The 72,089-nt window shown below is 48.5% G+C and overlaps 1 protein-coding gene across 1 annotated transcript; it reads left to right on the top strand.

Annotated features, from left to right (window-relative positions):
* Positions 1 to 42,465: 42,465 nt before the first annotated feature.
* Cimip1 (ciliary microtubule inner protein 1) lies at positions 42,466 to 48,267 on the top strand. Its single transcript, XM_021156717.2, has 4 exons — positions 42,466 to 42,591; positions 45,727 to 45,808; positions 47,619 to 47,720; positions 47,964 to 48,267. Exons 1-4 carry the CDS (start codon positions 42,524 to 42,526, stop codon positions 48,120 to 48,122), a joined length of 411 nt encoding a protein of 136 aa, XP_021012376.1. The 5' UTR covers positions 42,466 to 42,523; the 3' UTR covers positions 48,123 to 48,267.
* Positions 48,268 to 72,089: the final 23,822 nt, after the last annotated feature.

Genomic DNA, 72,089 nt, shown 5'->3' with positions numbered 1-72,089 from the left:
GTTGAGAACCGCTGGTCTGGAACATGCCAATGGCTGCTAGTCTAGCAATCCTTGGCTCAAATCTACTGAACTACCCTCCCTCCAAGCCCAAGTTTAGAGACAAAATTATTCACAGCCAAGCTTGCCTGCAAGGTCAAGAATCTGACCAGCTTTAAAATAAGCAAGACATAAAACATGGAGGCAAATCTGCTCCATCCTTCATGAGGAGATGAGACATGAGAGGCTGGAAAGATGTCAGCAGTTAAGACAGCTGTTCTCAAAATGGAGCAAGAGTTTTGTGAAGTGAAAACTTAAGGGTTCTTTGGAGAGTCAGTTGTGTTGGATGGTGTTTCCCTGGGGGCAAACATAAGAAGGAGTGTTTTCCTAAAGTGGACACAGGTGAAAGGCTAAGGCAGACTCGTGAAGGAACATTTCAGTGAAGCAGACACAGGAGAGAGGATGTTCTGCTAAAGCAAACACATTGTACTTGCTGGTTTGTGTCAACTTGACTCAAGCTGGAGTTATCACAGAGAAAAGAGCCTCCCTTTAGGAAATGCCTCCGTGAGAGCCAGCTGTAAGGCATTTTCTCAGTTAGTGATCAAAGATAGGATGGCCCATTGTGGGTGGTGCCATCCCTGGGCTGTTAGCCCTGGGTTCTATAAGAAAGCAAGCTGAGCAGGGCAGAGGATGCAAGCGGGTAAATAACATCTGTCCCTGGCCACTGCATCGGCTCCTGCTTCCTGACCTGCTTGAGTTCCAGTCCTGACTTCCTTTGGTGATGAACAGCCATGTGGAAATGTAAGCTGAATAAACCCTTTCCTCCCCAGCTTGCTTCTTGGTCATGATGTTTGTGCAGGAATAGAAACCCCAAGACAAATTGGTACTAGCATAGTGGAGTATTCCTGTGACAACCTGACCATGTTTTGGGGAAAACTGTGGAAGGACTTTGGAACATAGAGCTAGAAGAGCCATTAGGATATTAAGAGCTCTGTGGAATATTGTGTAGGAGCTTTGAGGATAATGTAGAGAACAGTGCAGAAGATGGAATGGCTTGTGAAATTTCAGAGGGAAGCTTAAAGACTCTTATCAGGGCTATTGCTATTTTGATTGTGAAGATTTTGTGGTTCTGGTTAGCTGAGGCTGAAGAATCAGCTGTGATTAACAAGATACCAGAACTACTAAAGCAAAACCTTTGGATTACTGGGACTATTGATGCTGGTTAGCTGGAGCTAAGAAATTAGCTGTGATTAAGAAGAGACCAGCACTGTCGAGGTGACATCTTCTGGAAAGTGTTTTCTGAGAGCACAGAGGCTGTGTTCCAGAGATAGCCAAGGTTGTACCTCATGCTGCAGCAGGACTTGGTAATATGTAAGAGTCATTCAGGTGGTACTGGTTTTGAAGGCATGAAGGGGTCATGCAGAGCAGCTGAGGCTTTTCACTGTGAGAGGCCATTTGAGGCCATTGGTGAAGGTGCAGCCTCAGTTGCAATGGATGACTCAGGACTGAAGGGGTCATGCAAAGGAGTTGAGGCTTGGCACCATGAAGAGAGCCTATGAGAGGCTATTGTCTAATTGCAGTGCTTTGGAGATTCTAGTACCATGAGATGACCACCAAGAACAGCAGCAGCAGTGGAGTACAGGCATCTGGAGCCTAGAAGAGAAGGTGTGTGCTACAAAGGGCAGAGATGGAGAAGTGACCCAAGCCCTTGGAGGAATCCAGAAGATTGTGAGTGGATCCCAGACATTGGACAGTTGGAGTTTGGTTTTGCTTTTGATTGTGACTGTGCCCTGATATTTTTCCCTCTTGAAGGAAGAAAGTATTTTAGTGGAACCCACAGTTAAGATACTTAGAATTGTAAAAAGACTTTGAATTTTAAAAGAGATTGGATATTTTAAAGGGATTGAATTTTTAATATGTAAGAATTTGCAAAGACTGTGGGATTTTTAAAGTTATTTAAATCTTGGGGATGAATAAGAAAGTAAGGGTTGAGGCTTACTAGTGATGTGTTTGTGTGTCAAGTTGACTAGGGGTCAATTGTACTGACTGGTTTTGTGTGTCAACTTGTCACAAGCTGGAGTTACCACAGCGAAAGGAGTCTCCCCTGAGGAAATGCCTCCATGAGATTCAGCTGTAAGGCATTTTCTCAATTAGTGATCAAGGGGGGCGGGCTCCTTGTGGGTGGTTACATCCCTGGGCTGGTAGTCTTGGGTTCTATAAGAAAGCAAGCTGAGCAAGCCAGGGGAAGCAAACCAGTAAGTAACATCCCTCCATGGCCTCTGCATCAGCTCCTGCTTCCTGACCTGCTTGAATTCCAGTGCTGACTTCCTTTGGTGATGAACAGCAGCTTGCTTCTTGGTCATGGTGTTTGTGCAGGAATAGAAACCCTGACTAAGACACACGTGGAAGGACATGTGATGAAGGGTTCTTTGCTAACAGCAGGCATGTATCTGTCTGCCTTACATTGCATGGCTGAGCTGCCTTTGTTGGGAGGCTTTGGACTCAGGCTGATTGGATGCACTCACTGAGGCAGACCCGTGCTGAGGTAAGGCATGTGGAGGACATGTGATGTTTGGAGGGTACAAATAGGACTCCAAGGAGTGACAGAGAGAGAGAGAGCTTGGCTTGCTGTGTAACATTTGTAGGTCTTGAGCCTTCGCTGATATTCTTTTCCCTGAAAAATGCACAGCTTAGAGCTTCTGCTGTTCCTGCTGGTCCCTCTTGCTGACTTGAGCTGAGGCCGAGGCCTGGCTGTCTCTGGTAGGTCGTGTCACTACTGTTGTTAATCAGACTCTACCAACCTGGAATGCGGGTGTATCCATGAAGTGTTTGAGGGTGCATCGAGTGGCCGCTGCTGACCTGTGAACTTAACTGCCAATTTCCAGACAACACAGACAGGATTTGCTCCAAAGAACCTTTCTAAACAGGTCCACTTCCCCCATATCCTTTTTTCCCCACTACTTCTGGTGGGTGGTGAGCTACAAGGGAGGTTAAAGCATCTAAGGACCGTCATTAAAAATAGGATTTGAAAAAATTACAGTTTTGTTCCCAGCACCCACGTGGCAGCTCACAACCACCTGTATCTCTGGTTCTAGGGGACCCCGTGTCCTCTTCTGGCCTCTGCAGGCATCAGGCACACACATGCAGACTCACACATGGCACAGATGCAGGTAAAACACTCATACTCATAAAATAAACACATAGAAAGACATAATGACGTAGGTGGCTGGAAAGACTGTACACTCACTGGTTACTAAGCGGGTGTGTGTATCTGGGTTAGCAACCTGTTCTCTGTACTCAGTCAACACACTGCCATTCCAGGTAGACTTAGCCATGAAGCTAACTGCTTTCTTTAGGACTCTGGTTGTCCAGGACCCTTATTATAAAGTGAGGGTCAGTCATCGTTCCTCACAGGGCTGAGGTAGAGAAATATTGAGTATGCAGAGCTACAGAAAGATGTGGGGAATACGTTTTTGGATGTGTGCTGATTGTGGCAGATGGCTGTAATAACATGTTATACACATTTCCAAATAACAGTCAGTGTCGACCCTCTCGCAATGAGACTGTCAGGCAAGTGAGGCATTGACAGAACAGTTATTTAATGTATCCATTCCAGCCTGCATAATATACTGAAAGATCACCACACATACCAATATGATACATATACCAATAGACCCCGTGAGTGTACTGAAAAATAACCAGTAAATTTAAATAGCACCAAAAAGAGGAAGATCGAGATACAGAATCAAATGAAGCACACTCCTGTGTGCAGAACTAGAAGTCTACACACTGAGCCCATGTGCAGAGATGGGCTATGACTGAGATGGGAGTGGTCAGAGGCCTTCTGGACTGGAAGGCCCACTGTGGGTGGCACAATTCCCTGCCCGGGATCCTGCACTGTGTAAATGGAGAAAGGGGACTGAGCAGCAGCTGTGCTCACCACTCTCTGCTTCTCAGAGGCCACGCCCTCCCTGCTCTAATAGACCAGACCTTCAACTGTGCACCAACTGCACCAAAACAAACACTTCTTCTCTTCAGTTGCTTTTGTCAGAGTGTTTCATCAAAGGCAAACAATAAAACCACCGGGACACTGTCTCATTAGTAAAGACAAACAGGCAGTATGTAAGCATGTAAAAAGATGTCACTCACCACAGGGTCACAGGTCACTGCCAATGAAGATAAGCATGAGGATAGCACTGTGCACCTATAGGAATGGCTGATTATTTAAAAAACAACTTTATAATAAAAAACCTTGACACCATGCTGCTGAGGCTGAGGAGGCCTGGGACTCTCGGCCATGGCTGATGGGGATGGGACAGTCACTTTGGAAGACATGCAAGCAACTTCATGTAACATCAGATACAGTCAACCTAAGAGGCATGGCCCCATATCCTCACAGAAAACTATATGTATGTCAAAATCACTCTACTTGTTAATCTCCAAACAAAAGACGCAATTGAGATTCCATTTAATCCATGCAGTAGTAACTACAGTACATCTATAAATTGGAATACCATTCACGGAAGAAAAGAAGTGAACTGTGAAGCCCTGAGGTGACAAAGAGTCTCTCTCCATGAATATTGTTAAGGGGAAAACAGAAATGCCTTTAAAACTTAAAGTGGCCTGATGTGGTGGCTACACACCTCTGTATTCCCAGGACTACAGAGGTCAAGGCAGGAAGATATCGAGTTTGAGGCCAGCCTGGGCCATATAGCAATTACAAGGCCACTCTAGGCTGAGAGAGAGACTCTATCATAGTCCTCCCATCAACATATATGTAAGGTTGTAGACTATGTTATTCTAATTGTCAACTGTGTTAAAGGAAGACCTTCAGAGACAAGGTCTTCAAAGTCTCCAGTGGTCACCAAGGGCCTGGGGTTTAGAAGAAACAAAAAGGAGTAAGTATAAGAGATGTGGGGATAGTACGACTCCCCCACATCACACCCAGTATAGGAGAAGTTGCACAGAGCATGCATCCAACCCAGGGAACTTCCCAGCACAAGAAGTAAAGCTGGGTGGTTGGAACTTTCAAAAAAACTCAGGGGCTAAAGATGGCTCTGTGGGAAAAGGCTTGCCGTGCTACCACGAGAACCTGAGTTTGAATCTCCAACACCCAATATAATCCAGGGAATGTAGGGCAAGTCTGAAACCTCAGCATTTGAGTGGGCAGAGACAGGAGCACCCCGGGTGGAGGAGGCATGGAGGTGAGTGGGCAGAGACAGGAGGACCCCGGGTGGAGGAGGCATGGAGGTGAGTGGGCAGAGACAGGAGGACCCCGGGTGGAGGAGGCATGGAGGTCCTGTGCTCACAGGTAAGCACTAGGAGAGCATGAGATTTTAAACACATGGGTTTTTTTCTTTAAAGGCAGGGATACAAACCTGTGTCATCTGCCCAGAAGGCTGGGGTCAGATGTGGCTAAAAGCCTGGTGACTTTGGAGATATCTGTGTGACTGGAGACCATGCAAGATACTTCCCCAGAGCCTTATTATACGCTGGTTTTCCTCAGTAAGTCTATAGAGTCCATCTCTGTGGAAGGCGTCATGTGTGCTTTACAGAGTCCTGATGTAGATCAGAGTCGTGCCGCATCTTTCTTTATCGTCTTCGTGCTTTGCTGTACACATGAGATTGAGTTGTGCTTGAGTATGGGGCCAGGCTCTCAGAGTTTGAACCAACACAGGATACTTAGTTGTGTTGGACAGAACTCACTTCTTGCCTCCTGCTTACTCAGCTGGCTGTGGTAGTCACAGGGACCCCCAGCACCAGTGGTTTACCGTCTGGTCAGGGATCACGCATGCTCAAGGGTTAGAGGGATACTGACTCAGAAAACAAGGTGAAGAATAATAGAAGTCACTCTATATCAACCTCTGGCCTACACACACACACACACATACACACACACACACACACTTGCACATATACACACTCACACACACTTGCACATATACACACTCACACACATACACACACTCGCACACACACTTACACATAAACACACTCACACACATTCTTACACACTTACACATATACACACACTCACACACTCTTTCAGAGACTTACACATATACACACACTCACACACACATATATACACACATTCACACACATATACACATACACACACTCACACACATAGGCACACTCTCACACACACTTACACATATGCACATACACACCCACTCACATACACACATACTTTAGAAGTTGGACTAAATGTATTTTGCATTCATCATGCTATGTTTATGTATGACTCCCATAGTGTCATGTGTTTAAACAAGCCTATGGAGGCCAGGGAGTGGAATGTGATAGTTTGTATATGCTCAGCCCAGAGAGTGGCAGGATTAGAAGGTGTGGCCTTGTTGGAGTAGGTATGTCACTATGGATATGGATTATAAGACTCTCATTCTAGCTGCCTGGAAGCCAGTATTCTGCTAACAGACTTCAGATAAAGATGTAGAACTCTCAGCAATCCCAGCCCCACATCTGCCTGGATGCTGTCTTCTTCCAACCTTGATGACAATGGACTAAACCTCTGAACCTGTAAGCCAGCCCCAATTAAATGTTGTCCTCATAAGAGTTGCCTTGGTTATGGTGTCTGTTCACAGCAGTAAAACCCTAACTAAGACACACACTCACACATACACACACTCATACACACACACACATATGTACACACTCACACAAACACACACTTGTACACACACACTTTAAGAATAACTCAGTTAAGGAAGTCGGTCCTCAGGCAGCTGCGAGGGGAGTCTACCTGGAATAAAAAACAAGCAACTGCAGAGAAAAGATTGATCTCTGTAACTATGGAGATGTGTGGAACCTGCAGCATGATCATAGAAGATGCACCAAGATCCTTGCTCCATGAAGCTCCTCATACTGAAGAGCTTACTAACGGACTGAACTGTCAAGAGAGCCGCAGTCGGGGACAAGGTCCAGGTTTCACATGCTACCTACAGTGGTCTAGGTAGTCACAGGCTAACTAGGAGACATCAGCATGAACTTATGTTTGGCTTAGTGTAGACGTGGACAGTGACATGTAGCGACATTTAAATATGCAAGGTTCACATCTCTAGCTGCTGAGAATAAGCAGATGCAATAATGCCAATAACAGAAAGCCCTCTAGAGTCCAGAGCCAACTTGGTTTTCTTTCTTTCTTTCTCTCTCCCTCCCTTTCTTTCTTTCTTTCTTTCTTTCTTTCTTTCTTTCTTTCTTTCTTTCTTTCTTTCTTTCTTTCTTTCTGTCTCTGTCTCTCTCTCTCTCTCTCTCTCTCTCTCTCTCTCTCTCTCTCTTTCTTTCTTCCTTTCTTTCTTTCTTTCTTTCTCTTTTTCTCTTTTTCCTATTTTCTTCCAGTACTAAGGGTTGGGCCTCCACCTCACACTAGCAAGAATTCTACCACCAAGCTATATTCCCAGCCCTCTTATTACTCTTTTGAGACAGGATCTCACCAAGTTGCCCAGACTGACCTCAGACTCACTATATACCCAGACAAACCTTGAACTTGCCATCCTCCTGCCTCAGCCTCCTAAGTAGCTGAGATGCACACCTGCTCCTCAAGGCTGGAACATCTTAAAATTCCAATATGTAAAGATAGGGGTTTGGGAGAGAAAAGGAGAACAAAGATTCTCATTTGGCTGTCTGCTGCCAAAGCTGGAATAATTTGAGAAAGAAGATAAAAGCATCATGAGGGACCAGTTGCCACTGTCCCCTCATGTCTTTGCTGAATCCTGGCTGTTAAGGTGATTGGCATCTGGAAATAAGGCTTTGGGTAGATTGTCTATGTGGATAAGGGACAGTTGATGGGACCAGTGGCCTTCCAAGAGGAGAAAAGGGGAAATATCACCCCAGAGGTCACTTTCCTCAAGAACACAATGGAAAAGCCACATGAAGACAGAGCAGAAAGGCTGCCTAGAGCCCCAGGCATTGGGTCACTAGACAGCAGCCCTGCAGGAAGCCTGACCTTAGCCTAAACTCTCGATGGCCGATGCAGGACACACTCAGTGCATCATTAGTAGGCAGGGCTGGCCACATGCTGTGTGGTATTCTGGCTGAGATATGGAAGAGAGAAGAACACTGGGCAAAAGTTATAGAGTCTGGGGTAAATAATGTGTTAGAGGAAAGGACAAAGGACCAATATTAATTTCTCTCTCTCTCTCTCTCTCTCTCTCTCTCTCTCTCTCTCTCTCTGTGTGTGTGTGTGTGTGTGTGTGCGTGTGTGTGTATCTTATAAGACAACCATAAATTAAATCTGAACTTCAATCACAACAGAAACAACAGACAATCTATAAACTCATGGAAATTGACCAACTTTCTACTCAACGACCACTGGGTCAGGGAAGAAATAATGAAATTAAAGGCTTTCTAGACTTCAATGAAAATGAAGGCACAGCATACACAAACTTATGGGACGCAACGAAAATAGTGGTAAGAACAAATCTCATAGCACTACATGCCTTCATAAAGGAATTGGAGAGATCTCATACTAGTAACTTAGAGGCGTGTACACCTGAAAGCTCCAGAACAAAAAGAAACAAACACACCCAAGAGGATTAGACATCAGGAAATAATCAAACTCAGGGCTGAAATCAACAAATTAGAAACAAAGAGAACTATACAAAGAATCAATGAAACCAAGAGAAAATCAACAAGATAGACAAACATTTATTTAAACTAACTAAAAGGCAGAGAGACAGCATCTAAATTAACATAATCAGAAACACAAAGGGAAACATAACAGACACTAAGGAAATCCAGAGAATCATTAGGTCTTACTTCAAAACCCTGTACTCCACAAAACTGGAAAATCTAAATGAAGGATGATTTTTATGATAGATACCACTTACCAAAGTTTAATCAAGATCAGATTAAACCATTTAAATAGTCCTATAACCCCTAAGAAAATAGAAGCAGTCATTGAAAGTCTCCCAACCAAAAAAATCCAGGGTCAGGTGGTTTTAGCACAGAATTCAAAGAAGAGCTAACACCAATACTCCTCAAACTCCACAAAATAGAAACAGAAGGAACATTACCAAACTCATTCTAAGAGGCACAGCCACTCTGACAACTAAACCACACAGACTCAGACTCAACAAAGAAAATGAATTTCAGACCAGTTTCCCTCATGAACATTGTTACAATAATACTAATTAAAATACTCTCAAATCAAATCCAAGAACACAGCAAAAACATCATTCACTATGATCAAGTAGGCTTCATCCCAGGGATGCAGGGAAGGTTCAACATACAAAAATCCACCAATGTAACTCACCATATAAACAAACTGAAAGAGAAAAACCCCACATGATCATCTCATTAGATGCTGAAAAGGCTTTTGACAAAATCCAACACCCCTTCAGGTTAAAAGCCTTGGAGAGACCAGGGTTACAAGGCCTAAACACAGTACAGGCCGTATATGGCAAGCCAATAGCCAATTAAAAGGAGAGCAATTCCACTAAAACCAGGGACAAGGCAAGGCTGTCCATGCTCTTTGTCAGTGGAGACCAGTTTCAGAAAAGCCCAGTAGAGACAAGCAAAGGGTTGGGTTATACTTATACCCTTTCCAAACATCAATTATCCTCTCAAGCACTGACTCTAGCAAAATACCAAGTGCCCTTTTCCCAGGGAACTTCCAGAAAAACACCACATATCTATTCTCAACAAAACCTCCTCCCACAATCTGCTTCAACAAGACATCCTCTTATATACATCCTCTCATAAGACAGTTGCCAGAAAAATATCACATGACACAACTGAGTCTCCAAAGAAACCAGAAATTTCCACTTCACAACCAGGAGTAGGGTCTCCTCCTCACTGGACAGAGGTTGAACAAAGGACCCCAATTCCTACTCCCACAGTGATGAACTTCACCCAACAAGGCCACACCTCCTAATAGTGCCACTTCCCATAGGCCAAGCACATTTAAACCACCACACCCATCATGAAGCAGAACAGTCATGGTGGATAGAAGAGTAGATGTTTTGCAGCTTCAAGCCTGAAAATTTCCAGGACTAGGAATCCTATTACAGCAGGACATGCCCCAACTCCCTTGTCATCCCTAGTGGCTCCTGGATTTGCCTCATCAGGGTTCAATACCATCCACACATTGCCAGAGCCACTCTGTGATATTTGAGATGTAACTTGTGAGCCTCTGAAATGGCAGATATGGCTCCTGTCAAGACATCTGAGTCTCAGAAGGAGCTGAAGGGGTTTGCAGCCCCATAGGAGGAACAACAATATGAACCAACCAGTATCCCCGGAGCTCCCAGGGACTAAACCATCAACCAAAGAAAACACATGGAGGGACCCATGGCTCCAGCCACATATGTAGCAGAGAATGGCCTTGTTGGGCATCAATGGGAGGAGAGGCCCTTGGTCCTGAGAAGGCTCAATGCCCCAGTTTAGGGGATTGCTAGGACAGGGAAGCGTGAGTGGATGGGCTGGTGAACAGGGGAAGGGGGGATGGAATAGGGGATTTTTGGAGGGGAAACCAGGAAAGGGATAACATTTGAAATGTAAATAAAGAAAATATCTAATATAAATAAATAAATAAGTTACCATTTCGATGTAAATATATTATATTGTGTGTGAATAAAGTACAATTAAATTTTTTTTTTTAAAAAAAGTCATCTGAGTCTCTCAGCCAGCCTGTGCTCACACTGGAGCAGATTTTGTTCTCTTTCTTAAAACTTGAAGTTGCTGTTTAAAATGTCTTTTAAAAAACTGTAATCCCAACTGATACATCTACAACACAACTGGACACCTAAGGCTCGGGGATCATTGCCAAAGAGGGGACAGAAAGGTTATAAGAGCCACAGGAACAGAGAGTTTGCTCTGAGATCATGTCTCTTAGGAAAGTCAGAGAAGCTGGACCCATGAAACCTCATCAACATGGCTGCCTGAACAAGTCTTGAGAAAGGATGACCGCTATAGACATGCTAACACGTGCTAACATGGGAGGCGGAGAGCTCAGGGGACCCCAACTCTACAGGCAGCGAATGAACGAAGGAACGCCGCGAGAGAACACATCATCTCCTCAGGGAAGAGAGAACCACTGAGTCTCCAATACCAAATGGTGAGCCCCAAGAACACATGCGAGTAACATACAAACTGAGCGGTTGCGTTTACATATTTAGGAGTGTATGCGTGCAAATGTGTGTGTACATGTGTGAGTGTGTGTATGTCTGTGTGAGTGTGTGTACATGTGTGAGTATGTGCATGTGTGTACATGTGTGCATATGTATGTGCATGTGTGTGTGCACATATGAATATATACATGTGTGAGTGTGTACATGTGTGCATGTATGAGTATGTGTGAGTGTGTGAGTGTATGTACATGTGTGCATATATGTGTGCATGTGTGTGTACATGTGTGTACATGTGTACATGTTTGAGTATGTGAGAGTGTGTGTGTACATGTGTATGTGTGTGCATGAGTACATGTGTACATGTGTGAGTGTGTACATATGTGTGTGAATGTGTGTGCACATGTGTGTGCATGCACATGAGTATATACATGTGTGAGTGTATACATGTGTGCATGTATGAGTATGTGTGAGTGTATGTACATGTGTACATATGTGTGTACATATGTGTGTGAATGTGTGAATGTGTGTGTGTGTGTGTGTGATTGTGTATGTACAATTAAAGAGGAGGAGGCCACAAACATGAATGAAAGGTTTGGGTACATAGGAAAGGATAGACAGAGAAAAAGGGAGGGAGAAAATGATGTAATTATATTTTAATCTCAAAAAATATTTCAATTTTTAAAAAAAGATGATTGTATGGTTACCCCCTTCCTCCCTCCTACCCCTCCCCTTCCTGTCCTCTACTCCCAAATTTAGGGCCTCCTCTTCTTTAACCATTGCTGTTACATATATGTATGAATGAATAAACATTACACACGAAATGAATGAACCAGTAATTAAACCGTAACCCCCGTGCAGAAGTCCTCCGCCATGTTCTCAGGTGGGCATGCTCATTTTCCCCTGTAAGCCTTTCTTTCTGCTCTTCATGAACCCTGTGGTGGTTTGAATATGCTTGGCCCATAGACAGTGGTACTGTTAGAAGCTGTGGCCTTGTTGGAGAAAGTGTGTCACTGTGGGGGTGGGCTTGGAAACTCTGCCCAGGGAGGAAGGGTCAGTCTTCTCCTGGATGCAGTTGGATCAAGAGGTAGAAGTCTCTCCTCCCCCTGTGCCATGTCTGTCTGCTCACTGCCATGCTCCCACCTGTACGATCATGGGCTGAACCTCTGAACCTGTAAGCCAGCCCCAGTTAAACATCCTTTATAAGCGTTTTCTTGGTTATAGTCTTTTCACAGCTATGGAAGCGTCCTAACTGCATCTTACAGCCTCCTTCGAAATTCTTTTTCTATGGTTGGCCAGGAAATCCAGTTTTACTGGAGTTGATGTCCCTGCAAGACTACAGAACACATTAGGCTGCGGCAGACCACACAGCCTAGGGCTGTGCCTCCCTCTGGGCCTCCCAGTGTCACCATCCAGTGATTTCTGTAGAGATTAAGTGACAGGGCAAGAGATCAAGTGACAGAGTAGGAAGCAGGCTCACCCTAAACACAGGGTTCTAGATATGAGGAGCATGTTTTCAAGGAGTACCTGAAAACTGACGCTCCCTAAGTGTGGTGATCCCTAGCCACTGCCCCGGGTCTGGCCTTCTGGAGCCTGATCCTTAGGAACAAGTTTCACTCTTGGCTTTCAATTCTCAGTTCCCCTCTTGAAAGGTTTCTAAAGGCTTCCCAGTGCCCTCCTAAGAACATCACACCCATCTCTTGGCTTACAGGATCCTCCACACTGTGCTGTGGACCAACAGTCTCTGCTTACTCTCACCTTCCCAGCCAGGATTTTCTGGGCATAATCCTAAGGTGATCTCCTCGGCTATTTTTGAATGAGGCTGGGCACCCTCCTCGGCTCTCAGCTGCAACCTTGGCCACTGGGAACACTCCATCCATGTGGCGAGCTGGGAACACTCCATCCATGCAGCGAGCAGTCCTTATTCTATCGGGCTCCATCACAGCAGAGGGGAACATGAGATACAGTTCTGGCCCATTTTGGTGAAGGCTTCTGGGAAAGCCCCTCTGTCCCCCCATCTCTCCTAGAGGAATGCTTTCTTCTCTGTCCCATTCTCTGTGATGCCTGGAGCTTCAGTTGCCACACAGGGAGCGTATGTGAGGGTTCATTCACTCATTTCCTGGTGTGTCAACTGAGACACTAATGTGTTGTAACAGTCACAGCCCACTGTTGATCCCAAAGTCTCAATGGACCCGGTCACCTGCGGGCACCGGACAGATTCATAATGGATGAGTAAAGAATTTGATGGGGCGTCTGCCCAGGGTTGGAGGTGAGTAGAGAGAATGTAAAGCTAAACCATAAAGAGGAGTCAGAGGTTGCATTTGGAAGTGCTGTAAGCTGCCTAAGGCTGCACCGCGTGCTGAGAAGTGACCAGAGATGAGGGCACATATGGGTGGGGTCCTTTCAAGGTTTCTATTGCTACGACGATGCATCATGACCACAGGAAGCAAGTTGGGGAGGAAAACATGGCTAGGGCATCAGCTTACGCTTCCAGATCACTGTTTGTTATCAAAGGAAGTCAGGACAGGAACCCAAGCAGAACAGGAACCTGGAGGCAGGAGCTGATGCAGAGGCCATGGAGGGGTGCTGCTGACTGGCTTGTTCCTCATGATTTGCTCAACCTGCTCTCTTATAGAACCCAGGACCACCAGCCCAAGGGTGGCCCCACCCACAATGGGCTGGACCCTCTCCCATAAATCAGTAATTAAGGTTTGCTTGCAACCCAGTGTTATGGGGACATTTTTTTTTTTCCAACGGAGGTTCCCTCCTCTTAGATGACTATACCTTCTGTCAAGGTGGCATAAAAGTAGTCAGTACAGGTGGTGTCAACGATGTGGAGGCAGACAGAAGCAATATGGGCAGGTGCCACTTGGAGGGCCTTAGAACACCTTGGGAAGCTGGGGGTTGTGGATCTGAATGTAAATGATGTCATCAGACACGGGGGCATCTGCCTGTTTGGGCCGAATTGACCATTTCCTGTAATGGTCTCAGGCTGCTGAAAATCTTCAGATCAGACTCCCGACTCAAAAGCTTCGGGCCAGCTGGGTTGGTGTCTTGCACCCTGAAGCCTGCAAAGATCACAGAAGATTCTTCTCAATATGTTTCCACAGCTTTCTCTGTCTCAGTTCAGCCTGAGGGACCAACATGTCATGGCTAGGCAGTGACTCAGGGATGCTCGTGTTATCTGGGCCTTCCAGTTTGGAAATTCCAGCAGTGAACAAATGGGTGTACTGTGTGCCAAGCCCTGGAGATAAAGGGGAAGGGAGATGTCCCTACCCGGGGGGAGAGCTCATAGACAATTCAGGCATTAAACACACACATACACATGCATGTATACACACGTATGCATATACACAGGCTCACACACATGTGCACACACCAGCCACATGCTAGGAACTTTTGGCCTTATGTATCAATCTGAGCCTCACACATGCATGCATGCACACATACACAGTCATGAATACACTTGCACAAATGCACACATGTGCACATGCATGCATGTGCACACATGCAGGCACACACGTGCACACAGCAGCCAGACACTAGGAACTTTTGGCCTTGTGTACCAACCTGAGCCTCTGACGCTGAGAGTGCTGTGCCCCAGAGAGGCTGAAGTTTTGACTTTTCTTTCCTTGGGCTTTTGTAGAATGTTACACCCATTCCTCCTCTGCTCAAAGCACGCACAGCACGCATAGCACAACACGCACAGCAGGCCCAGGCCCCCTGCATCTTCCTCAAATGAAGCCTGCGGTGCTGGGGGAGGCCTCAGTATCAGAGCTCAGTAGACTGACCACACATTGCTTGATGGTCTATGCACCCTCAGCAGTTGAACTCTCTTGGTGTCCTTTGGCTTGCAGGGATGTCACAGGCTGCAGTGCCTCTCAGACTAGATAGGCAGTGATATGGAATTGTAAGCCAAATACACCTTTTTCTCTCCAAATCACATTGGTCATGGTGCTTCATCACAGCAATGATAACCCTAGCACACACACACCAAGGCACCACAGGCACACAGCAGAATGCTGTTGCCATGTTTTTCATGCCTGAAAGATAACCAAAGACTTACAGAACACTTGATTGTCAACTTGACTACATCTAAAATTAACTAAAATTTAAGTAGCTGACTACATTTGTGATGAATTTCTCTTGAGATGAAACTTTTACCCTTGATCCTTTGGAAGGAAGAGCCACCTTTAATCTGTTCCACACTTTCTGATTGCAGCCTGTATAAGGGACATGGAAGGAGGAAGCTTTTGTTCTTGGCCTGCTTGCCCTTGCTCTTGCTGGCAAGTCCATTCCTTCACCTGCACTAGAGCCTACTTCTTCAGAATTTTGTCGTATACTGAGGACCAGCTGAGACACCAGCCTTGTGGGTGCAATTGCTACTGGATTCTTGGATTTTTTTTTCATGAATATGCAGGCATTGTTGGACAAGCTGGACCACAGACTGTAAGCAACTCATATATTCCATATGTGTATATGTGCATATACATATTGATTCTATTAAAATACTGTCTGGGGTTGTTCTCTAAAGCAAAGAGCCCTAGCAAGAAATGAGGGCATGGACAACTCACTTGGGGATGGGTCATTGAGGCATAGGAGCAAGAGAAGGAAGAAGCAATCTCTATAGCCCCCAAAACAGGGATTCTGAGCCAGGGTTGTGGCATATGCCCAGAGAAAGCTACCCAAGACCAGCACGGGCCACACAGTTGGGACCTGTAGAATCCAAAATAAGTTCAAGACCACCCAGCCTCTTCCCCCTCTGAAGGGACTTTCCATCAAGGCCACCCAGCCCTTTCCTTTCTGAAGGGATTTTCCAAACTAGCGGTCAAAATGACTAAGTCTACAGCTGCCAAAACAAAATGAGCTGTTCTCAGATAAATAACCATAACAAAATAGCAATTCCCAGAAAAATTCCCCTGCCTCACCTCGCACTAAATCCCGAGAAAGACCACAAACCGCCCTGACCTTGCTAGAATTCCCTGTGACATTAATAGCTGTGACGTTAACATGTGACCCATAAGTTCAAAATGTACTGCTGCTTTGCTGATCAGTCATAAAAACCTGTTATAAAAGGAGTATAAAGGAGCTGTGCTTTTTGAATTTGGGGTTTTCTCTCCCTGCGAGGCTGAACAACCCCACGCACATCGGAACAATAAACCTCTTGGCATTGCGGCGATCTATCGTCAAATTGTGTTTTGGGGGGGGGTCGCACACTCATTACTAAGGCCTTAGGGTCTTACAGACCAAACTCCAAAAGGCAGTCTGTAGATCTCGAAATGAACTTAACATGGACTGAAGGAGAATTTCTGGCAGAGAAAAGCCAGCATTCCATGTGCAACTGGTTCCTGTAAGCCAGAATGGGTTATTTCCCTTAGCTCTGGCAGAAGGGGCATGCCTACCCATGATGCCTATCAACATATCAAAGCACACGCCAGCCTCCAGGTTCCTCAGGTATCATAAGCACTGGCTACACATTTCAAAGTCCACACTGCACCCTGGCTTCTCACCTCCTGCTCTATCCTAACTCAGTCCAAGTTCATGGGCTCCTCCCCCCAGCCATTCATCCTCTTATGACCTAGGTCCTCTCCTTACTCTGCACAAGCTGCTCATCGTTCTCTCTCTCTCTCTCTCTCTCTCTCTCTCTCTCTCTCTCTCTCTCTCTCTCTCTTTCTCTTCCTGTCTTCACTATCCTCTCCCACTGCCCTAGTCCTGGCCTTATCCAGTCTGCTACCATATTCAGTCTGCTTCTCTCTCTTTGTGCTATGGACTCTTCCAGATATCTCTGACTGTTCTCTGGCCACGTTGGCAGTTTCTTTACTGTGCCCTCTTGCATACAGAAAAAAGGGAAAGAGGGAGGGAATGCATGGTGGGGAGGATGAGAGAAATTAAAACAAGATAGAACAGGCATAGCACCCAATAGTCAAAGACTCTGACGTAACTTTTATTGGAAGGGACACTATAAAGAAATAGCCGGCATGAGTGCTCCACGGTTTGATCAAGGAAAAGGTTTTTATTGTAGATATGAGAGAGAACAGCAGAGGGTTCTGGAGGAGTCCAGCATAGGGAGGGAAATAAGTGGACTGAATATGGCCAAAGACTGGATGTGGCCAGAGGCATCCATGAGAGAGGGGAGGATACCGAGGAGAGAGAATAGAGAGGGCACAATGAGAGGAGCGGGAGCAGAGGTTATAAGGATGAGTTACTGCGGGAAGGGAAGAGCCAAAAGACTGTTCCATGACTGCAAAATGTACAACAGGTACTTGTGAGTAAGGACTAAGGGAGCCTAAAGCCTCCTGTGGACCTTGATGTGCTCATACACACCACAGGTATATGTTAATAGGAGAGCCATTTGTCCCCTTTGCCAGAGGCAAGAGAAATGACTCATTGTGGTAGCAAGACCAGGCTTCACAAGTTCCTGAGAAATGCTGGTCTTGCACGCACCCGACTGGCCAGGAAGAACGATGCTGCAACAGGATCCTTCCGCACACGTTTATTAGGAGAGCTTGATTGCAGAGGCGAAGTGACCCCAAGCCCAGAATTGGTGCTGCTTATATAGGCCTAGGAGAGGCATTCTCTCTCATCTGATTGGTTAACTTGTCTCTCATCTGATTGGTTAACTTGTCTCTCATCTGATTGGTTAACTTTGGTTAATTCTCAAAACCTCATCTTGGCAAAAGAACCTTTACTGCCTATGTATGTGTGGTGGCCAGCAGTAGCCAACTGCCACTCTGCAACTGCCACTCTGCAACAGCTTCCCACATGCTGGCTTTTTTCCAACTGCCAGAAGCCCTCCTCTATATAGTCCAGGATAACCTCACGTTTGGATATTTGGACTACCTTTTGGAGTTTGGGGGATTGGACTTTTGTTTGGTCCAACAACAGGTAGGTTAAAAGAATTAAAGGAAAATATAGCATTCATGACCACATAGAGAGTCCTGAGAGCTGAAAGCAAATTATCTAAAGGAGTCAGATGGAAAGTTCAGAACTGAGATGTTACAATAACTGAAGTTAAAACTCCCTAGGGTATTTAACACCATTAGAATTTACCAAAGGGGCTGAACTTTGAAGGTCTTCAATCTGAGACAGTCTGAAGGACAAAGAGAAAGGCATTGAAGAAACAAAGGAGGCTCCATATTGGAGACATTCAATCATACAGTCTGACATGTGTGACTCTGACGTCTCAGAAGAGGAAGAGGAACAAGAGCATGAGATACAGTTGTGTAAATGGCTAGAAGCTTCCTAGAGGGGATGGGAAATGTTGGCATGCAGATTCCAAAAGCTTAGCTAACTCCAGCCAAGATGAGCACAACTGTACTGGCTGATTTTGTGTGTCAACTTGACAGAGTCTGGAATTATCACAGAGAAAGGAGCCTCCCTTGAAGAAATGCCTCCATGAGATTCAGCTGTAAGGCATTTTCTCAATTAGTGATCAAGGGTGGAGGGCCCATTGTGGCTGGTGCCATCCCTGGGCTGGTAGTCTTGGACTCTCTAAGAAAGTAAGCTGAGCAAGCCAAGGGAAGCAAGCCAGTGAGTAACATCCCTCCATGGCCTCTGCATCAGCTCATGCTTCCTGGCCTGCTTGAGTTCCAGTCCTGACTTTCTTTGGTGATCAACAGCAATGTGGAAGTATAAGATGAATAAACCCTTTCCTCCCCAACTTGTTTCCTGGTCATGATGTTTGTGCAGGAATAAAAACCCTGACTAAGGCAACAACACACTGGAAATTTTTCCTGGCTGTGTTATAGTTTAATTGCTAAAATATAGAAAAGCCAACTGGACATGGTGATGTCCAGTGCTTGAGAGGCAGAGGCAGGAAGACTTCAAGTTTGGAGTCATCTTGGGCTTATGTAGCAAAATACTATCTGAAAAACTTAATTAACTGACTGACTTACTAAAAATAAAAACACAGAAGAAAGCTTGAAAGCAGTCAGAGTAAAACAGCCACTTTGTGTGAAGAGGAGCAAAGATGAGGAGGTTGCCTGCCTTTCTTGGAAACAAGGCTAAAACTCAACAGAAGAACATTTTTACAGTACAGACACTGCCTCAGATCCATGATCTCAAAGACAAACCCAAAGAATTATTGTTTCCACTTCCCTGGGTCCAGACTCTCCTGCACTCTCAGGATCAGGATGTGTGTGTGTGTGTTGGACCACCAAGCTCCTGCCAAGGTCTGTAACATCAGTGCCTCCCAGGGCAGGGCAATAGTGGTTATGTGGCACACCCTTAGTCTACATGTTAAGAGAAGGTAGAGAGTCAAAGCTTGCATGGAATTCACAGCTTACATGGCTGAAGCAAGATCCTCTAAATTGGGGTGTCCAGGACATCAGCCACCCATGTGTCAGGCTCTGAATACAGGTACTTGATGTGAGTTGTCCCATCACGTTCTCATCAAGGTGACTCCTCAAGGCCACCATGCCCCCTGCTTCCTGATACAGTGAGGGCTTTGTGAGTCATGGGCTAGGACGCAAAGCCAGCAAGTGCAGAACCTGGTTTAAACCCAGTCTGTGTGGCACTCAGGCTTGGGGCCACAGTCTAACACTGCTCTGTGGACATTCTATACAAACTCACTGTCACCCCAGAGGGATGCTCAGACCTCTATGTGTTCATCCAAAGTCAGCATTCACGAGCACATTTTTTTCTTTCCAATTTTTATGAGGTATTTTCTTCATGTACATTTAAATGTTATCCTGAAATTCCCCTATACCCTCCCCCCCCAGCTCCCCTACCCACCCACTCCCGCTTCTTGGCCCTGGTGTTCCCCTGTACTGGGGCATATAAAGAGACCAAGGGACCTCTCTTCCCAATGATGGCTGACTAGGCCATCTTCTGCTACATATGTAGCTAGAGACACGAGCTCTGAGGGTACTGGTTAGTTCATATTGTTGTTCCACCTATAGGGTTGCAGACCCCTTCAGCTCCTTGGGTGCTTTCTCTAGCTCCTCCATTGGGGGCCCTGTGTTCCATCCAATAGCTGACTGTGAGCATCCACTTCTGTGTTTTCCAGGCACTGGCATAGCCTCACAAGTGACAGCTATATTATCAGGGTCCTTTCAGCAAAATCTTGCTGGCGTATGCAATAGTGTCTGCATTTGGTGGCTGATTATGGGATGGATCCCGGGGTGGAGCAGTGTCTGGATGGTCCATTCTTTGTCTCAGCTCCAAACTTTGTCTCTGTAACTCCTTCCATGGGTGCTTTGTTCCCAATTCTAAGAAGGGGCGAAGTGTCCACACTGTGGTCTTCATTCTTCTTGAGTTTCATGTGTTTTGCAAATTGTATCTTGGGTATTCTAAGTTTCTGGGCTAATATCCACTTATCAGTGAGTACATATCATGTGAGTTCTTTTGTGATTGGGTTACCTCACTCAGAATGACACCTTCCAGATCCATCCATTTGTCTAGGAATTTCATAAATTCATTGTTTTCACATGCACATTTAACTGCTGTGGTGAGCCTGAATACACACATGTTCACACATACAGAGGGAAGGCTATGTGAACATAGATACTCACACACCACACATGTATGTAAGAATGCATTCCACAGGAAAACACTCCAGCTTTGTTCTTGGTCCTGCAAATGGTGAGGCTGGGCCCACCACAGCTGGAAACTGGAAATGGGGCCCACAGACGTCCCCTCTCTCTCCCTCCCCCTTGCTGTGGCTAAGCTGCCAAGGGCTTCGTTCATTTGCCCCAGTGCCACCCCTTGCACAAACCCTGTCTTTGTCTTGCCCACCTCTCCTCTCCCTCACACATGCCTTCCAAAGTTTCCACTTCTATTGCCAGCATTGCTTCCATGGAATTCATTATCCCATACCTGGAGTTAGGCACCCTAGAGGCTGGAAAGGGACCTCCACAGATTCTTGTGAGCAAGACAAATGACCACCCTCAAACCCCAAGACCTTCTTTTTTCCATTCTTCCTTAGCCAGGGTGGGAAGATGTGGAGACATTTGTTAAGTACACCATTGGCTTTATCCCATGCTCATTCAAAAATAGCACTCGTTGTCTCTGCTCTGTACTGGGTGTCAGTCAACAGGAGATATTTTTGTTGCTTGATTCCCTTGGCATGTGACAGGTATTCAGCTTGTATTGGATGGATTAAAGCATGCATGTAAGCATTGATAAATGGATGCATGGAGGGGGTTAGGTATATTGGTGGGTGGCTGTAAGTTTTGAATCAAATACATGGATGGATAATGCATTTCTTAACAGATGGATGGATGGATAGATAAATGACTGATAGATAAATATGATAGATAATAGAAAGATAGATAGATCAATAGATAATAGAAAGAAAGAAGGAAAGAAAGGAAGGAAGGAAGGAAGGAAGGAAGGAAGGAAGGAAGGAAGGAAGGAAGGAAGGAAGATAACCGGATGGATGGATGGATGGATGGATGGATGGATGGATGGATGGATTGCTGGTGAATGTGTGGATGGATGATGGATAGATGAATTCATAGATATTGGAAAGATAGCTGGCTGTATGTCTGTTTGCAGGGATGGGTTGACAGCTACTCAGAGGTTGCAGCTGATAAATAAGGTAGAGCTTGCATCTCTAAAGAACCTACCCTTTGATAGCAGAAATCTTTGCCATACATTCTCTGGTTTAAAAAATGCCGGGGGGGGGGGGGAGAGAGCAGGAAGAGAACTAGGAAGGAACATGACCCTTCCCAACTCCATCCAGCCTGGCTGGAAGAGCACTATCCATTCCTAACTTTGTGGAGTGACCACGGGACCCTGAGCCCACCTCAAAGGGAACTTCATAGTCTGGTCTGACTAAGGTGCAACTAGCACTGGGACCCACAGGGTGTGTGCTCTCTGGGCACCTGCTTACCACATTCAAGGCAAATATCCACTCCAGAGCACCCAGCACTGTACAGTCACCCAGGTCAGCTATAGGTATGTGCAGCCTATAGGCATGGGCCTCACTGGGTGCAGCAAATCATCCATATTCTGTGTGAGCAGCCTCATTCCAGTCACACACACCTCTGCAGACACACAGTATTTCAGGTGTGGTCAGCACTTAGATCTGCTCAAACCCGACTCTAGGCCACTATAGACATCCATCACATGGATGCTTCAGTGCTAGCCCATGTTCATATGGGCTAGCACTGAAGCAGGGGTGGGGGTGAGGGTGCTCTTGAGTCCCTCTGCAGAATAACTGGACACTGTTACAAAGTGTCCTGGACCGTCCCTCTGCAGAATGGCTGGACACCGTTACAATGTGTCCTGGAGCACCTGCGCTGAGGTCCTGCTTAGGAATGATCATACAAAGCAAGTTTTTTAGTCTCCCTAATTGTCGGTGTGAATAATCTCAGATTTCATCCCCAGATGCACTTCCCACCAGCCTGTTAGTCTCTCCCCAGTTCCAAGCTTACTGGCATGAAAAGGTCTGGGTGGTGTACAGGCTCATTCCCGGGTAAAACTGACTAGAACCATCCATTTGCTTCCTTGGCCTATGGGGTGAGAGTCTCAGATCACAGACAAATCAGCAAAGGCACCATGCTCTTCCGTGCCTCTTGATACCAATACCCCTGTTTTGACTTTGAGTCTTAATAAAGCTCTCAGTGGCCAACAGTTCCTCACACTGCATCTTTGGTGGGTCATATGCTGGCTTCTGGAAGGTTGCTGGTGTGGCTTGAATGAGAATGTCCCCCACAGGCTCCTTGTAAGACTTAAGTGCTTAGTCACCAGGGAATGGCACTATTTGAAAGGGTTAGAAGGATTAAGAGGTGTGGCCTTGTAACTTTCATATTTTATAAACTCTACTTTTAATGATAGTCCTTAAATGCTTAACTTCCTTTGTAGCCCACCAGAGGTGGTGGGAAAGAAGGGATGCGGGGAATGTGGACAGGTTTGGAGCAGCTCCTGTCTGTGTTGTCTAGAAATCAGCAGTTCAGTTCACAGGTCAGCAGTGGCCGTTCAATCCACTCACAAACACTTCACAGACACAGCAGCAGTCAAGCCAGTTTGGTGGAATAGGAATAGCAAACTTGAGTCAGCAGAGGTGGCACTACCTAGCAGAGAGAGCCAGCCCTCAGCCTCAGCACTGATCAGCAGGAGGGACTAGGAAGGTCACCAGGAGAAGTTGTCGGCTGTGCCTCTTAGTGAAGAAAAACTGTGAAGACATGAGACCAACAAGTGTTGCACAGCAGCTCTATAAGCAAACCACAATCACTGCCTGTCTAATCCTTTTTATACTCCTTCCAAACATCACATGTCTTCCACGGGTCTTGTCTTAGCATGTGCAACTGCCTCAGCTGACATCACTCTGCCAGTCAGCCCAAGTCTGAGGAAGCGGGAAGAAACTGCAGCACACCACCCGAAGTTTTTTAGTGCATTTCTTTTTGGAGTCCTGACAAATGGAGCTCAACTATGCAATGTGAGGCAGACCAATACAAAGAATTGTGGTGTTAGCGAAGAAGCCTTCATCATGTGTCCTTTCATGTGCTTGCTTTAGCTGAACATCCTTTCTCCTGTGTCTGCTTCAGCTAAATGTTCCTTCATGAGTCTGCCTTAGTCTTTCACCTGTGTCTGCTTCAATGAAATGTTCCTTCATGTGTTTGCCTTAGCAAAACACTGTCCAACACAGTTTCCAAAGAACCCTTAAGTTTCCACTTTATGACCTCATTGGAGGAAGGGTGTCTCTGGGTGTTTTAGGGGTCTTTACTGTCTCAATGAAACACCATGACCAAAAAGCAAATTTGACCGGAAAAAGTTTGTTCAGCTTATACTTCCATATCACTGTCTATCATTAAAGGTAGTCAGGGCAGGAACCTGGAGGCAGGAGCTGATGCAGAGGCCGTGGAGGGCGCTGATTCCTGGCTTGCTCCTCACTGCTTGTTCAGTCTGCTTTCAGTGGTGCCAGCTCAGAGATGGCACCACCCAGAATGGGCAGGACCCTCCACCAACAACCACAAATTAAGAAAATGTCTGGAGGAACAACAATATGAACCAACCAGTACCCCCAGAGCTCCTAGGGACTAAACCACCAACCAAACAATACACAAGGAGCGACTCAAGGCTTCAGCTGCATATGTAGCAGAGGATGGCCTTGTGGGACATCAGTGAAAGGAGAGGTCCTTGGCTTTGTGAAGATTTGATGCCCCAGTGTAGGGGAATGCCAGGATAGGGAAGCAGGAATGGGTGGGTTAGTGAGCAGGGGGAAGGGGAAAGGGGGGCTTCGAGAGGGGTAATGAAGAAAGGGGATAAAATTTGAAATGTAAATAAAGAAAATATCTAGTAAAAAATGAAAAAGAAAGGAAGGAAGGAAGGAAGGAAGGAAGGAAGGAAGGAAGGAGGGGAGGGGAGGGGAGGGGAGGGGAGGGGAGGGGAGGGGAGGGGAGGGGAGGGGAGGGGAGGGGAGGGGAGGGGAGGGGAGGGGAGGGGAGGGGAGGGGAGGGGAGGGGAGGGGAGGGGAGGGGAGGGGAGGGGAGGGGAGGGGAGGGGAGGGGAAAGAGAAAGAGAAGAGAAGAGAAGAGAAGAGAAGAGAAGAGAAGAGAAGAGAAGAGAAGAGAAGAGAGAAAGGAAGGAAGGAAAGAGAGAAAGAGAGAGAGGAAGGAAGGAAGGAAGGAAGGAAGGAAGGAAGGAAGGAAGGAAGGAAGGAAGGAAGGAAGGAAATGTCCTACAGGCTGATCTTCTAGAGGCATCTTCTCAGTTGAGGTTCCCTCCTCTCTAACAACTCTAGCTTGTGACAAGTTGACTTAAAACTAGCTAGTATGCTCAGGGTGTGCTGTGAGGTTTCAAAATCCCATGTTAACATGATCTCCCTCCACCCCACCCTCCTGCCCCCTGCTTGAGGATTAGGATCAGCCTCTGCTCCAGGGTCTGCCTGCATGCCACCATGCTCCCTGCCTGCCCTGATGATAATGGACTAAACCTCCAGAAACTATAGGCAAGCCCCCAACTAAATGCTTTCTTTAGTAAGAGTTGCCTTAGTCATGGTGACTTAAGACAGTTGCCATGAAACTCCAAGAACCAACAGGAGAAGGTCCCCTCTCTCCCTGGGAACTGCCCCCAGCTCAAGTACCCCCAATCTCTCTCTCCTCTCTCTCTCCTCTCTCTCTCTCTCTCTCTCTCTCTCTCTCTCTCTCTCTCTCTCTCTCTCTCTCTCTCTCTCTCTCTCTCTCTCCTCTCTCTCTCTCTCTCCCCCCCCCTCTCTCTCTTTCCTCTCTCTCTCTCTCTCTCTCTCTCTCTCTCTGTGGTGTGTGTGTGTGTGTGTGTGTGTGTGTGTGTGTGTGTGTGTGCATGCATCCGTGTGAGGGTTCAGGTACAAAACTGTGCGCATTGCATGTGGAGACCAGAGGATGATACTGAGTGTCTTCCTCAATAATTCTTCACCTTATTTATTTATTTTTTTTTTTGAGATGTCTTACTGACTCTGGAGCTTACCAGTGCAGCTAACCTGGCTTTTCAGGAGACTCCAGGGATCCTCCCTGCACTGGGATCACAGGCGCTTGCTGCCCTACTTCCTGATATGAATGCTAGAGGTCAGATTTGGGTCCCCACGCTTGTGTAACAAGTACTTTACCTGCTCAGCCGACTCCCTGCCCTCATTTTCTTCTCCCTCCTCTTCCTCCCTCCTCCTTCTTCTTCCTCCTCCTTCCTCTTCTTTTCCCTTCTTCTTCCTGTTTCTCCTCCTCCCTCTTCCTCTCCTCCTACTCGTCCTTCTTCCTCCTCGTCCTAAAGAAATCATATCTTCAGGAAATCAGACCTTGGGATGTGTGTGTAAATCCCAAAGATAAAAGGAGAAAAACCACTGGCCCAAATCATCGTGGCAAAATTAGTTAAAGCAAGCAATTGATTAGAGAAAGCTTTTTTATTTGTGTACACAGGCTGCATCCCCTAAGGCGGGATTTCCGAGGTCAGCATCGTCAGCATTGAATATGAGGAAGACGTGGCTTTTAGGGTTCAGGAGTAGAAGGTTTCAGAATTGGGAGCTGACAGACCAAATAGACAGGGTTAGAGGAGAAGAATCATAACATGTTAGTCTTAACAACCTCCTGAAACAAAGACAAGGTTACATAAGGTACGCATAACAAGGCAGTCCTAGGAGGCCACAGAATCTTTTGAAACAAAGGTAGTGTTGGGATGTGGTTATAAACAACTTTGGGAAACAAAGACATGGATGTTATTTCTGGAACAGGCAGCACAGAACACTTTGTAGTTACAGATACAGATGGGACGTGGCCCAGTCCTTGAGAAGCTGAGGTTTAATGATAAACAGGAATGAACCTAGTTTGTCTTTACTATAGGGTGGCTTTTAAGCCTAAGATGGAGGCAGGCTGGTTCTTCAGGTGAGCTGTGGGTAAGTAGATGAAAAGACATAGGGCAGATTTGGGGTGCATAAGATACCATAACTAGCTGGTCGTGGAACTTCAGACAAGTGATTTCTCTAAGCCTGGGTACCCTGGTAGATAAAGTGACCATGAGTGGGAATGCCTACGTACTGTGTGCACGTGTGTCATCTAGTCCAGGTTAGTGAGAAGCAGCTTGGTGACCCAAGATAGGCTATACCTGTGAGTTACTAGTACCATAACTTACTTGGGGAATTTGTGGTACTACTATGCCAGGTCCTTGCCCTCAAGTCCAGGCGAGAGGAGAGAGGTCCCGGTTCCACCAGGGTCTCTCTGGGGCTGAGAGTGTCGATGGCCCAAAAGAAACACACCAAGCCAGGAGAAGCAGGAACTCAACTTTATGGCATCAGTCTCTTGCTTATATAAGTTTGGAACATAGGGAGGGGGATTTTTGGTGGGGTAAGATGACGTAGGAGGTAGAGAAGGGTGATGGAGGGTATGGAGTGACTGACAGGTCCAATGCCAAAGCTCTACATCAGCAATGGCCAGGCAGAGGCAGGGTCAAACAGGTCTTGCTGAGTCACCCCAATACAGAAGTGACTGAGACAGGTCTTAAAACTCGAGCCAGGCACGGGTTTGTCCTCAAGGCCCAACACTACTGTAGGTATCGGTGTTGTTAACTGGAGCCAGAGTCAAGGAGTGTGTTCATGCTTCCATCCTGTGTTATATTCCCTCTGTGTTCCCTCATTTTCTCAGCATCCCTTTAAAAGGTCAACTTGGTGTCGGTTACCAAGAGTTACAGACCCCCTTGCCCGAATCCCTGGCCAAGGAATGCTGGCTCGGCTCCGGGATGTGGGAGTGAACTGCAAACACTCCTGATTCTGCTTTGCAACCACGCTGTGCATGTGGTCCTCGCTACCCCACTGCATCACAGTGGACCCTAGCCTGTGAACTGTGGCACAGACCTTCAACAGCAACCCAGGCATCAAGGAAAGCCACACCCTCCCTCTTGGCCTAGGCACTGGATAAATGTGCAACTCAAAAAGAAACAAAGCAGCCTTTAGGTTTGCCTTGGGCTTGACTTTAATACGCCAGCTCTGGAACAGCTCGGAGGTTCTGGCTGCCACCCTGGCCGTGAGAAGCTGTGTCCTTTGAGTAGCAAAGGATATCTGAGGGGCCCCTAGTCCCCTAAACCCAAGGTTTCACCTGCAGCAACTCCTCCCTCCCTCCTTCCTGTCTTTTTTTATTTCTTTTTGAAAATTCTCATGTACATTTGAAAACAGAGCTATGCACCACCACATTTATAAAAACAGATAAATATCATTATTTTTTAAACCAAAGCTTTTTCAGGGGCTTCTCAAACTTCTGCGGGGACTTTGCAGTAAGAATCAAGTCCTTCAGGGATTCCCAACTGCAGTCAGAGCAGACATAGTAACTGCCTGCTTGCTTCCCTCTTCTCTCCTCCCTGACTGGCCCATCTCTACCCTGGAAGTCTGACAGATCTTCCTCTGGGCTTTGAACCTGGCTCTTTGGGAAGGCTTGCATGAGAAAGGAACAGAGGTCTTTTAGATGGTTTATCCCTCTGGACAGTTCTCCTATCTCCTGCCTCTGAGCTCCTTGGCAACAAAGTATCTCTGTTCTTTCTTTGCCTGAGCTATTACCATATTTGTTTGTTTGTTTGTTTGTTTGTTTGTTTATCTAACATCTGGATCACAGAGTCCCCTCCCTCCTCTCCTCCCAGACCTCTTACCACCCTCATACACCCTTCCTCCCTTTATCCTCAGAAAGGGGAGGCCTCCCATGGATATCAACCAGCCCTAGAACATCAAGTTGCAGTAAGACTATAGGCACCTCCTCTCTTATTGAGGCGAGACAAAGCAGCCCAGTTAGGGGAAGGGGATCCAAAGGCAGGCAACAGAGCCAGAGACAGCCCCTGCTCCTGCTGGTAGGAGTCCCACATGAAGACTAAACTTGAGAATGTAACATATGTGCCAAGAGCCTACTGTCAGTCCCCATTAAGGTTCTCTGGCTGTTCAGTCTCTGTGAGTCCTATGGATCCAGGTTAGTTGGTTCTGTAGGTTTTCTTGTGGTGTCCTTGACTCTCTGGCTCTTTCAATCCCTCCCCTTTTCCGGAGGATTCCCCAAGCTCTGCCCAATGTTTGGCTGTATCTCTGCATCTGTTTCCATCCGTTGCTGGGTGAAGCCTTCCGACGACATCTCTCCTAGGATCCTGTCTGCAAGTAAAGCGGAGCATCGTTAACAGTGTCAGGAGCCGGCTCTCTCTCGTAGTGTACATCTCACATGGGCCAGTTGTTGGTTGGCCATCCCCTCAATTTCTGCTCCATTTTTATCCCTGCACATCTTGTAGGCAGGACACATTGTGGGTTGAAGGTTTCATGAGTGGGTTGGTGTCCCCATCCCTCCATTGAAAGTCTTTGCTGATTACAGAGGATACCGGTTCAAGCCCCATATCCCTCATTGCTATGAGTCTTAGCTAGGGTCACCCTCCTAGATTCCTGGGAGTTTTCATTGTCCTAGGTTACTAGTTCGTCTAAGAAATATTCCCCATTCCAACTGTCTCTCCCACGGCTCTCTCCCTCCATCCTCCCCCCAGCTTGATCCCTCCTGCTCCCACCCCCATGCTCTCCCCACTCAGTTCCCTCAACAGGGCACTTGCTGCTGACAGTGTGGGAGAATCTTCAATACTGACCTCTCCTTGGGAGACTGCAACAAGGCTGCTGTGAGACCAAGACAGGAACAGTATACCTTGCAAGTTAATGGGAGACTGTGATGGTTTGAATACACTTGGCCCAGGGAGTGACACTGTTAGGAGGCATGGCCTTGTTGGAGTGGGTATGGCCCTTGTTGAAGGAAGTGTGTCACTGTGGGGGTGGGCGATGAGACCCTCCTCCTTACCACACATGGGAGCCAGTCTTCTCCTAGAAGCATTTAGCTCCTCCTGCACTATGCCTGCCTGGATGCTGCCATGTTCCTATCTTGATGATAATGAACCTGTACGCCAGCCCCAATTACAAAGTTGTCCTTATAAGAGTTGCCTTGGTCATGGTGTCTGTTCACAGCAGTAAAACCCTGACTAAGACAGAGACCAAAACAACAATATATATATATATATATATATATATATATATATATATATATATAGGTTAAGGGTTCTGTTTGCAGTTAAGTTGGTTAAGAATAAGTTCCTGTTGGTCCTGTGTTAAGTCAGTGCAGGTTAAGGTTTCTGTCTGTATTTAAGTTCCTGTTTCTTAGATCTGATGTAAACTAGGAGTCATGTTTTTCAACCTACACTAAATTTGTGCCCTATCACGTGACCAGTCACATGATGTCTATCCTTACTCTGTTTATTCTCTTTCATTGAATCTGTCATTTGTTTGTTTCGTTTCTTCAAGACAGGGTCTCACTGTGTAGCTCTGATTGTCCTGGAACTTATTCTGTAGACCAGGCTCCTGTGAACTCACAATGATCCACCTACTTTTCCTGGGATTAAAGGTGTGTGCCACCACAGCCAGCTCATTTTATCTTTCTAACAATGTATAAGAACCAACACTCTTGTGCTTGTAGACAGTTTTTCTCCCCTTTAAAAAGTTACCTCAAGAAGCCAGCAGGAGCTGCTCTCTCACATGCCAGTCTTACGGTAAGATAGCTCGATGCCCAGTCCTGACGTACCTCAAAATATAACTTGCTTTAATTGAGCAATCACGGAGTTGGTATTTTCTCCCCGAGATTCTCAGGTTTAACACAGCCACTGTCACTGCCCCTGAAATACCAAGTGGGACCCTCGGATTGGTCTGTACACTGATACCTTGAAACATTTGGATTGGTCTGTGCATAAATACCGTGGGGAAGAACCCCACCAGCTTCTTGAGTTCTGCCGTTTGTACCAGGTACTGAGCTCATCAAGGTAGGACAAGCTGGGCACCTATCCTTGGACAGTAAATACGAGAGAGAATTAGACCACACCGAAGGAGCTGGGGAGACAGTTCAGTAACTGAAGTGCTTGCTACAAAAGTACACAGATTTCAGATCCCTGAGCCCACATAAGAAGTTGGGTGCAGTAGTGCATAACTGTAACTGGATCCCTGAAGCTCCCTGGCCACAGAGGATGGCCAAACCATTGAGCTCCACATTCAGCGAGAGACCCTAACTCAAAACATAAGATTGTGGGGCTAGACAGATGGTTAGAAACACTTGTTGGTCTTGCAGAGAATCTGGTTCTGTCCCCAGCACTCACCAGTTATAGGTGGTTCAAGATCACCCATAACTCCAGTTCCAGGGGATCCTACACCTCTTCTGACTTCACAGGCTCTTGTGTACACAAGGTACACACACAAATAAATAATATTTAAAAAATGAGATAGACGGGAGTGGGTGGGTAGGGGAGCAGGGCAGAGGGGGGGTATAGGGAACTTTCGGGATAGCATTTGAAATGTATATAAAGAAAATATCTAATAAAAAAATAAGATGGAAAATAATTGAGGAAAAAACACCCAACACTGACCTCTGTCTTCCACACACATGCACTCACATGCACACACATGGGTGGAGCTCACGGCAAGAGTCTAGGCCTAGATATGTTGGGGAAAAGTACTAGGCAGGCATAGATGGGATTAGTATTGGGAATCTGGGAGCATATCTGAAGGAGAGATCTGAAACAGGCATAAGGAAGCACGTGCAAAAAATGTATCCCTCGGGCTCCTGATGGGACACATGTGCGTGCGCACGCGCGCGCGCACACACACACACACACACACACACAGAGACCATTTCAGTGGATGGAAAATGCCACAAAGAATCAGGACTTTGGTGGCTGGAGAGATGGACAACTGTAGACTTAGAATTTTTTTAACCTACTTTATTTAGGGTTCTTTAACACTTCCACCTCCTTTTTGCTCCACCCACCAGAGGTAGGAGAGAAAGAAGATTTAATAGGAAAAGGGGGATCAGAATTGTTTAGAAGTAGTTCCTTAGGGCGATCCCACTCTTCATTGTCAGGATACCAGCAGTCCAGCTCAGTAGCAAACACCAAACATGAATCAGTAGTAATGGCTCCACCCAACAGCGACAGCAAGGTTCCACTGAATCAGCATGAATTTGCAGAAGTGGCCAGGATCCGTTGGAGCGCCATAAGTTCTTTGGAGCATTTCTCTCAATGAAGTGAAAACCAACGAAGACTAGAGAAGAAGTGAGTCCGGCAAAGACCAGCAAAACGTTACACGACATAGCAACACACACTATTTTTAATAAAAATAAAAGTAAAACTCTAATCACGACATTGAAACACTGCCACTTCCCTCTGGCATTCTTGGAGAGACAGCTCATTGGAATGCATCATTAAGACCAAGAACAGAGACACATCTCAAAAACCTTCCTGTTCCAAGTTCAATCTGCCCCCAATCAGTGTCAGTGAGGGTTCCAGGAGTCCCTTGTTCTCAGCCCCAAGTCCTCCAGTGCTCAAGTCTTCCCAGGCGCCCATCTCCGAACCACATCAGGCTCACTGAAGAGGTTGCCTCTGAGAGGCACTCAGGGGTGTCTGCTGTGGTTACACCGATTTCCCACCCCACCCCTGCCCACCCTTTGTCTCCTGCAGTGACTTACCAATAGGCAAACTTTTCAGTCTCTAGAAGGAAAGTACTGAGATTCGAGAAAAGAAGAGACTTTTGACAATCTGGTCCCAGACCCTCCACTCCACATCTGGACTTGCCAGACACCAACACTGTCTCTCCCAGCAGTGTCTAGGCTTCACCAGCTTATTAACCCCTTCTGTTATTCAAAAAAGACATGCTAAAAAAGAATTGAGGAGCTTGGGAGTAAGGAAGGATGGAAGGAGAGAGGGACACAGGGAGAGAGGGAGGATGGAAGGAAGGATGAAAGGAAGCAATCAAAAAAGCAAGGAAGCAGTATTTAGTCATTGGCCACAACCAAATTTCTCTAAATATTTTAGACCACTTTTAAATACTTCACAAACAAGTCCACATAATGTAGACAGAACTGGATCTGGGATTTGAATATGTTTGACCCCCATCGACTTATGTGTTTGAATGCTTGGCCATATGGAGTGGCACCATTAGGAGGTGTGGCCTTGTTGGAAGAAGTGTGTCACTGTAAGGGCAGGCTTTTTGGTCTCCTATGCTCAAGCTACACCCAGTATGGTACACAATCTCCTTTTGCTGGCTTCAGATCAAGGTGTAGAACTTTCAACTCCTCCAGCACCATGTCTGCCTGCAAACTGCCATGCTTCCCACCATGATGATCGTAGAGTAAACCTCTAAAACTGTAAGCCAGCCCCAATTAAATAGTTTCCTTCGTAAAAGTTGCTATGGTCATGTTGTCTCTTTACAGCAATAAAACTTTAACTAAGACGCTGGGAAGCTGGGGAAGTTTGGCATCAGAAGGAGTCACACTCGCTTACATCTGAGCAGCCCTCTGAAGGCGTGGCCACTGGGCAAAACAGAACGGTGGTGTCTGGAAGCCTGAAGGCTGATTTCTCCAGCACAGCGACAACACATTAGTAGCTTTTGGGGGACGCGGACAACAGATGGAGGGTAAGCTGATTCAGGAGATGCACATCCAAAGTCACACCAGTGTGAATCATGGCACTTGGAAGGCCAGTCTGTAGCACATACACATCTAAATACTATCTCAAAACAAACAAATAAGCGGGGGTGCAGGATTTGCCTGGTATGCACAAAGCCTTGGGTTCATCACAGAAAGAAAGTCTTAGAAACACTCATACACACTCACTCACACACTCATTCACACAGTCACACATACACTCATTTACATACTCATTCACACTCAAACACTCACTCACACACTCATTCATACTCACACTCATTTACATACTCACACTCATTAACACTCAAATACTCATTCATTCACACACGCACACATACTCACACTCTTACATACTCACACTCATTCACACTTAAACACTCACTCACACACTCATTCACATGCTCACACACATTCATTCATTCACACACTGATTCATTCACACACTAATACATTCACACACTGATTCATATGCACATACACTCACATAATCACACACTCATTTACACACTCACACATATTCACTCATACTCACATTAACACAGTGATTCATGTGTACATACTCACACTCACACATAATCATACACTCATTTACACTCACACACTCATTCACACTCACACATAGTCACTCATACATTAACACACTGATTCACATGCATGTACTCACTTACACACTTGCACATACTCACACAGTCATTAATACTCACTCATTTACATACTCACACACTCATTCATACTCATACACTCATTTACAGACTCACACTTTCATTCACAGTCACACACTCACACTCACATCCACATACTCATTCACACTCATGAACACATTCACTCACATATTCACACTTACACATTCACTCACACTCACTCATGTACTCACACTCACTCATTAATGCTTATACACTCATTTACATACTCACACTCATTCACACTCTCACACACACTCACTCATACATTCACATATTCATACTCATGCACACATTCACTCACATATTCACACTTGCACACTCATTCACACTCACTCATGCACTCACACTCACTCACACACTCAAACGCACTCACAACTCTCTCACACACAGTGGCTCCTTTGGAGGAGGAAGGGACTTTGAAACATTCATGTTTTACTTTAAACATGTCAGGACTATTGGCAGTTTAGTAGCATGTGGAAGTTAACCTTTGACCCCTAGTTGCCGGCATTTTTCACAGGGTTCACTAGTTTATTGCCCCCTGGCATCTTCTGCACACAGGACCCTACATCAGAAAGGCAAGCTTTAGTCTTCTCTCTGTGGCCCTGAGTTTTCATCTGGGTTGGGAGGTCTAACATCACCCATCAATTTCTTGTAACATGTCTGCGTGTTGTACTGTTTAATTATTCTAGAACTTTTATCTGTCTACGTGAGTGATGGGCTTTTCATTTCTCCCGTTTGCTGGAAAATACCTGCTTCCTGAGTCATGGTGGAGCCCTGCAGAGCTAAGTTCTTCACTCACCCAGATCAGCTCCTCTCCTGAAAGGCATAGGCTGAGAGCTGAAGGCCCCCTGCCATCTTCCACATTTTTGCAGCCATTCTGAGAGTATTTAATCTTCTACACAGATTTCAAGATTTTATTTTTATTTATGTATTCATTACTCCAGTATTTTATTTTCCAGATAAAACCTTTTGTTACTAAAAGGGAAGGCTTAGTGGTCAAGTGATTGTCTACCACTAAAAATAAGTAAAATAAAAAGGGAGAGAGACAAGACCAAACCCTGGTAGAGACCCCAGAAAAGCTCAATCATTGCTGATGGAAAACCAATCAGAACATTCTAGAACACGGTTTGACTTTTAGAAAAGCCAACATAGCTGTGCCACATGGTCCCTCCTCGATGATCGAGCTCCAGGGGATAAAGGAAAACAGATTGCAATCCTGCATCCGGGAAGTATGGCAGTTCCACTCGGAAGCCACTTCCGAAATGTCCTTCCGAAAGGGAGCAGACGACCAACTGTGGCGCGTCCAGACCACGGAAGTGGACCGTGGGGGATGATGCTGGTCGTGGGGAAGCAATGGGGACGGGAGCAGGCGGTGATGAGGATTCAAACTCCCACCGCATCTTGCTGTGAGCCTAACATTGCTCTCAAAAGAAGACTTTAAAGCAAGTCTTCCTGTCTCTTCCTGCCACATCTGGAACTGAGATGTGCAGACCCCTAAACAGGAAATGGCTGAGGGTGCCTCTGGCAAAATGAGCCTCATCTGCTTGGCTTACTCTGAACCTGGAGGCGGGAAGGTTTCCTGAGGGAGAAAGCGCCTCCAGCTTCAAAGCCCTCGACTCCCTTAGACACAGCCCCTTCTGCCAAAGGCCCCATGAGAGACCTTTATGAGGTGGGGGGCGGGGAGGGGTGGCACAAAGTGAGCATGGCTGGGAGCCCAGCCGGGCTTGCTGGAACACTGAGGGAGGGCAGACATGACAGCAGATAAGCCAGAGGCTTGAGGGGAAACTGACATTGGCCCCCAAGTGCTGACTGCAGCTGAGAAACAGCCACCAGGACAGAAGGCAGGAGACAATAATAAATAAATAAATAAATAACCTGACAAGACCTAAGTCAGAGGAGGCTGTTGTCAGGGCCTGTGACACATGTCCTGCTGACGGTGGCCCTACCCCACAATCCACCTCTATAAATAAATGACTTGGAAATGTCAGTTATTTGACAATTGTTCACACTGCTGCTGGGCACTTGAAGATGACTGTCCCTTCCAAACCCAGAGTGCCACTGCTGGAGGAGCAGTCAGACCACAAGCCGCCGCCGTCACCCTGGAGGGAGACGCCTGAGGGTCTCTGTGTGCATCCGTTGGGGATGGAAAAACGAATGCAGTGCTAATGTGAATCCACACACAAGAGTGACAGAGCCTTGGTCACCCACGCACCCCTCGAGAAGCGAAGAGGTCTCTCCAACACTGGGAGACAAAGGGGAACATGAGAGTCGCCTTCCTAATCATTGGGTGTTCATGTTGGTCTTTGGATTCAGCTCTCGGCTGCGGTCTGGGGGGGTGGAGGGGTCTGTGGTTTTGGTCATGCATGGCAGAGGTTAAGTTTTCAGTTGTGTTTCCTGCTCACGGTAGTGCACGAGGTTTCTGGAGAAGGGTGTGGGGAGAAGCAATATGAAGCCAATGAAGGACTCTGGCTGCTTTTCTGCTCGGGACTTTAAAAAAAACGTTTAGTGTCCAAATGACTTGACATACCCAGTCCCTCACAATATTTGCGTAGAACTCTGGGATCAAAACATAATTTCAAAATAATATATTTTCCTGACATCCCCTAAGAAAAAAATAATTACTAGTTTCTTCCCTCTAAAAGGATTTAGATGGAATAACATCTGCGCTGAGAATTCTGCAGATACGTTAAACTGACAGGCGGTCTCTAAGGCGCTCTGCTCATTAATGTTCTGTGCATAAAATTAAAACTTGAAATATATTTTTAAATCCATTTTGAATCATTTAAGCAATTCTCCCGCAAAGAAACTATTGTACTGAAATAATATATTTGGAGCGAGGAATATGAAAGGCATTAAAACGTCTTAAGACCCCCTGCCTTTCACGGGCAGAGAGCGGGAGGGGGACTCGCTGCCTCCTTTGAAGCATGCTCCGTGTTCAGCGTGCCCACCTCTAAGAGAACAGCCTGGGGGGAGCGCTGATGGTTTACCTTGAGCCCACAGGAGGAGGCCTGCTGTTGAGCTTCAGAGTGAGGGAGGTGTGAGTTGTGAGGACCCAGGTCTCCCCAAAGAGGGCAGAAGACAGACACACAGCAGAGCCTTCCTTTACACCACCTTTGACCAGACTTTTGAGATGTCTGTTTTGTTGCGGGTGGCGGAGGCGGCGGCGGCGGTGTCCACCATGCAGCAGAGACTGGCCTTCAACTTGTGATCCTCCAGTCAGAGTGCTGGGTTTACAGGCTGCACCACCACACACCCAGTGTACATAGTGTCTGGGCTGGAAACAGGGCTCCATGTGTGCTATGCAAGCACTCTGCTTCCCGAGCTAAGGCCCAATCATTCCAGGGACTGAGCTAGGGGATATAACTTCATCATGGAATCTAACCAAGCCTCGGTGTGAAGCAGCAATGCAGCAAATGTCAGGCCTGGATCCAGAGAGACTACTTTTTGGGGTTTTTTTGGGAGTAGAAACCCCCACCCCGATCAACCAGTAAGAGAACCTCAAAACACTCTTACTGCCATTGGAGTGTGGATAACCTCGGGGCCATACACAACTCTTTGGCTGTGCTTTTTTGGCTAGGCTGTGAGTTTCTAGAAGACTGGGACAGGACTGTTCAGGGCATTGTGAAGTACCAGGGGTCCGCACATATAAAAGACTCAGTAACATTTGTCGAGAAAGGTTAGAAGAATGGAGATCTCCCCATGCCACTTGATACATGACAAAGAATGACACTTGTGGGGTAGACTGGAGATGCCACCTGACTCCTCCCCTTTCAACCCCATGATCTCTTTCCCTTCAAACCAGTCTTAAACCTACCTGTGGATAACACCTCTTCCTGGACTGCAGAGCTCACTCCTGAGACTAGCCCTGGAATGAGGAAGCCATCATTACATCATTACATGCCCCTCTGTAATAGCTAATGTCCATCATCTGCTGGACAGGAGGTGAATCACAAGGCTTGTCTGTGACTGGGTTAACTGAAGTGGGAAGACCCAGCCAAATGTTGGTGGCACCATTCCGTGAGCAGGGGTTCTGGTATGAACAGCAGAGGAGACAGGAGTGCCAAAGGAGAGGGCTCGGCTGGTAGAGGCACATACAAGTCAAGCCTAACAACGTGAGTTTGATCTCCCAGACTCACGTGAATGAACCAACTCCTGCAAGCTGTCTTCCGTCTTCTGCACGCACTCACACATTCACTTGCACACACAGAGACACACACTCAATCACAGGCACGCACACAGACATACACACATTCACACACTCACATACACACTCACACAGAGACACACTCTCTCACACAGACTCACACACACACATATTCACACTCGCACTCACCACAAATAAACGAGTGTATAAAAGGAGTAGGAGACAGGGAGTTGGGCACCAGCACCCACCCCTCTCTGCTTTCCGACTGTGGGCACAGGGCAGTCAGCTCCCTCATGTCGCTGCCTCAGGACCTCTCTCCACCATGGCTCACTAAACCATCACCAGCTAAACCACGCCCTGTCTTCCCTAAGTCACATTGGCCAGGTGCTTTATGAAAGCAGTGAGCCAAGCAAAGACTCCATCACCCAAGATCAGTACTGGGCACTGGCCTTCAGGGCGTGAGCATCTCCATCAGGGGCTCCTCCAGGGTGGGACACGTGGCTGGTGGAATGGCTGTCCATCGGGAAGCTGAGGCAGCCAGCTCAGCCAAGGCTGTGCCCTTCACAGTCGAGTCCAAGCCAGCCTATTCCTGACTCAGCTCACTTTACTCTGCAGGCACTCAAGCGTTCCCCATATCTGAGGGACTGAACAAGGCAGATTGGCGAGAAGGACCTAAGAAAGGAGGAAGCAACTGCTTGCCCTGAGCCTAATGGATGCAGGGATGGGTGATAATAAGGTCAACTGGGAAGGACCTGTGAGGGAGTTTCTAGGGATCCATAGAGGCAGGCAGTCTTTTCTTCCTCCATAAGGCCCTAGAACCATGTTACCTGTTGCTGTAGGTGTAGGGAGGAGATGCCTGAACCCAGCCAAGACAAGCTCTCTGCTCCTTCCGCTGCAGCCATTAGATGTACGAAGCAAACCATGCTTCTAGCCGAAGCCCACGGGCCTTTGTTGTATAGGTAATACTTGCCCATGCTGTGGGGAAACCATGCTGGCAGACAGGGCATGATGTGAGCAGAGCCTGTTCCTCCACAAAGCACTCTTTGGTTAAAAAAATAAAGGGAATTAAAAAAAAAAAAACGCTCATCCAATAAAAAAGAAAACTGTTTAAGCTTAAAAACTAAAAAAAAAAAAAAAAAGCAGTTGGCTCCTGTTGTCAGAATGTTTTATGGAGCAACAGAAAAATGAAAAAAGAAATAAAAATTAAAAATGAACGGTCCCAGAGAACCGAGAAAAGGCCAAAAAATATTAACACATGAGAACATGGAGAACCTAAAAGCTGCAAATATTTTCTGGGTTTCCCACATGTGGCTGGCAAGCGTAGTAATCCTTTGTCCTGTCTTCTCTTTCTCTCTCTGTTTGAAATCTACTCAGAAGAACAAGTTTGCCAAGAAAAACAAAACAAAACAACAAACAAACAAACAAACAAACAAAAAAACTTGTTAGATAAGGGGTGTATCTATCTATCTGCCAGAGGCTGGGAAAATGTTTGTTTTGAATATCGAAGGGAAAGAGATTTGAGCCTTGGAACGGAGGTGGGGGTGAGGGGGTGAATAAGAAACAGAGAAAGGAGACCTCGGCTCACAAGGACAGTGGAATACGGTATGTGGGGGCACACATTAACCCACCAGGCATGCCCCCAAAACAGGCATTTCAGAAACATTCCTGGGTAGATAAGCTAGGAGATAGTGGGGAAATGTGATCTCCCGGAAACAGGAGTTTTAGCAGCCGTAATGCACACGCCATGGGTGCTGGGGACAAGGTGTATGTCCAGGGACATTCTGTGCACCCTGTGTCCTGGGTTTTGATTAAGTTCACTCTTGCCATCTTGCTGGCGGGAGGGTATCATAGGTCCCTAAGTTCCTTTCCGTGGCTGTGACAAAGACCGTGACCAAAAGCTACCCAGGAGAAGAAAACGTTTACTTCAGCTCACACTTGAGATCACAGTCTGTCACCTAGGGGAGTCAGAGCAGGAACTCAAGGCTCTGGTATCAGCGCTTGGCAAGGAACTCCCTTCATAGTCAAGGAAATACGGCAGGCTCATGCTTAGCTTCTCTACAGTCCAGGACTGCCTAATAGGGAATGGGGCTACTCACAGTGGGCTGGACCCTTCTACTCAATTAGCAATCAAGACAGCCCCTCCCCCAGACATGTCCATGGGACATTTTAATCTACGAAATTCCTCCTTGAGCCTTTTCAGTTAGGTGGCTCCTAGTATAAAACCTAACCAAGACAGAGACCGACTGCAATCCAAGGAAGGGCAGTGCCTAGAGGGGGTCACAGGTGTACGTAATCCCACAGCAAGTTCCCAAGGTGCTTCTATCCAGGGCAATCAAGGCCCTGTTTGGTGGTTAAATGCCTTCCCCGGCCAGCATTGAAGAGCACCCAACTCTGTAGGTTCAGCTGCCTGGGGTAGCCTGAGATGAGAAGACTTGGCCCTAGATACAGGAGGCATCACCACACAGCTTGAGGTCTGGGCTCAATAAATGGAGACACAGCGTTCATCTTCCCGGCTTCCTGATTGTAGATGTGTGAGAGGCTACCGCCTGTGCCATAACGCCACTGCTGTGATGTAAGTCAAACCTTCCTTCAGTTAGGTACTCGTCACATGGTGAGGAAACAGTCAACCTGCCTTCTCTCTTTAAGAGATTTGGATATCAGTGATGAAAACTGGGGCCATGAGCTGAGCCCATATAAGACCCCAAGCCTGTCCACGTGACCACAGCTCTCTTCGGAGCACCCTGCACACAGGGCCTTTGCACCGCTTCTGCACAGAAAATGCTCTGATCCTTATGCATCATCCTAACCCCTCAGCACATGTCCCCAGCCATCCTCTCCTCAGAGAGATCTGCCCTGGGCACCCTCCCTCGGGGGAGGGGAGTAGGTGTAGGTGGGTATGGGTGTACAGGTTCATGTTTTTGCAGGTGCACGTGTGTGCAGAAGTCAGAGGTCAACCTCAGAGGTCGTTCTTCAGCCACGGTCCACCCTGTGTTATGAGACGAAGTCTCTGAGGCGACCTGGAGCTCTGTGATTGTGGGAGCCGGGGAAATCTAGACACAGCTCCTGTCTCCACCTTCCCGACGCTGGGATTGCAGTCGTGTGCGGCCATGTGCAGCGTTTTATGTGGCCCTGGGAATGGAACTCAGGTCCTCATGCTTGTGTGGTGTCTCCCTGCCCCCATGGCCACCGTTCTAGAAGCTTCCATGACTGCTAGCATCTGATCTATTGTGACCTTCATCATGGCTGTCCCCTGTGACCTCGGGATGTGTGTGTGCCTCCTATATCCTTGCCTGTCTGTCCTGTATGATGCGTGTTTCCCTTCTGCACCCTCAGTACCCAACCAGAATCAAGCACAGTGGGGCCCTCAGCCAATGCTTGCAGGAGGACCGGGCTCTTAACAAAGCTTGCAGGAGGGGCGGGGCATCAGGCCAAGCACAGCAGCCAGCAGCTTTGCTTATTCTTAATTCCGCAGAGATACCTAGACACCTCCCAAAGCAGGAGCCGAGTTTGCCTGGAGTGCACAGCACATCTTTCTTCTTAGCCACTTTACACAAAGGCTTCCACAGCCACTGGACCTGGGAAAGGGGGACAGGAGATGATCCCAGCCCACCTGAGGACCTACCCACCCAGGAGCAAGGACTCCTAGTGGTGGCCTGTTATCAGCTTATCATGAACCCAGGCCAGGTCATTAACAGACCAACTCTGTCCTTGAGCAGGAGTGAAATGCGATGCAGCGGTGGAAAAGCACACGTGAAAACTCTAAGCAACACGAGTGGGCCTTCTACAGCTTCTGCAGGAAGCGAAGCCTGGCTAGAGTCGTCAGCCTGAACAGGGCCTGGTAGAGGCTTAGCCAAGCTCTGCAAGGAGGTGGAGGCGGGGCAGAGGGCAGTGTTCTCTGCAACCACTGGAGGTGGCTGGCAGCTCTGTTTGGTGATGCCCAGGGTCTGACAGGAGGGTGTGTTCTCTCAAATAGACATCACCAAACTCTGTGCTCTTGGGGTTCTGCACCAGGATGAGTAATCTAACATCCATGTTTATGTTTAAGTTTTGAAAAGGGCCAGGGACCCGGGCTGATGGTCCAAGCCAGCCTACTACTCAGAGAACTGAGACAGGAGAAACTCGAAGCATAGGTCTGCCTGGGTTACAGAGTGAGTTCAAGGCCAGACTGAGCAACTTAGGAGTCCTGTGTCAAAATTTTAAACAAGGGCTGGAGAGATGGCTCAGCAGTTAAGAGCACTGACTGACTGATCTTCCTGAGGTCCTGAGTTCAAATCCCAGCAATCACATGGTGGCTCACAACCATCTGTAATGGGATCCGATGCCCTCTTCTGGTGTGTCTGAAGACAGCTACAGTGTACTCATATAAATAAAAATAAATAAAATCGTTTTTTTTTTTAATTAGACAAGTAAAAACAAACAAACAAAAAAACCGAAGGCTGGGGATGTAGGTCCGGGTGGAGCATGCCCAGCCCTGCGAGCAATTCCCAGTTACCGAAAGAGGAGTGGGGATCTTGGTGCTAAGTCTAGAGGTTCCTCAGAGGAGCATGCGATAGGATGACCACTGGGTGCTCAGAGGGCAGAGGCTAGGGGCAAGCTCCAGGCACCCTCATACCCTGCAGGTGTGCGGTGCTCTCGCTTCTGATTCCACTTCCTTGTCACGTGTAACCTGGCAACCCGTCTCCCAGCAACGGGACTACAACTAAGGACGCAGAGTCTAAAGCAGGAGCACACGGGTTTGGGTTTGCGGAGACCGCGGGAGCCATGGCGCAGAAACCGCTCAGTACCACGGCTGCAGAGCGCATGAACCTTGTGGCCCAGGACGAGATCTGGTAAGACCCGTTGGGCTGGGCCCTTCTCACAAGTTGAGTACACACCATGGTGGCCTCAGTTTCCCCACCAAGACCAGAAGACAGTCGACTGCTGGGAGTAACCAAAGTGTTCTAAAGATTATCGGGGTGAGCGTTAGGGACACAGAGATACCTCAGTCTTCCCACCCTGCCCTCCTGCCCACAGCGGAGACTGGAAGACTTCTAATAGAAAATTTAAAAAGAAGAAACAAAATTAAAACACTAATTTTTGACAACCTCGAAGGAAAGACGATTTGCCCTTTCTTGGTTTTCCCTGATTCTTTTAAATGAGAAGAAAGTTTAATTTTAAAAGATCCAGGCCCACAGGTTTGGGGGTTTGCAGAGATCTGGGAAGCCATGGGGAGGAAATCACTTAGCACCATGGCAGCGCTCGGAGCTGCAGCGCGGAGCTACAGAGACAGGTGGATCTCTGTGAATTCAAGGCCAGAGTAGTCTACATAGTAAGACCTGTCTCAAACAGCAGCAACAGTAGCAGCAGCAGCAGTAGCAGTAGCAACAACAACAACAAATCCATTCCCAGAAAGACTTGTCTCCATCAGGCATCTGTAATGGATATTTTTGAGTGCTAAATAGTATTCCATTATTTGGCATTTTAACCACTATAGGAAGTCTAATTTAAACCTTAAATGCAAGAGAAATCTGTCCCTCTCTCTTCTCCATTCCCTCCCTCCCTCCCTCCCTCCCTCCCTCCCTCTCTCCCTCCCTCCCTCAGTCAGCACTGGCTATGAATCTGGAGCCTCAGGAGTGCTGGGCATTTTTTCTGACACCTTGAGTCTCCAGCTTTCTTTATCTTGAGTTTAATCTCGAGTCACCCAGGCCGGCCTAAACTCACTTCCTGCCAGTTCAGGCTGGCCTCAAACTCACCACCGTCCTGCTGCAGCTCCCTGATACCTAGGATGGCAGGCTCCTGTCTCACCTCCTCACTTAAGCTCCCTAGTAACTGTCTCTGTGACTTTTATCATCTTTTTTGACACCTGTGTGGTTGGCTGAGAATGGAGACAGATGAAGAGCCGGCTTCATATTGGAACTGCTACATTGGGTTTGTTTTATAGGAAACTGTAATTCCTGTAAGTGGAAAAGTATCATTTCCCACAAACTGCACAATCTCACAGTGTTTTTTTGTTTGGTTTGGTTTGGTTTTTTGAGACAGGGTTTCTCTGTATAGCCCTGGCTGTCCTGGAGCTCACTTGTAGACCAGGCTGGCCTCGAACTCAGAAATCTGCCTGCCTCTGCCTCCCAAGTGCTGGGATTAAAGGTGTGCGCCACCAAGCCTGGCCTCACAGTGTTTTAAGTGTTCATTATCACCCATGAACCACTACACACACCCCACACCCCACTTTCTTCCCCACTTCAGACAAACTCCTACATAGCCTTCAAGATCCAAGTCAAAAATTTGACAAACTTCAAAGATTCACAACAACAAAAAACAAAAAACAAAAAACAAAACATCATGAAAATAATGCCGGTTGGCTATTTTTACTTCTGCTGTGATATGGATATGGGGAATTTTACAGCCACTTCTGCGGCTCCCTATGAGTTCATGTTAGCTACATCCATATGAGAATTAGACTCTGGGGCTGGATCAACGGCTTGGCAGGTATGGGGGAGGGGGAGTTGTTCACAGCAAAAGCTGATGGCCTGAGATTAAACCCTGGAGCCCTGGGAAAGCTGAGCTGTCTGGTCCTCTGGCCTGCACACGCATGCACACACTCAGACACAAAATGTACAGAGGCACGCAGGGAAACAGACTTCAGGGCTGGGAGAGAGCTCAGCCTGGAAAGTGTTTGCACATGAGGATGAAGACCTGAGTCTGACTCCAGAGCCCATGTAAAAAGCCTGGTGTGCGGTGATCGCTTATAATCCCAGGGCTTGGGAGGGAACAGGCAAGTCCCTGGAACTTTCTGCCCGGGCCAGTGTCACCTGATCAGTGAGCCCTGGTCCTCCTGAGAGATCCTATCTGCAACACCAAGTGGAGGGTTTCTGAAGAAGGGCACTTATGCTGGCCAGTCTAATGTCAACCCGACACAAGCCGCAATTGAGACGATGCCTCCATGAGACAGGCCGCAAGCAGACCTATAGAGCATATTCTTAATTAGTGATTGACAGCGGAGGGCTCAGCCCATTATGAGAGGTGCCCTGGTCTGGTGGTCCTGAGTTTTATAAGGAAACAGGCTGAGCAAGCCATGGGGGAAACAGTCCAGTAAGCAGCGCCCCTCTTAAGGCCTCTGCATCAGCTCCTACTCCAGGTTCCTGCCCTGTTTGATCCCTCTCCTGACTGCCTTCCATGATCAACAGTGACGTGGAAGTGTAAGCCAAATACACCCTTTCCTCCCCAACTTGATTTTTGCTCATGGTGTTTCATCATAGGAACAGACAACACCTAACTAAGACAGCACCCAAGGTTAACCTTTGGCCTTCACACAGACCCTCACATGGGAAAACACACACACACAAGAAAAATTAAAAAAAAAGAATAGACTTTGTTTTCCAAGCTTGGAGCCCAGGTTATATAACTTGATCAAGGCCCCAAAATCTGCAGAGATGGGGGAGGATGCAGATTCTGATTCCCAGTAGGAGCTTGAAGGATCAAGTCGGACTTCATGCTTACAGAACCCAACACATGGACTCAGCAGCTGCCCTTTCAGCTCAGCTCACGAGTGGACTGGAGTGGGTGGGTAGAGCATCCGGGGGCACCATTAAAAGAAATTCACACTTGCTGAGTTTACACTTGCAGGAACCCAGGGCCAAGTGTCTTTTCAAGTTCCCTGCCCCATCCCATGGGTACTTCTCTGCCTCATGATCCCTTTAGTCTCTGGATACAGAACAAGAGAGTTCACATTCACACCTGATCCCCACACCACATCCTCTGTACCATCTCTTCCCACCACTGCCTCCTCTCTTGCTTTGGCCAGGGTCTCCTCATAAGTTAAGAGGCTCGGTCAAGGGCGTTGAAGTCTCTTTTGTTCCAGCCCCACCCACACCACCTGCAGATCTGCTAGCAGGTCAGTGCAAAACACATAGGCAAGCGTGCTCTCAGGAGTTTACACGAGGCCTTTCTGAGGGTACCACCTCCTGCTAACTGTTTCTCTCTCTCAGGAAATACCGTCTGAGGGCCGAAAGTGAAGCCCGGCAAAACTGGCCGGCCAAGTGGGGATATTTAACAACGTCCATGAAAGAGGTAATTAAGAAGTTCATAAGGAGTCTCTTTCCTCTCCCCTGTCTCCAGGCTGTAACCAGTCAGGTCAGGAAATAGATGGCTACCATCTGATACTCAGCAATAATGAACTGAGAGAAGCTGAGGAGATGACTTTGTGGGTGAGAGCCATGCAACAGGACACCTGATGTCCTCTTCTGGTACCTGCATGGGCCGGCACAGGTACATACATGCATACATAAGCACACGCACATAGGTACAAATGCACACATGGACACACACATGCATCCATAGTGCATGCACATATGTACACATGCACACATGGACACACATACATACATAGTACACACACATGCACACTGCACACACATACACACTCACACACACTCACACACACTCACACATACAGTGCACAAACAGTGCATGCACATACACACACATGCACACACAAGCACATACACACATGGACACATGTACAATGCACACATGTACAGTGCTCAAGCACACGCACACACACACACACACACACACACAAAGTAGCTTTGTTTCTGCTCCCCTAAATCCAAAGTTTCCTTCCTTTGAGTCATTGCAGAGCACTCTCAAGGCATGAGGTGCATGCCAGGCACATCCTCTGAACCAGCTCTGTGGCTTGCACAGCAGCCAGGTGCATGGGGCTGCCGCTGCCTGCCCATCTTTAATAAAGAGACCACTGAGTACAAAGAATGGTGGCTAGCCACAAGACTGGCTAAGGGGATGCCAAGGTGAGGAGCCAGCCAACCCCAGGCTCACTTTGAGGCAGCCTGGCTCCCTTTTGTGATGTGAGGTGGTAGCTCTCACCTAACTGACTGAGGACAGATGTGGAACAAAGGTATGGGGGACCCTCTGCAGGCCTAGAGACAAAGGGTCCTGGAAGGAGTAACTGAGATAGCGTCCTCCCTCCCAAAGCCCAGGTCACACATCCAGGTGTCTACAAGAGGCTAGACAGATGACAGAAACAGAAGGGGCGAGTGTCACAAATAGGGAATGTTGGGGACATGGGCAGAGAGACAACTCGGGGGTAACGCGTTCTAATTTTCCAGGAGTCCCAGTGTTCCCACAAAGCCTACGTCTAGAGTAAGCAGGTCCTATTTATAAAGAACACTATCTAGACACCCATAATACCTACAGAGCTTCCAGGGGTGGCCTGTTTGGGACATAACTATTCTAGCTAGACACCACATGCAGGGAAGCTGTGACCAGAACTGCACAGTTCTGAATATTATAGATTACAGCAGTGGGAGCCCCACCCGAAGCTCACCCAAGGCACGACTTAGAAATTATGTCATTCGTAATGAGGTTTTTAAAAAAAAATTCCTAGACAGTTATACGGTTTGAAATTCGATGCATAAAGTCAGGGCCTTAATAATGTACTGTTCGCAAGTGATCTGATATGAATATTCCTTGTGTGTAATTAAATTGGGTTTCCAGGGAGTTTTAAATGGCTTTAAATTATCCCAGAGTGTGGGGCGTTCCTTTCTGGTTGGAAAGCCCGGTCTTGGAACTGGCGTGGACAGTTTTTAGTTTAAATTCTTGACCAGAGAAGTCGTCTCTGGTCCCACGGTAGGAGTATTGATTCCTGGGCTGCAAGTCTAGCAGGAGGACCTCATCAAGGGCTCCTCGGGGCTAACTCCATAGCTTAGATCCCACTTGCACTGCCTTATGCTTGTCCTGGGACAAGGAGCGCCTCTGCATGGGGCCCCACTGGTACCGTCTGACACATGCGGCCTCTGGGGCAAATGAACAAACCATGTCCTAGCCTTGGCCTGAAGTTCTGGTCTCTGGGGTTCTGTTTCAGCTGCTTGAGGGTGAAGAGGAGCCACAAACCCCAAAGCCCAAGACTGAGCTGCCTAGCCACTTCTATGTCCGTCCAGTGAGCCCCATGGATAAACACATCAAGGTTCGCAAAACCCTTTTCACACCACTTTCTGAGAGAAAAGTAAGTCCCACTGCAAACTATGGTCAGTCCAGGAGCCAGAGGTGAGGACCTGCCTGGCTTCTCCATGCTAAGCTTCATTGGCACCCTAGGCACCCTGTGGCACGTGTGGTCATTTGCCCTACAATGAGATTCTTGTCTTCCTCCTTCGGCACGTGGGCAGGACAGAGTCTTCCCTTTGACTGACTCCTTGCATTTCTTCTTCAGATTCTCCCATCGCCCCCAGTCCCAAAGACCACCCAGGGCTTCATCGGATGGCGATCGGGGAAGCCAGGCCTGTACTGTTTGGAGAAGTACTCAGACGTTTGCAGCTGCAAAGGGGCTTATGCCCGAGAGCTATGCTGGCCCGAGCAAGGGGTACACTGAGCAACACCATCCTCTGCCTCAGACAGGGTGTGTGCTGTGCCTGGGTGAGCATCCCTGATACTTTGAAGAACAACAGTTTGCTGTAGGCACTGCCATTTGTTGGTGCTTCTGGCATTCTTGGCTAACCTAGGGTAAAATAGATACCCTGACTCATTTGCTTGCTTGTATGTTGGTTGATCCTGTGGGGATTCCTAAGTGTGGCTTTGCAAAGCAATACTAAGTTAACTAGGCACACTTGCCTATGGCTGGGGGTGCAGTTCAGTTGGTGAGATGGCTTGTAAAACAGCCACAAAGCTCACCTCAGAAACTGGAATTACTACAGATCTGCAGTCACCGCATACGGGACATGGAGACAGAAGAAATGAAACTCAAGAAAAAGGAAGACAAGTATGTGGCCTCTTCGGTCTTTCTTAGAAGGGGGAACAAAATACCCATAGGAGGAGTTACAGAGACAAGGCTTGGAGCAGAAATCGAAGAAAAGGCCATCCAGAGACTGCCCCACCTGGGGACCCATCCCATATACAGTTACCAAACCCAGACACTATTGTGAACGCCAACAAGAGCTTGCTGACAGGAGCCTGATATAGCTGTCTCCTGAGAGGCTCTGTCAGTGCCTGACAATTACAGAAGTGGAGGCTCACAGCCATCCATTGGACTGAGCACAGGGTCCCCAATGGAGGAGCTAGAGAAAGGACCCAAGGAGCTGAAGGGGTTTTCAGCCCCATAGGAGGAACAACAATATGAACTAGCCAGTACCCCCAGAGCTCCCTGAGACTAAACCACAAACCAAAGAATACACATGGAGGGACCCATGGCTCCAGCCACATATGTAGCAGAGGATGGCCTTGTGGGACATCAATGAGAGGAGAGGCCCTTGGCCTTGTGAAGACTTGATGCCCCAGTGTAGGAGAATGGCAGGACAGGGAAGTGGGAGTGGGTGGGTTAGTGAGCAGGGGTACGGGGGATAGGAGAGGGGGTTTTGGAGGGGAAACGAGGAAAGGGGATAAAATTTGAAATGTAAGTAAAGAAAATGTGTAATAAAAAAAGGGGTATTCTTGGCATATCAGGTTTGAAGCTAGCTTGAGTTGTAGGGCACGTTGTCTCAACAAGGGAAATACTTGAAAGCATTAGGCACAGTGGTACAGGCCTGTCAGCACAGCCACTCGAGGGCCCTGAGGCAACAGGATCACAGATTTAAACATTACCTGGGGTGCAGAGTGAACTGAGAAGCCTGGGAAATCCAGTAAGACCAGATCTCAAAGAGTGTGTGTGTGTGTGTGTGTGTGTGTGTGTGTGTGTGTGTGTGTGTATGTGTGTGTGTGTTGCTCAGTCCCCAGGAAACTCCTGTGAAAACCTCTCTCATCCCCCTCCTGACAGTGAGATCGCTGTGTCCAGACACCCAGCTGCTCTTCAGGAGGAACGAGATAGCTTGAGGCTCCTAGTTGAGATGCTTCAAGGGCTATAAGTCCACAGCTTTAAGGGCAGAAAGCAGGCCAGGGCCACCAAGTGGATTTCCCAAAGTCCCTTCCTGAGTTTCCTGAGCACAGCTGCCCCATCCAACGTCCTGGCCATCCCCACCCTGTGGACACCTGCCCCTCAGGACCGAAGAGGAAAAACATCAGGTGACAAGATGTTGTGAGCTGCACCCTCAAAACCATGCCAGGCAGAGCTTGGGGTCACTGTGGGAGCTGCTTCTGGTCTCCCTAAGTAGGGTTTTGTGGAATTTAGGTTGGCATGAAACCAATAGGTAGCTGAGGCTGACCTTGAATTTCTGATCCTCCTGCCTCTACCTCCCAAGTGTTAGGATTATAGACATAAAATACCAAACCAAATTTATGCAGTGCGGAGGGCAAAGCCCAGAGCCTCCTTCGTGCTAGGCAAGTACTCAGCCACAGCCCGAACCTTCTGTTCTATTCTGATGGTCCGTCCTCTGTTCCACAGTGGTATGTGTGTCTTCCTCCTATCTGCACTCTTCCATGGCTGCCTGGGAGACTGGGAGAACTTTCATTTGGTAGAGCCATTGCTGAAGTCCCTCCTCTTTAGGAGATACAAGGACCTCTCCCAGTCCTCAACGTGGGCCCCACCCCTCCATCACTCTCCAAAGTGGATTTCATGGCTGCTGGGCACACAATACCAAGGGACAGAATCCCTTCAGAGAATCCCCATATGCTCACGGCTGGCAGCCTCCCAATCCAGGAGCCTAGAAGACAAGCTTCTGCCACGGAGGGACTCTCTTCTCTCTGAGAGCCTCCAGAGAAAGATTAAAGCCAGCAGCTACCTGACCTCCAAGGTGCTGACCCTCCAGAGCCAGCCTCTTGGAGCTAAGACCAAACTCTGACAGAAACCACACTGGGGCTCCTGGTGGGGTTGCTCTATCTCCCCACACACTTCCTCCAATGTATGGAGCCTCCTAGGCTCCCCAGCCTGGAGGGCAGGTTTCCCAAGAGCACAGCCCTTTGGGGTGGCGAACCCACCTCTGAGTATGGCAGCCATGGTCATCATTCACCGTGTGTGTCAGAGCTGCAGATGGAAATGTCAGGTTGAATGTCAACTAGTAGGTAGAACCATGCCCCACCCTCCAAACAGATTTGTCAAAGCCTTCAGTTCCTTCAAACATGCATTTAACTAGAAATAAAGCCATTGCAAATGCAGCTAGCTAAACTAACATGAGCTCATCTTGGGCTTTTGAGCCTCCCAAAGAGAAGAAAACACACACACACACACATGTTGCATTGCAGCCAGGTGACCTCAGAAATTGGAGGAGAACATCTCTAAGCCAAGGATGGCCAGAACTCACCATTACCCACCAGAGGAAGCTGCCACCCCCTCCAGCTTCCAAGGGAATGTGCCACTTCAACCTTGACTCCAGGTCCTTACCCTCCTCCGTGATATAACTCTAAATTCAAGCTGCCACCTGGGACAGGAAGGCAGCTGGCACACTGCTTCCATTTTTTGCCCTCCTGGTCCAGTCTTTTGTCTCCTGACCCAGCTATCTCTGGGGAAAGCAGTCATGTGGTCCATTTGGCTCTGGAGATGTCCCCAGCCTCCAGACACTCAGCCTGATGTAGACTGAACAATCAAATGCCTGGACAAGCCTGTCCCTGGCTCCATCCAGGGTCTTGGCACCGCAGTCAGTTCTGCAGGCAAGGCATCTGCCCTTGAAGAAGCACACATCCCTCCCTGTGATCAGATGTCCCCACAGTGAAGGCGAGAGGCCAGAAGAGCACCAGTTTGTCCCGTCTCCCCTTCAGCAGATTGAAGATCATGTTTCCATGGATTTCCATACACACCTTAGGCAGTACACACCTTCGTGGGGATGGTGGTATCTGTTCTAATTCCTAATCAAAAGCTGCATCTGGGAGTGGCCTTCTTGTTGTCTGTGTGCCCCAAAGCCATTGAGCAACTGAAAAACCCCACAGAGTTAGATGGGATTGCAGCTGAGGCTGGAGCTCCATGGTCAGAGCACTCTCCCAGCAAGCACAAAGCCCCACAGCTGTAGAGACCACTGAATAGACTGTATAGACCACTAACACTCTACAGACCAGTTGTGGTGGTGCACACCTGCAATGCCAGCACTTGAGAGGCAGAAGAAACGGGTATAAGGTCACCCTTGGCTAGGTAGCAAGTTTGAGGTCAGCCTGAGCTACATGGAACCCCAACTTAAAGGGGGAGGGCTCTTGAATCTGTCTCAACTTCCAACTAACAGGAGACCAGAGTATTTATTTCTGGCTGGTGAAGATAGCATCCACTAGCCAATAGCCCGGTAACCAGGTGGTGGTGGCAGAGATAAATGGATCACAGCATGGTGAAACCTTCAGGAAAACTCAGGGGGTCCGCAGTGACCATCACTGGGCTCACCCCATGCTTGCATCCAGTTTGCACCCATGAGGAGGAACATGGGTGTGGCCCTCCTCACTCACCCAGAGTCCCTGGGAGGAGAAAGTTTCAAGAGACTCAGCCCGCAGCCAAGCCTTATGGTCAGGCTCCTGTCAATATCTAGATGTGTTTTCGTTGTGTAGAGTATATGTGAGTTGTATTTGTATGTGATTGTGAGTGTGCCCGTGTGTAGGCCAGAGCTGGGTGTCAGGTTTCTTCTTCAGTTGCTATTCACTTCACTTTCTGAGACAGGATGTCTCACTGAAGGGAGAGCTCACAAGTGTGGCTGGTTATGGTGTCTAGAAGGCTGCAGGAATCCTCCTGTTTCTGTTGATACCCTTTTCCCTCCGGTTCTGGGATGACAGGTATGCACCAGAGTGTCCAGAATTTATACGGTGCTAGATGTGAACTCAGATTCACATGTTGGCTCAGGGTCTTCCCAGGCCCTGCTTAGATGTCTTTAAATCTGGGAAACCCTTGCAATTGCCTTAGCGTTTCTATTGCTGTGGTGAAACACCATGACCAAAAGCAGTACCTGGGGAGGGAAGGGTTGATTTGGCTCACATATCCTGGGTCATGGTCCATTGAGGAAAGCCAAGGAGGGAACTCAAACTGGGCAGGAACCCTGATGCAGAGCAGGAGCTGATCCAGAGGCCATGGGGGATGCTGCTTACTAGCACTCCCCATGGCTTGCTCAGCCTGTTTTCATTATAGCTCCCAGGACCATGAGGCCATGGGTGGCACCCACAAAGGACTGGGCCCTCCCACATCAGTCACTAAGAAAACCTCCTACAGGCTTGCCTGCAGCTGGATTTTATGGAGGCATTTTCTCGATTGGATTTTCTTTTCTTGGACAATTGTAGCTTATGTCAAGATGACATGAAACTAGCCAGCAGACTGTCTGTCTGCAATAACTTATCCATCAACTAGCCACATATGTGCTTGGATTTAAAGAAATGAACACGAGCTGTCCCTCTGGGTGTCTTGTTTCACTACTCCACGCTTCCACCCCCACACTCTCCCCCCACCTGCTTTGCCTGGGCTCCAGACTGACCTCTGGCACAAGACAAACCGTCCTATGCTCACTAGCACCTAATGAGACCCAGGCCCCAAGTCAATGGCTCAGTAGAGAATTGAAGTGGACAGAGCTCCAGAATTCAATTACCTTGGACCATTGCAAATTTGACATTTAATCTATGGAAAGCCACCTCGTTGTGGGTGTCCAAGCAGGCCTATAAATGTCACCGCACCCTGTAAAATACCATAGCATTTCCAAGGTCCAGACACGGCTAGCAAACCCATGTGTGTGATATTGACATCGTTTCAGTAATGAACCTATCTCTAACTGAAGTCAGTCCAAATGAACAGGCTCCGAAATGCTGCCAAACAGAACTGGATCAGGGACTCAGAACAGACCCAATTTGAGTACGTTTCAGCCTAACACCAATTAGGAACGCCTGTGTTTGATTTATAAGAAAATACAATTGAACACAACCTGAAAGCCAGGAGGACCAGCACGTAGGCACTGTAACAGGACAGCTGCCCCAGGGAGGCAGCATTTCAGGCACCCAACGCCCCAGAAGAGATTGCTTGAGATATTGAAGTGATCATGTTTCAGAGACTACACATTACACACTGTGCATTATATAACCCCACCCCGAGGGCAGGGTCTGCGCAGCCCCACAAAGTTCAATTCACTTATATTTTAAAACTTTAGCGGGGCGGTGGTGGCACACGCCTTTAATCTCAACACTTGGGAGGCAGAGGCAGGTGGATCTCTGAGTTTGAGGCCAGCCTGGTCTACAAAGTGAGTTCCAGGACAGCCAGGGCTACACAGAGAAACCGTGTCTCAAAAAACCAAACCAAACCAAACAAAACACCAAAAACAAACCAAAAAAACAAAAAAACAAAAACAAAAAACTTTTTTAAAGAATGCATGCATGTATTTTGACTGTGTGTATGACTGTGTGAAACATGCACACAGTGCCCTGGGAGGCCAAGAAAATGCGAATCAGATCCCCTGGGACTGGAGTTCCACATGGTTGTGAGGTGCCATGGTGATGCTGGGCACTGAAGTCCAGTGGATGAGCTGAAGTTCTCTTAGCTGATGAGCCATCTCTCTGGTCCCCGCCATTTTTACTGAAACTTAAACACACTAAAGGAAAGGCTCTAAGGAGCCAATGTCAGTTTGATGGAACTTTTGTCCCCCAAATGATCGTTTGTGTCAAACCAAATGAGTACTCCTGGGCTTTGGTACAGTTTAGAGTTTGGAAACGACGAAAAGTTTTAGAAATAAAGCGTTCCTGTCACAGCGGACATTGTGGGAGCGAGTCCTTCAACCCTGCCTGCCTTCATGAGATTATTCAGGGGTTCTGTTGGTTGTAAACAGAAGTAACCCATGCTAAGACAGCCCCTCAGCTGCCATTTATCCTGTCAGATAACTCTAGGCTGTGTCCAGTCGGAGGTGTAGGCTAATCAGAACAGTCTCTTTCTAGTTTTAGAAGATAGCTAACATGAAGGACTGGAGCCCGCGGCCTGGCAAGCTGCTTCAGCAATAAAGGTGCTTGCCACCAAGCCTGACACTGAGTTAAGCACACAGAACTCATACAGAAGTAAAGAGCCAACTCCCCCAATTTGATCTCTGCATGCCTGCTGTGGTACTCATGTTTCACACACACACACACACACACACACACACACACACACACACACACACACACTATGAGCAGATTCAGAACTTGAACCAACAAATCTGGCAAGACACCAAGATGGTGCTGAGGCCTAACACACCTCTGGCTGGCACAACAGGAATCACTCTCTGCTGTGCTGGGGACACAGCCTGTCGCCTTGCATACTAGTGCTGGAACTTAGTCCTCACTGTGAGGTATTCAGACACAATCCCACCATGCATCTGGAAATGTCGAGAATCAGGCAAAGTCATCTGCCCCTTGGCTGACTTTGGGGGCTTTGTGGGGAGAGAGAGAGAGAGACTAGATAGACACCACTGTACACACTGTCTCCCATGTGGTGGCCTGACACACCCTAGGAGGTTGTCATCAAAAAGGCTGTCACCAGATACAGCCCTTCTTTCTACCTTGTGCCCCCAGAATGGTGAACTCAGTAAACCTTTTTTTTTTTTTTTGTCTATAACACAGCCAACGTGGGTTACCGTGTCTCAGCAACAGAGAATGAACTAAGATGTTTCAAACCAAGAGACAGTAAAACAGGGCAGACCTAGTGGTGCACACTTAAAATCCTGGGTACCTGGGAGGCCACGGGAGGAAGGCTACAAGGTCAAAGCAAGTCTGGGTTCCAGAGTGGATTCAAAGGCAGTTGCCCCAGTTTTTTTTTTTTTTTAACAAAAGGAAGCCGAACAATTTGGTTCATAATAGTAGGAAACCCCTCTCCATTGTTGAATGTTGTTTCGATTTTTGAGCGGGGTGCAAATTAAATATGCCGGAAACAACAGCTCATACTTTCTCAAATAAATATACCCCCAAGTGCTTTTCTGGTGTCTCCTGCTGAGGCATCTCAAACTGAACACATCAAAAATGTCCCTTTCTTCCAGCATCCACCTCTCCTCCCATACAGTATCCCTTTATCCCTCCCCAGTGTCCCCACAGGCAAGGCAGGAGTCTTGGCTTCCCCTTCCTCACCCTAACAGCCCTCCAATGAAGCTGTCCACCCAGGCCACCATGTCACCTTCTGCTGACACCACCATCTCCAGATGTCATGGACTGGAAAAGAATTCCACACACCCCAGAGAGGTCTTGTGTTGGCATCTTGGTCTTCAGGGCAGTGATGTCAGAAGGTGATAGATCTGTGAGGGGTGGGGCCTAGGGGAAGGGAGCGGGTGTTGGAGGCACAGCCCTAGGAAGCAGTCCATGTAGTTTCTGAGGAACCCTGATAGTTTCTTCAATACAGCTTCTGGTGGGAAGAATGAGCCTGACCACTGGATCTTCGACCTGCATCTTCTCAGTGCACTGGCACCACTGGCCACCGCCATGTTGATGCCAACAAGGGTCCCCTCCCCAAAGACTGCACAGACCGGGCAAGCCACCTTGGGCTTCCCTTTCTGAGTGAGTTAAACGCATTTTGTGATGAAGAACCCATCCTGCTGTGATAGAGCAAGGATGACGACACTATGAAACACCAGGCGTCTAAGCCCTCAGGTTCCTCTGACTGCAGAAGTGACAGACCACAGCCCTCAGTGGGTATCCTTGCCCTAGGGATGCGGACTTGCCTGAAGATGATTTTCCCTGACACAGGTCTCACTCTGCCTTCCCCTCAAGACGCAAAGCGAGTCACCTGGAACTGTAGATTCCCCTGTTGTCAAACAATTCCCAACTCAAAAGCAGAACATTGTGGAAGACTAATTCTGAATGTTTGCCCTTAGGGTGGGGGCGGGGGGCGAGATGAGAAAGGGTGGAGATGAGTGTTTTTCACACCCATCAGCAATTCTCACTTCTTTAAAAATAAAATGCCTTAAAGTGACCAGAAGCCAAAAGAAGAGGGGAAAAAAAATGACACACATGTCCAGGTGGTAAGCACCTAAGACAAGACACAAGGAAACACAGTGACCTCCTGTCCCGGGGCCTCAGTAGTGAAATGCCCAGAGAAAGTGAATCCGGGACAGAAACAATGGGGGTGGGGGGAGGGGGCGTCAAGGTGACTGGGCACGGGAACTTCAGAGTGCCAGCCTGGTCTACAGAATGAGTTCCAGGACAGCCAGGACTACACAGAGAAACCCTGTCACGAAGAGAGAGAGAGAAAGAGAGAGAGAGAGAGAGAGAGAGAGAGAGAGAGAGAGAGAGAGAGAGAGAGAGAGAGAGAAAGGAAGCAAGCAGGCTGTGATGCTGTTGAGAATAGGTAATGAGAACCCTGAGCTGTTGTGCACATGTAATGCCAAGTCCCGCTTTGTCAAGTGACCACTTTGTGCAGGGTGAACTTTGTAGATGGTTCTGTGTCCTATGAAAGCAATTTTCCCCGCAGATATTCTCCACGTTCCAAGACACATGTCACCTGCATCATGTGCCAGTTAAGTGTGATGGAGGTTATAGTAGGCCTAAGAACTCCTGATCAGTCCTGCAGGCTGTGTGTGTCTGCGTGACTGTGTGTGTGTGTGTGTGTGTGTGTGTGTGTAAGAGAGGAGAGAGAGAGTGTGTGTGTGTGTGTGTGAGAGTGTGTGAGTGTGTATGAGAGTGTGTGTGAGTGTGTGTGAGTGTGTGAGTGTGTGAGTGTGTGAGTGTGTGTGTGTGTGTGTGTGTGTGGTGTGGTCACATGAGTATACTTGTTCTTGTGTGTGCTTATTCCCCTGTGTGCTTTGTGCTTGTGTGCATCTGTGTTTGTCAGTGTGGAGGCCAGGGACAAGGAGTCCTCCGGTGCCATTCATCTGGATGTTTGACACAAGGGCTACGAATGACTTAGAACTCACCAAATAAGTTAAACAACCAGCTCCAGGGATACCCTTGTCTCCTGCCCAGCACTGGGATCAGAAGCACCAGGCTCAGCTTGCATGGCAATCGAGCATTTTCCTGGCTCAGCTGCCGCCCCAGCTTCAGCCACCCACCCATCATCCCTTGAGGCCAGTTGGTCAGCCGGTCATTCCCTCAGTCAGCCAGCCATCAGCACCCAAAGCATCCGTCTGTGGGAACCTTCCCAGCCTCAGGAAACCTGCGATGGTTGGACTGAAGATAAAAATAAATCCGCAGAACATGGGGCCAGAGACGCCAGACACGGAAAAGAACGAACTGTCTGCTTCCATTTATATCAAGTGCGGAGACAGCATCGACCTGCCGGAGTCAGGCTGGGGTCTCTGCAGGGTGGCAGCCGGGAGGGGTTCAGAGAGAGGGCACTTCAGGTCACATTCTATTCTTAATCAAGACCCTGGGGACCCAGCTGTGTGTCGCTTACAAAAATTCGCCAGGCTGCACATTTGGGACAGTGGGCTGTGCTGTTCTCTCGGGTTCAGGGGTTTTTCGGAGAAATATTAAATGTGTGCGTCTACTGGCTGTGTTTGGTTTCCTGATAGACGTTTGAATTGGGAGCTCAGGCCCAGACTCAGGTTGTCAGATGTCCACAAGGTGAGTCTGTGGTCCAGACCTCCACTGCACAGGACATCTCTCTGCACTAGGCTTGAAGTGAACCTTCTGGAGTCCACAAGCACACACCCCCTCTTCATGGGTAATATTAGCTTGATTTCTTGCTGTGATAAAACACTATGACCAAAAGCAACTTGGGAGGAAAGGGATTATTTGGCTCATGGGTTACAGTCCATCAGGGAAAGCAAGAGAAGAACCTGGGGCAGGGACCTGGGGGCAGACACTCAAAGCAGAGGCCACAGAGGGGTGCTTGCTCCTCGTGCCTTACTCTGCCTGCTTTCTTATACATCCTAGGACCACCTACCCAGGGAAGACACTCCCACAGGGAACTGGGCCTTCTGCATCAGTCATTAATTAATCAATCAAGAAAATGCCCTCAGGCTTGCCTCCAGGCAGATTACGGAGGCATTTTCTCAGTTAAGGTTCCTTCATCTCACATGGCCCTAGCTTGTGTCACATGGACAAAGCTAACCAGCCCTGGGAAATTTCATTCATAGGGATATAATTTCATTCATAGGGATGTTGTAAACATCCCAAGTAAAGATAACCCCTTAAACAGCAGCACGCTTGAAGAGGACTGACTTTTTGGTGTTCTGGAGAGAATTCCCAGTCGCCCCCAGGGTGTCCCTGAGTCCTTGGAGAAGCCACTGTCCCCACCACCCACCATCTTCCCCTCTGTGGCAGCTCTTCTGGGGACTTGGGGACCTACCTACCCTTCCGGAACACCCTGCCACACCAGCTCTGGGGTCGGGGGGAGGCGGGGTCAGCTGCAAGCAGCACAGCTCTACCTCCCCTGGGGGGTGGGGGAGGGAAGATGGGGGATGAGGAGAGAGAGAAGTGGGGGGAGATGAGGAGAAAGATGGACAGGGGTGGAGATGCTCAGCCAAACCACAAGTGCTGGGCATAGGCAAGGGAGGAAGAGGAGGGAGGGAGCCAAGGGAAAGGAGGAGACAAAGGGGGCAGGATGCAAGGACCCATGGGTATGAAGAGGCAAGAGGGAAGGAGAGGGAAGGGTTTCTAGCCCAGAGAATGAGTATGGGAAAGCCTGAGCACATGCAGGGAAATGGACCACAGAGCCAGACTCTGTGGGTAAGCTGTCATGGCAGGCATAGGTCCTCTCTGTTCCTCCTGTAGAGTACCACACTCAGCAAAGACTATGGCATCAAGACCTTCCACCTTCCATCAACGGCATCTGCCATAGGGATCCTGACCTCTCTGCCCACTGGCATCTCTGTTGTATTTAGCATCCATCCAAAACTACCCCAGTTGGTGTTTAATTCCATCGCTGGACAATGGTGGTGGTCACCAGCCACAGCCTGGCCTGGGTTTGTGTATCCCTTCCACTTACTCAGATGAGGCTGGGCTCGAGGGAGCCAGGCTGGGTTGGGGCACTGGGACCAGGTACTAGGGTCTCATAGAGTTACTTCAGTCACTGCAGTGGGCCAGTGCTCCTGGAGATTCAGTCTCCCTCAAAGGGCATCCGAGAGACATATGAAGGTCCCTGTCCTGTCCTTGACCTCCAGCCCTAAAGGTTGCAGCCCCTGCTGGTGGCTCTGGGCTTCAGTTTCTTTAAAGACAAGGTTCTGTGGCTCACTGCAGAAGGCATTATGAGCAACTGCTGAGATGGCTGGCAGGGCAGGCTCTTATTAGGTGACAGCTTGTGATCCTTGGAGACCACAGAGCCTCCTGCAGGAAGGCACACAGCCTGATCTCACCACAGGCCTCTGATGTTCCTCGGCCGCCGCCCTCTACACACTCCCCCAAGGGCCCAGAGGTCCCTTTCCTCACCACAGCTGGGGAGGCAGGACTTGCACCTGGCTCCTCCCCAGAGTCTCAGGATTTCCACAAGGCCAAGCTTCCAGGAATCTGGATGTGCACCCTGGCCAGTCACTATCAAAGACAGACAGCCAGAGCCAGCATTGACTGCACACTTGCTGTGCACCATGCACACTTGCTGAGCACTTGCTGTGTACCATGCACACTTGCTGTGCACCATGAACACTTGCTGTGCACCATGAGCACTTGCTATGTACCATGCACACTTGCTGTGTACCATGCACACTTGCTGAGCACTTGCTGTGTACCATGCACACTTGCTGAGCACTTGCTGTGTACCATGCACACTTGCTGTGTACCATGCATACTTACTATGTACCATGAGCACTTGCTGTGTACCATGCACACTTGCTGTGTACCCTGCACACCTGCTGTGTACCCTGCACACCTGCTGTGCACCCTGCACACTTGCTGTGCACCATACACACTTGCTGTGTACTCTGCGCACTTGTTGTGTACCATGCGCACTTGCTGTGTACCATGCACACTTGCTGTGTACCATGCATACTTGCTATGTACCATGAGCACTTGCTGTGTACCATGCACACTTGCTGTGTACCCTGCACACCTGCTGTGTACCCTGCACACTTGCTGTGCACCATGCACACTTGCTGTGCACCATGCACACTTGCTGTGTACTCTGCGCACTTGTTGTGTACCATGAGCACTTGCTGTGTACCATGAGCACTTGCTGTGTACCATGAGCACTTACTGTGTACCATGCACACTTGCTGTGTACCCTGCATACCTGCTGTGTACCCTGCACACTTGCTGTGTACCCTGCACACTTGCTGTGCACCCTGCACACTTGCTGTGCGCCATGCACACTTGCTGTGTACTCTGCGCACTTGTTGTGTACCATGAGCACTTGCTGTGTACCATGAGCACTTGCTGTGTACCATGAGCACTTGCTGTGTACCATGAGCACTTGCTGTGTACCCTGCACACCTGCTGTGTACCCTGCACACCTGCTGTGTACCCTGCACACTTGCTGTGTACCCTGCACACTTGCTATGCACCCTGCACACTTGCTGTGCACCATGCGCACTTGCTGAGCACTTGCTGTGTACCATGAACACTTGCTGAGCACTTGCTGTGTACCATGCACACCTGCTGTGTACCATGCACACTTGTTGTGTACCATGAGCACTTGTTGTGTACCCTGCACACTTGCTGTGTACCCTGCACACTTGCTGTGCACCCTGCGCACTTGCTGTGCACCCTGCGCACTTGCTGTGCACCCTGCGCACTTGCTGTGCACCCTGCGCACTTGCTGTGCACCATGCGCACTTGCTGTGCACCATGCGCACTTGCTGAGCACTTGCTGTGTACCATGCACACTTGCTGAGCACTTGCTGTGTACCATGCATACTTGCTATGTACCATGAACACTTGCTGTGTACCATGAGCACTTGTTGTGTACCCTGCACACTTGCTGTGTACCCTGCACACTTGCTGTGCACCCTGCGCACTTGCTGTGCACCCTGCGCACTTGCTGTGCACCCTGCGCACTTGCTGTGCACCATGCGCACTTGCTGAGCACTTGCTGTGTACCATGCACACTTGCTGAGCACTTGCTGTGTACCATGCATACTTGCTATGTACCATGAACACTTGCTGTGTACCATGAGCACTTGTTGTGTACCCTGCACACTTGCTGTGTACCCTGCACACTTGCTGTGTACCCTGCACACTTGCTGTGCACCCTGCGCACTTGCTGTGCACCATGCGCACTTGCTGTGCACCATGCGCACTTGCTGAGCACTTGCTGTGTACCATGCACACTTGATGAGCACTTGCTGTGTACCATGCACACCTGCTGTGTACCATGAACACTTGCTGTGTACCCTGCGCACTTGCTGTGTACCCTGTACACCTGCTGTGTACCCTGTGCACTTGCTGTGCACCATGCACACTTGCTGAGCACTTGCTGTGTACCATGCACACTTGCTGAGCACTTGCTGTGTACCATGCACACTTGCTGAGCACTTGCTGTGTACCATGAGCACTTGCTGTGTACCATGAGTACTTGCTGTGTACCCTGCACACCTGCTGTGTACCCTGCACACTTGCTGTGTACCCTGCACACTTGCTGTGCACCCTGCACACTTGCTGTGCACCATGCGCACTTGCTGTGTACCATGCACACTTGCTGAGCACTTGCTGTGTACCATGCACACTTGCTGAGCACTTGCTGTGTACCATGAGCACTTGCTGTGTACCATGAGTACTTGCTGTGTACCATGCACACTTGTTGTGTACCCTGCACACCTGCTGTGTACCATGTACACTTGCTGTGCACCATGCACACTTGCTGTGTACCATGCATACTTTCTATGTGCCATGTGCACTTGCAGTGTGCCATGCACACTTGCTGTGTACCATGCACACTTGCTGTGTACCATACACACTTGCTGTGCACCATGTGCACTTGCTATGCACCATGCGCACTTGCTGTGCACCATGCACACTTGCTGTGTACTATGAGCACTTGCTGTGTACCATGAGCACTTGCTGTGTACCCTGCACACTTCCTGTAAACCATGCACACCTGCTGTGTACCAGCTATTGCTCAAGAAATTCTGGGTTTATTCCACACTTCAAATGGCAGGGAGGGACTCTGGAGCCTGAGTTTAAGCATCAGGACATCAGGGCACATCGCAGCACAGGAGACCACAGTGAAGCTCTAGCAGGCTGAGCCTGTGGCAAACCTATGTGTGACAAATTTCTGCGGGGTTTGATCTATACAGATGGCCTTGGGGGCAGAAGCCAAAGAGTGCCTTTGAAGCAGCAGGGCCTTGGCAACCAGGGCTCAGCCCCTCAGGTGATCCTGCCAAGGAGCAAAGGGTTCTGCTGCTCTGGAGAGGAAGCAAGGCCAGGCATCAGAGCCACCAAATCCTCGGACCCTACCCCAGCCTGGTGCCAGTTCTTTTATTGTCTCAGTCATAGTTTCCCCAAAAATACTTCTTGGAAGAAAATAGCTGAAACCTTGTTTTCTACTCCGACCATTCCACAAAACCCTGATGAAGGAGTCCAGTGAGGGAGAAAGACAGTGTGCACACGCACAGGTGCACACATATGTACTCATTCACACATGTGTATGCACAGGCACACTGGTACATATACACATACATACAGGCACACATTCATACACTAATAGATCACTGGTTACCACATGCACACATGCACACACACACACACACTCACACACACACACATACTCACACACTCACACACACATACACACATACTCACACACACTCACACACACTCACACACACACACATACACACTCACACACACTCACATACACATACACACATACTCACACTCACACACACATACTCACACACACACTCACACACACATACACACTCACACACACTCACACACAATACACACACTCACACACACACATACACACACTCACACAGGTCACTGGTTATCATCTCCACAAATGAGTAGACATGTGAGCGTTTTCTGAGGACACACTTCCTCAGGGGGTGTCAGATCTCAGCTTGGGTCCTGCTGCATCCACTTTCCACAGTCAGGGACAGCAGGGGCCTGACATTTTTCACAGAGGTAGCAACTCCATCTGATGTCTCTGAACTGCGCCTCGACAAATAGCAGTCACTTCTGAATCCACTCCTCCGAAAGGTCACCAACCAGACACCCACAGAAAAGCCAGCCGTCACTGTCACTGTCCCCGTTCCCCCTCCCCATGTCCTCCACATTGTGTCCCTCCTCCCTCAGTCTGCCTTGTAGAACTGCACAAAAGGAGAAAGGTACCAGAGAGGAAGCCTACCTGCCTGGCTTGTGTCCTGCCTGGCTCCCAGCATTCCCTAGTCTCTGTTCACCAAATAAGAGGCAGCCCCATCACGCCCGCAGGGCCTGGCTCACATACACAGACTTGCTTCAAAGCTGTGAGGCCCAAGTCTGCCCTGAACCTGAAGCCAAAGCTTGACAACCACATGCTGTCCCCATGTCCTGCAGAGGGAGGCTCTTGAAGAAAGCACAGCAAACTCAGCCTCTTCCCAAGTTCCCCCACCTACCCTCAGCCTGCAAGGGAGATCTCAGAACCACGCCCACAAGCTCACCACCTCGGCCTGGACCATCTGCTAAGCGCTGGCCTCTGCTGTGATGGGGCTAGGGCCATCTCCACCTGCAAGGAAGAAGGAGGACTAGACACCCAGTCTGCCAGGAAGGGGGAGGTCCTGGACACAGATGGGACAGTCAGCTCAAAGACCCCCAACGTATCTCCCTGTGCTGCAAGAGGCGGGGCCCTGTCCATGAGTTCCAGTCCTTCAGCCGACTGACAGCCCCTCAGTCCACAGCTGAGAGCTCAGGTCATCCCACCCCCAGGAAGGACACCTGTGTAAGGGAGGCTAGAGGCCAGGCCTGTGCCCATCCATCCAATCATTCCTCCTGGTACTCTTTCCACTGTCCCAGAGCAAGATGAAGGCTAGCCACAAAGCCTGCTGGCCCTGTGAAAACAAGACTCCAGCAGCCATGGACCCAAAGATGCAAGAAAAGGGGCTGTGCTCTGGAAAAGAGCCTCTCGGGACCCCTTCTGAGGTCACTGTTGAGCTGAGAGTGTATGGGGATCTCAGGGGATGGAGACAATGAGGAGCAGAGGGGAACTGGGGAGGTTGGAGGGTAGAGGACCCCTCAGGAAGAGAAGACTAGGGTAGTGTGGTCACTAAGGTGCCCACGGCTCCCCATGGCTCCCACAGCACTCCAGTACCTCAAAGCCTGGGTCAGGCCCACCTACCCATGTGGAACACGGCAGGAGCCAACCACATTAACTGTAGGAGAGAGATGGTGGCTTGGCCTCTCTGAGCCTCAGTTTCCCCATCAGAGATGGCAGAGGAAAGAGAGACAAATCTAGCAGCCTGGCTCTCATCCCTTATCTCTTGAAGGACACTGTGCTCAAAGGTCCTGGTTTGTCAGTAATGACTGTCCTCAGCTAGAAGCCGGTGAGAGTAACAAGGAACCATAAGGGACAGCATCCTGAAGGGTGTCAAGAGTTGGCTCTGGACGAATTCTGAATCTAGAGTCTTTTGTGCTCTATGACCTTGGATGGTTTATCTCAGGGTCTCAATTTTTCTATCTGAGAAAATGCAAATAACAGTGAGTCTCTCTCTCTCTCTCTCTCTCTCTCTCTCTCTCTCTCTCTCTCTCTCTCTCTCTCTCTCTGACTGCAAGGATCTAGTAAAGTAAGCAGGACTCCCGGCTTGTGGTCAATCCCTGCAACAAATGCTTTGGGCTCACCGAGTTCCTTCGGTGTGGATGGGGCAGACCCCAGATGCCAAGCTCAGTCAACTGCAGGTCGTCACAGAACCTTCTTGTAGCCTCCTGCTGAGCATCGCTGATTTGGGGTTCATTTATGTCTAAATGGGTTTCTGCCTGAACATCTTACCTTTTTGTGATTTTCTTTTCAAATTATCGAAGGATGTGCTCTTGGCTTCTGAAAGCAGAAGATGAATAAAATGTAAATGGCCCAAAACAAAGAATGAAAATCAAGTCCTTCCCCGGCGTCGGGATGCCGAAGTGGGAGCCGCTCTTTCAGGACAAGATCCCCAAACACTCATCACCCACGCCATATCCAGTCTACTTTTAATGATCACCTGAGAGGAATTCACTCGCTCCCCTACCCTTGCTCCCCTATCGCTCACCCTGGGCTCCCAGCCCAGCAGCCCTGCGTCCCCACTGGCTTGCAGTTAGACAGGACCCTGGAGAGGTGAACCCCCAAAACCTTTACACGGCTCCTGGCCCATAGTTGGCACCCCACAAACACTGTGACAGCTGGGTGCCTTCCCTGCATGTCCCGTGGGAGGCAAAGATGTCATTCAGTGGGGAAATGTGTTATCGAGGAAGACCCAGAAGTCTGAGGCTGGCCAAGACCACAGCACTGTGCTCCATCATGACCCCAGAAGGGGCAGGGGCCATCCAGGGGTGATGTCACCCACCACCTGCCACCTGCTTGCTATGTGGTGGGAACGCTGTGTCAAAGCTTGGCCAAAATATGGTACTCATTCTCTCGGCCTTCCGGGGCAGCTCATCCCTACTGACAGACAAGGTGGAGCAGAGAAGCAGGGCACACCTTGCAGGGTGTGGCAGAGACCAGCCCACCCCAACCTGCATTCACAAGGAAGAGTCCTTCCAGGCCAGAGTGGCTGCGGTGAGACAGGTGTGACATTCACATTCAATCTTGCACAGTGTTCATTGTTTGTTTTCAATTCAAATGCAATAAAACCATGCAGTTCACCATGGCCATAACTTGGAGCCACCCACCCCCTCAGCGCCTCACCCCACCCCACCACCACCCCCAGAGCAGGGGTTTCCAGCAGCCTTCTGCCTCCCTCTCTTGTCTGGGCACCTTAGTAGATACGAAATGCCCCTGGCCCAGGCAGGACTTGAGGTGCCATGCTGCCCCCTGCTGGACACTTGCAACAGTGCATGAGCCAGAGGCCCGCTGGGGAGAGCCTCAGCCTGTCTGCTCAGCAGGTTGGTGAGCCCTCACTCACAGGAAGAGCACTGAGCCTGGAATGCTCATGCCACCCTTCTGGGAAAACCATCACCTGGTTTGCCATCTACCTCCAAACATGGGATTAAAAATGGGTAGAAAATTAAAGCAGATGCACTAAAAATCAGCACTCTACAAATACCTTTTTTAAAAAACCTAAAGTCAATACAAACATCTCCATGTTGTATAAAATATTGAAGTCGTCAGTAAATAAGGGATCCTCTCACTGATTTTATTCTGTTGCCTCCAGCTCCAATATTGTTGAGCATAACACTGTAATTCATCTGTCTTTATTTAAAGCCCTGGTATTTTGTTTGCATAGATTTTTTTGGCATTAATTTTGATTTTTAAAAATTGCATTAAAACGTCATTTATCTTGATTACAGGTGTGGTTTGGGTTGTTGGTTATTAGTTTATTTTAGTTCAGCATGTCCTTATATTTTGAGCCCAAGGCATGATGTCTTCTTCTTTGTAATAGCTTTGGCTCTGCCCTGGTCCATCTTCCCCCTCCTCTCCCCACTACCCTGTGGACTCCCATAGGCTCAGGCTTCTAAATTCCTCATGCTCCTGGCCAGGAGACAAAGCCCTCTTCCCCACCCTCAGTGGCCTCTAGAAAATGGAACAACCAGGGAATGGGCCATTGCTAAGTTCCTTCCCAAGGGGACACATAAATGGAGACACCATTCCACTAAAATTCACTCTGGGGGGCTGATGAGTTTATTGGACTTTTTCAAAGCATAGAATGAAGAGTTACCTACAAAAGTGTGGAAGATCCCCCCCCCCCAGTAAAAGGCTGCACTAGAAAATCTCCACCCAGCAGGGATGACCACTGTCCCATAACTACACACATGGAGTCGCTCTCCTATTCTACTTGGCTTGTACGCTCTGTGCCCTCCCCAACGCCTCATGCAGTTAGGACAGAGTTGGATACTGTAAGTGGTGTGGAGCAAGTGGCTGCAGACTCTGGTCTCCCTGTCCCGCTATGAGAGGATGGCATAGTCATCCAACAGGCCCAGCTGAGGTGACCTTTGGCAAGCAAAACTCTCCAAGATGGCCGTTGTTTGGGTCAGAGGAGTCTTGTACAACAGAGGATGTCCTCCGGAGCCTCTAGAAAAGAGCACAGGGTTGCCAAGACCGATTCTGGTAGAGCTGCCAGGTGCCCCCCCTCTAAAGCTATGAGGTCATGTATCCTATCTAAGTCTCTGAGCCGATGACATAGTTACAACATCATAGAGACCCAATTCAGTGACTTCCAATGTCAGTAAGGAACGTTGAGGCCCCTGAGGTGGCTCCAAGCAACTGCCACATGCCTGGCAGGGGTGGGTGCCCCACAGTTATGTGACAAGCATTACAAATTGAGGCTTAAGGCAGCAACACTTGACTCTCATGGTCTGGGGGCACAAGCCTGAAGCAGGTGAAGAGACTCCACGGCCCAGGTAACTCTTATAAAGGCCAACATTTCACTGCGGCTGGTTTACAGGTTCAGAGGTTCAGTCTATTATCATCATGGTGGGAAGCATGGCAGTATGCAGGCAGACTTCACGCTGGAGGAGCTGAGGGTTCTACATCCTGATCTGAAGGCAGCAGAAGAGGACTGTCTTCCTCAGGCAGCCAGGAGGAAGCTTTCTTCCACATTTGGCAGAGCTTGAGCACAGGAGACCTTAAAGCTCACCTACACAGTGATGCACTTCCTCCAACAAGGCTACCCCTACTCCAATAAGGCCACACCTCCTAATGGTGCCAAACGCTGAAATACATGAATCTATAGGGGCCAAACCTGCTCAAACTACACAGCAGGTGTCAGCAGGCTCTGCCCCCTCTTACAGCTCTGGGGTAGAGCCTGCCACACCAACTTCTGGTAGTGCTGGGTGTAGGGCTTGCTGCACATCTGACTTCATCATACCTGTCTCCTGGGGTTGTCACTCTGTCCTCCTGTCTGTCTAAGATCTTCCTCACCTCCCTCTTCCATGGATCCTTGCAATGTTATTAGGGTCCCCCCAGGACACTCACCCTATCTCTGGGTCCTTGATTCACCTGTGTCCAACTTTTCCCAAGTAATGGGATTGGGACCTGAGATCTTTGGAGCCATTTTCCTGCCTTCCACAGGCCCTGTGACACAGTAGCTGCTCTCTAGGATGGCCAAGGGAGATCCACTTAACCGAGTGTTGAGAGTCCCAGAGAGCTAAATGCAACCCAGTTTCACACCTGCCCCCCATCTTTACCAAGCCTGTATGGCAGCTACCAGTGATTCTAAGCCTGTTTCTGCATTTATCCTGAGAACACCAGTCATGTCCCACAAGGTCCTCAGAGTCCTGCTTTCCCAAAGTCATCCCCACTGCTTGGGGCCTGGAGCTAGGCTGCTCACGACCAGGCCCAGGCTTCACTGCCTGGCCTGTATCTCTGCATGCTCACTGGAAGGTCAGGGTGACACTCTGTGAAGCTTAGTGGGCCTGTCCCTGAGGCTCACCAGTCCAGGCAGACTCAACTCGAGCCCTTCTCTTCTGGAGCTTGATCTGCCCGGCTCCCTGTGCCTCAGATACCACCACACAACTGCACCTCATATCATATGGTCAGCTGTCAGGCGATTTCTGGTGTTGGGAGCCAACCCCACAGGACTGCCGCTCTCGGCGGTTTATCATCCCCACAGATGGAATTATAGCTTTGGCACGGGTAATTGGCCACATCTTATCCCATATTTTATTTGTATTTATCATTACAGCTAATTATATGGGCCAAGACTTGTCACTGGGGAAGCATATAAATTATGCCTAAATCATTTGTGCGGAGCCAGTTTCCAAAGGAAAGAGTCAACAGCCCATCTGGCTCTGGGATTGGGGGGGGGGCGGTTACAGACGTGTGAATTACACACAGAAATCCATCTAGCTCGCCTATTAATTACGCATGGGCCTATACCCTGGACCCTTATGGACCGGTGTCTCTATAGATATATGTATATTGTATCTGTATTCTTTCTCAGCAGCTCATTGGATCTTAGAGTACATTTCCAAAGGAAAGTAGTGAAGGGGTTCTTTCACTGTCAAATCAGCAAGACCACACACGGTCCCTGTTAGTCAACCAAACAGTAATTTTGAGCCCGGCATCAGCTGACCATGTGGAGATTTTCCTAGACGACCTGCATGGGTCAGGCCCAGCTAGGTGAGAGGCCTCGCATGCAGCCTGGAGCTCCCTGAAGAGACAGACCTGCCACCCACGGGTACTGTTGCAGCCACACCAAGAGGCCAGCCTGTGCTCAGGGTCAGCTCCATGGGTTTCACATCTGCCCAGATGGACCTTACCTAAATCTCTGAGACAGACTTCCTCCTGCCTTGTTTATCTGGCTGGGCTTGACCCAAGACCATGACCTTCGAGTGTCATCGTTCAGCAAACCAGGCAGGATGCTAATGAGATCAGAGCTGGCCTAAACATGTCTAGTGACCTGCTGGTTCCTTAGAGCCAACATGCCTTTCTAGATCCAAAACGATCACAAATAGACCCCAAAGGCCAAAGCCTGGCGGAAAGTTTTCAGGATCCGCTAGTGGTCCCCCTTGGTAGGGAAATGGGCACTCGGAAAGAACACTGTCCTACTGGGCCCACCATAACCTCTACCCTTCTAAAGTTCTCACAGTGGCTCCAAGGAGCACTCTACTTATTAGAGTGAGCTGGAGAGGACCACAGCTCTCTGGGAGTACTAAGGAGTGAGAGGGTTCTCTGCCCTGGCAGGTAGCCAGGTGTGTAAAAGCCCCATAGTGCAGAGATCAGGGGAGCATCCCACCCCTCCCGAGGGAGGGAGGCAAGATCAGCAGCTGGCCTATGTGGAGAAGACTGTGCTGTAGGTGTCTGCAGAGATCTCTGTGTATTCGAGGGTCCCCAGAGACTAGAACCCCAAGGGGGGCATGATTGGCCTCAGGCAGAGACTAGACAAAAGCTAGATGGAACAAACTCAGAATGTTCCAGAAGCTCTTCCTGAAGACAAAAATCTATTGGCTTGATATTCTTTAAGAGTATTGATTAGAATGGCCTATGCAAAGTTGATACTGAATTAAGGAGGAATATATTCATCTTTAAGTATTTAGGAAAACAAGAAAAACCTATGTGGCTTATTCCATTCCTCAGTGAATGTGACAAAGTGGGAGAGCTGGAAACACTGTAGCTTAGTCATTTGTCTGTCCTGTAGTGAAATTCCTCAGGCAGCTTAGACCAAGCAGAGGAAAGGCCTATTGGGCTGACAGTTTGCCATGTTTGAGGTCCACACCCCATTAGATTGTCCTCTGATAACTGGGGACAGATAGTGGTGTTACATGGTCAAAGCCCTTGACAAACCAGAGAGAGGGCTCTCCACACACCCTCCATGGACACTCCTCCAGGGACAGAAGTTTCTCTCCGAAGGCCTGCTACTTGCTTCAATTCTGTGTCCTCTCCTCCCCTGTCTCTTCTCTCTGTCTCTGTCTCTCCGTGTGTCTCTCTCTATCTGTCTCTCTCTGTCCCTATCTCTCTGTCTCCCCCCTGCTGCCTGCCACACACCTCTACGCCTGCATCCCTTGCTAGGTGGAAGCTAGCGATCACCATCCAAGCAGGTGAGGTGCCTTCAGATGAGGGCACTGCCCTTCCAACACTGACTTGGAGCAACCCCAGCCCAGATGAGCTGCGTCTGCACTTCTGATCTAAGAAGTCAGAAGACAGATGGCATTGCTTTAACCCACTAGCTGATATAATGAGCCTATTAAAACCTCTTTAAAATGCCATAAGGAATGCGATTCCCGGTGACGATCACCGGCTCATACCTAAGGACAAATGGGGAACAAACCTCACATGAGCAAGCAGCCTCATGGGAGGTCTGCCAAGGCTCTGCTCCCCAAAACTCTCCTGGGAGCGCAGGGACCCAAGCTACCATTGCTCAGACCCCTGAGGAGGAGGTGGAGACTTCTTGATGCTATGGGGGTGGAGGGCTGCAGACTGCCTTGATGCTGGGGTGGTAGGGCTGGAGACCACCATGGCCCTGCAGAGGGGAGCTGCAGGCTGGTGTGATGCTGGGTGTGGGTGATTAGAGACTGCCCTGACGTTGCCCTGCTGCTGTAGGAGGTCACGCAAGGGCAGTAGAGAGTCAACATGGACTTCCAGACTCACCTTTCATACTGGGTACCATACTGGGTAAGCACTCTTAGATGCTTGTATGTGTGGTTAGGTAAGTGTTGTAAGTAGGCATTGGCTGTTTCATCTATCTCTCTTTGGTTTTCGATCTTATTAGGCAAGCAATAGACTCTTTTTCTGTTTGGGAGCCCCAACCATATATATAGTGTTAGTTATTGGTGAATTGGCATGGATCCATTGCCTGGACTGGATGTAGAGGCACGGAGCTTGGGAATCTGGGAAGCGAAGCCAGAGCATAGAACACTCAGTCAACCCAAGACTCAACAGTTGAATTAACAGCAAACACGCCTGAATGTTTTCAGGATTTCAAGATTCCCGTGGATGGCAAGCACATCTAGGGGATGCTGGGACATCATAGAGCCGACAGAAGGCCAAATGACACTTCCACTGCAAAGGTCCCCGTCTGCAGCCCGGGCACCCTACACCGTCTCTCGGGTGAGACCACCCTCCCCTGACACCCACCAACCCCTGTGGAGTAAG

This window comes from Mus caroli, unplaced genomic scaffold (assembly GCF_978045245.1).
Source record: "Mus caroli unplaced genomic scaffold, Mus_caroli_1 scaffold_2, whole genome shotgun sequence".
Classification (NCBI taxonomy): domain Eukaryota; kingdom Metazoa; phylum Chordata; class Mammalia; order Rodentia; family Muridae; genus Mus; species Mus caroli.
This window is presented reverse-complemented; position numbering and strand designations above follow the sequence as displayed.

What these genes read in the sequence shown, in the direction of transcription:
- Cimip1 (XM_021156717.2), top strand. Translation starts at nt 42,524, where the DNA reads ATGGCGCAGAAACCGCTCAGTACCACGGCTGCAGAGCGCATGAACCTT. An exon ending in GTGGCCCAGGACGAGATCTG is followed by an intron (nt 42,592 to 45,726) that starts GTAAGACCCGTT and finishes TCTCTCTCTCAG; the next exon opens with GAAATACCGTCTGAGGGCCG. An exon ending in TAACAACGTCCATGAAAGAG is followed by an intron (nt 45,809 to 47,618) that starts GTAATTAAGAAG and finishes GTTCTGTTTCAG; the next exon opens with CTGCTTGAGGGTGAAGAGGA.